A 72089-nucleotide genomic window follows, 5' to 3' on the forward strand; every position below is an offset into this window, starting at 1 on the left:
CAGAACACATTAAGGTCCAGGCCCAACACACAGAGAGGCAGATTAAGGAGCAGTTTAAGAAGCTTCACCAGTTTCTAGAAGAGGAAGAGAAGGCCAGGATGGCTGCTCTGAGGGAGGAAGAGGAGCAGAAGAGTCAGATGATGAAGGAGAAGATGGAGGCTCTGAGCAGAGAGATAGCAGCTCTTTCACACAGAGTCAGAGCCACAGAGGAGGAGCTGAGAGCTGAAGACGTCTCATTCCTGAACAACTACAAGGCTGCAGTGGAAAGAGTCCAGCGCTGCCCCCTGCTGGATGATCCACAGCTGCCCTCAGGAGCTCTGATAGACCAGGCCAAACACCTGGGCAACCTGGCCTTCAACATCTGGAACAACATGAAGGACATGGTCTCCTACACTCCTGTCATTCTGGATCCAAACACTGCTGGTCTACAACTCATCCTGTCTGAAGATCTGACCAGTGTGAGACGAGGAAGAGAGAAACAGCAGCTTCCTGATAATCCAGAGAGGATTGGTTATTATTCCATTGTCCTGGGCTCTGAGGGCTTTAACTCAGGGACTCACAGCTGGGATGTCGAGGTTGGAGACAGTAAAGCTTGGTCACTGGGTGTGTTATCAGAGTCTGTTCAGAGGAAGGGACGCATACAGTCTGGATTATGGAGAATAAGGTTGTTTAATGATAAATACTCAGCATATTCACCACCAGCTCCCTCCATTGATCTCCCAGTGAAGAAGAATCTCCAGAGGATCAGAGTGAATCTGGACTGGAAAAGAGGAAATCTGTCGTTCTCTGATCCTGATACTAACACACACATACACACCTTCACACACACTTTCACTGACACACTGTTTCCATTCATTAGAACTTTGGATAAACTGACAATTTCTCCACTGAAGGTCTCTGTGACAGTGAATCAGAGCAGTTAGAGATGATGATGATGATGATGATGAATATATAAATATACTCTACATGTAAAATACTGATATTAAATCAAGTTTTGATGTATTAACTTGTAATTGTTGTGCATTGGTTCAGATAATTTGGTATGTGTTGGGTATGGGTTAGGGTTAGGGTTTGTGGATCTCTTGCATGTCATCTGCATCATTTTGTACAAGAAACTAAACATTTCTGACAGTTTTTAGTTCAATCTTGTTGTAACATTGGATCAAAATAACAAATTGTCAAAGTTAACCTGATGTTGTGTTGCTGCTTTATTTCTCAAACTTTAACACAGTGACTTTTCGTGTGGTTTTGTGCTGTTAAATTTGTATTTTATTGTTGGGTTTTATGTATGTTTAAAGTCCATCTAAAGTTGTAAACTATCTAAGATTGTATATTCTGTGTTTTAAATCAATAAAAAATCAGATATGAATCAGGAACGTTGTCTCTGAACATTTCACTCATACATACAGTATCAACATTTCCAAAACTTAAACGTATTAACAGCATTTTATGTTGAGATAAAACCTGATTCAGTTAATTTCTATACTTCTCCCTGTGAATGCACTTATGCACTCAAAATGCCCTATACAGGAACACACGATGTCATTGGGAACTCCCACTGATCTAAGTGGTCTTTTTTTCCATGTCCTATTTTTTCTCATTATTCCTCACAAGCGTCTATCACCGCTGCCTTCTTCGGTTTATTGTCCATCATCACGATGTCCGGTTGGTTAGCCAGCACCAGTTAGTCAGTCTGGATCTGGAAGTCCCACAGGATCTTAGCTTGGTCATTCTCAGCCGGCTTAGGAGGTTCCTTCCAGTCTGACCTCAGGACTCAGTGCAGATGTTCCTGTACACTATGCCAGCTGCTGCCTGCACCTTACATCCCGCTACTATGTGCTGAACTGTCTCAGGAGCATCTTTGCACAGTCTGCACCTGGAGTCCTGTCTGCTGTGGTAGACCCCCACCTCTATTGATCTTGTATTAAGTGCCTGTTCTTGTGCTGCCATGATCAGTGCTTCTGTGCTGTCTCTGAGGTCTTTTCCAGCAACTTGGAGGATTTCTTGATATCAGCCACTTCTTATATCTGTCCGTGGTACGTGCTGTGCAGGGGTTTGTCCCTCCATGATGGTTCATCCTCCTCTTCTGCATTATCAGGTTTCTGCTGCCTGAGGTATTCACTCGGGGCCGTCACCTGGCTGAGGGGGTTCAGGCCTATAGTGCATCACCTTAGTATATGCTGCACTTGATGGGAACTTGTGCAACTGGCTTTGAGCTGGTCTCCATAGTGGTTGTCCACATCCCCATTTAGTTAGAGATGAAGACTCTTAGTGTCCTGTTGATGTTATACATTTTCAAGCACTACAGTATCCATGTGTGTGGCATTGAGTCAGAGGCTTTCTGTAGTCAATCCAGGCGGTGTATAGGTTGGTCTGCTTGGTCTTCCAGTCTTGCGTGACTGCTCTATGGACCAGTAGCTGGTGCTTGGCTCCCCTGGTATTGCTACCAATTCCTTTATGGGCCCAGCTCATGTATTGGGCCATGTGCCTGTTCATCTTAGCCACTATGATGCCGGACAGGAGCTTCCATGTTGTACAGAGGCAGGTTATTGCCCGGTAGTTGGATGGAATCGTGTCCTTCAGGGGATCGTTCATGATCAGGATTGTCTGCCCTTGGGTTAACCAGTCTGTGTGGGTCCCATCCATCAGCAGCTGGTTCATTTGTGCTGCCATGCATTCATGTAGAGTGGTGAGTTACTTTAGCCAGTACGTGTGGATCATATCAGGACCTGGTGCTGTCCAGCTCTTCATACCTGACACTCTTTCTTGGATGTCTGCCATTGTGATGGTTACTGGCTTTTGTTCTGGGAGATTGCTGTGGTCTGGTCTTAGATCCACTAGCCACTGAGCATGGGTGTTATGTGATGCCTCCTTCTCCTATATGCTCTTCCAGTACTGCTCAGTCTCAGCCCTGGGTAGGTCTGTTCTCATGTTATTATCCTGCCACTGAGAGTACACTTTGGATGGTTCAGTGGAGAACATCCTACTTATTCTGCTGGCTTCTCTTCAGGTGGGTAGTCAGAGTTGTGAGCTTCAGGTACAGACAGCTTGTTGTACTTCCTGGGTATCCCTTTCTTCCCCACACCTTTCTGTAGCTCTGAGAGTTGAATAACTTCTCTCCATGTCACCTTGATCTTGGCCTCAAACTTCCTTCTCCATGGGGGATCATGGCCTTTGCGGCTTTGTGCTCATCTTGTCTTCTCTAGGATGTTGCTGTGGTATATATCAGCTGACCAGTCTCAGTTATGGTCCTAGTAGTGCTCTTAGTCACTATGATGTCTGACGGGAGCTTTCATGTTGTACAGAGGCAGGTTATTGGCTGGTAGTTGAATGGAATAACACTACTGACTTTGGCGCAGGGGTTTGATTCCTGATCAGGACAGCAAGGTCCTTGATGAATTAAACCACAAACTTAGGAGCCATACCGGCTCAGATGTCACATGGGTCAAGAAGATCTGCGTCAGGTGTTGAGGAACCAGGGCAATGATGAGAAGTCGGCTACTGGAACAAGACACTGGTGTAGTAGGAGAATATGGACCTCTTAGAATGCTACTATACAAGTAACCCTAATGAGAGGGGTTACATAAAGACACTGTAGGATATATGGATGCTTTTAAACCCAACATATACACTTACAAAGAAACAACTACTAGCGTAGTGTTCCAACATCCGCAAATGGCAACAGTGATCACAACTCGAGATTGATGAATTACAACAAACACGCTACAGGAAGGGGGAACCAGGACGACAGGTCAGAGGGGAAATAACATTATCACACACACACTCTGAGTTTGGGTACCAAGCCCCAACAACCCCTTACGACATAGATTCCCTTCACACCAGAGTGACCGACCTGAGAAAATCATGACTAAACTGGTAAATGTATATTTATACTCAACAGTGGTGAAGAGTCACAAGCTTCAGAAAATGTGAACTTTTTCAAACTGAACTTATAAAAGTTGGAAAAATTGAACTGAATTATGATTGAAAAGGAAAAGTCATAATGGAGTTTTTAGTATTTTGTTTTCCTGTGGACTGTTCTTCACAGACTGTGGAATTTCAGGAATTAAAAAAATCATTGTGTTAAAATGTATATAAAATAGAAATATTTGAATATTTTTGGCCTTTCCTACAATATTGGATGTCTTTCCATACATTATTCCATGTTACCTCTTATAAAACATATTACCCTTATTCCACAATATTCCATGTTGCGTTTCAGTAGTATTCTATGAGATCCATTCCCAGTAATAGATTTTACTAAGTAACATTTTGATTCTCATTATTCAACCTAAATATCTGTTTGATTAAAGTTGTTGCAACAGCCGTCCCCATTTCCCTCTGAGTAATGAGTAAATCCTTTGGACTGAAACACACCCTGTGTTACTGTGAAGCTACAACATTTATCGGAAGAGATCTGACAAAGCTCCGCCCCTCACCTGACTCACCTGAGACAAACCAGGAAACAGTTTATTGTTCCTTCTCTCTAAAGAGACACACAGACTGAAAAACAGACACAGATCAGATTCACCTTCAGACCGACTACTGTGAGTAAAATTGTCTTTTTTATTGAGGTTTTTTTTTGGTTATTATTTCAACTGAAAAAAAACTTTACTTTATTTAAGCTGGAAAAACTGAACTGTTGAATGTTTGAAAGGGGAAACCAATAATAGAGTTTTAAGTTGGAGTATTCTGTTTTTTTGTGGACTTTTCTTCAGACACTTTGGTATTTCAGGGATTAATTGTGTTTATGTTCATTCAGTGTGAAGGGAGTAAGTTAAGTATTGTTGCTTCAGTCTGCATCCTTTGTAAACTGACTAAACTATTGACTGAGTACAAAGTGCAGGAGAGAGACCTGACTGGCTCCTTAAAAACACAAAAAGTCAAACTGTCACAAGCTGAAGCTGCAAAAGCAGCAACGATCTGATGCTGCAAGACTTGCTGGGTGTGGCAGTAAACACTGTCGGTGCCACCAGAGGGCGCCACAACAAGTTCATCAGTGTGCCGTCATATCTTATAAGTGTTGGTACTGTCCTTTTTGTTTTTGGAAATATGTCAAATCTTAAATAAATCATCCAGAACAATATTCACTCATTTGTGTTTCTGAAGTTCCTGTAAAGTTTTCACACTAACAGCTGAACAGAACTTCTCCTCTGAATGAGAGTTTATTTTATAAGCTGTATGCAGGTCATGATGTTCTGTACTGTACAGATTAAATCAGGTAAAACCTGTTAGTCTGCTGTCATTAAACTTGATGGTTTGTTTATGTTTGAACACAGGAATGAAACACACCCTGTGTTACTGTGAAGCTACAACATTTATCAGAAGAGATCTGACAAAGCTCCGCCCCTCACCTGACTCACCTGAGACAAACCAGGAAACAGTTTATTGTTGGTCTCTAAAGAGACACACAGACGGAAAAACAGACACAGATCAGATTCACCTTCAGACCGACTACTGTGAGTAAAATTGTCTTTTTTGGTTATTATTTAAACTGAAAACAAATTTCACTTATAGTACAGTCCGATATACTATAGGGGTTCGATTTCTGATCAGAACAGCAAGGTCCTTGATGCTGCTGGCCTATCTCAGGATGAATTAAACCACAAACTTAGGAGCTATATCGGCTCAGACATCACATGGGTCAAGAAGATCTGCGTCAGGTGTTGAGGAACCAGGGCAATGATGAGAAGTCGGCTACTGGAACAAGACACTGGTGTAGTAGGAGAATATGGACCTCTTAGAATGCTACTATACAAGTAACCCTAATGAGAGGGGTTACATAAAGAGACTGCAGGATATATGGATGCTTTTAAACCCAACATATACACTTACAAAGAAACAACTACTAGCGTAGTGTTCCAACGACCGCAAATGGCAACAGTGATCACAACTAGAGATTGATGAATTACAACAAACACTCTACAGGAAGGGGGAACCAGGACGACAGGTCAGAGGGGAAATAACATTATCACAACCACACTCTGAGTCTGGGTACCAAGCCCCAAAAACCCCTTACGACATAGATTCCCTTCACACCAGAGTGACCGACCTGAGAAAATCATGACTAAACTGGTAAATGTATATTTATACTCAACAGTGGTGAAGAGTCACAAGCTTCAGAAAATGTGAACTTTTTCAAACTGAACTTAAAATAATTGGAAAAATTGAACTGAATTATATTTGAAAAGGAAAAGTCATAATGGAGTTTTTAGAGTATTTTCAGGATGAATAATGCAATTTCAGGGATTACAAAAACATTGTGTTAAAATGTATATGAAATATAAATATTTTTGGCCTTTCCTACAATATTGGATGTCTTTCCATACATTATTCCATGTTACCTCTTATAATACATATTACCCTTATTCCACAATATTCCAATGTTGCCTGTTCCCAGTTCCCAGTAATAGATTTAGTTTAAGTTACATTTTGATTCTCATTATTCAACCTAAATATCTGTTTGATTAAAGTTGCAACAGCCGTCCCCATTTCCCTCTGAGTAATGAGTAAATCCTTTGGACTGAAACACACCCTGTGTCATTGTGACGTAACATCATTTATTAAAAGATGTTTGACAAAGCTCCGCCCCTCACCTGACTCACCTGAGACAAACCAGGAAACAGTTTATAGTTCCTTCTCTCTAAAGAGACACACAGACTGAAAAACAGACACAGATCAGATTCACCTTCAGACTGACCGACTACTGTGAGTAAAATTGTCTTTCTTATTGAGGCTTTTTTTTGGTTATTATTTCAACTGAAAAAAAACTTTACTTTATTTAAGCTGGAAAAACTGAACTGTTGAATGTTTGAAAGGGGAAACCAATAATAGAGTTTTAAGTTGGAGTATTCTGTTTTTTTGTGGACTTTTCTTCAGACACTTTGGTATTTCAGGGATTAATTGTGTTTATGTTCATTCAGTGTGAAGGGAGTAAGTTAAGTATTGTTGCTTCAGTCTGCATCCTTTGTAAACTGACTAAACTATTGACTGAGTACAAAATGCAGGAGAGAGACCTGACTGGCCCCTTAAAACACAAAAAGTCAAACTGTCACAAGCTGAAGCTGCAAAAGCAGCAACGATCTGATGCTGCAAGACTTGCTGGGTGTGGCAGTAAACACTGTCGGTGCCACCAGAGGGCGCCACAACAAGTTCATCATTGTGCCGTCATTTCTTATAAGTGTTGGTAATGTCCTTTTTGTTTTTGGAAATATATCAAATCTTAAATAAATCATCTTGAACAATATTCACTCCTTTGTGTTTCTGAAGTTCCTGTAAAGTTTTCACACTAACAGCTGAACAGAACTTCTCCTCTGAATGAGAGTTTATTTTATAAGCTGTATGCAGGTCATGATGTTCTGTACTGTACAGATTAAACCACATAAAACCTGTTAGTCTGCTGTCATTAAACTTGATGGTTTGTTTATGTTTGAACACAGGAATGAAACACACCCTGTGTTACTGTGAAGCTACAACATTTATCAGAAGAGATCTGACAAAGCTCCGCCCCTCACCTGACTCACCTGAGACAAACCAGGAAACAGTTTATTGTTGGTCTCTAAAGAGACACACAGACTGAAAAACAGAGCATCAGATTCACCTTCAGACCAAACTAACAACTTCCTCTGAGTGAGTACAGCTACAGGAGAGAAAAGTGGAAAACTAGAACTCTGCTGCTTCAACCTGCTGACTCTCCACACACTGAAGGTGAGTTTGACAAAAAACTGGAGTCACACTGAAAGTAAATGTCAGTGAAGTTAGTAGAGGAGGGAGGGGAGCCATGACTGACTGTACTTTCTGTCTGCTGTGTTTTCAGCTTCACTCAGAGACTAAATGGCTTCCAGATCAGAGGAGGATCTCTGCTGTCCGGTCTGTCATGAGGTCTTTAGAGATCCTGTTGTTCTGTCATGTAGCCACAGCTTCTGTAAAGACTGTCTGAAGAGCAGGTGGAGACAGAAACCAACACGTGAGTGTCCAGTTTGTAAGAAAAGATCTTCAAGGACTGATCCACCTCGTAACCTGGCGTCAAAGAAGCTGTGTGAGTCCTTCTTACAGGACAGAGATCAGAAAGCTTCAGAGACTGACTGCAGTCTGCACTCTGAGAAACTCAAACTCTTCTGTCTGGACCATCAGCAGCCAGTGTGTCTCGTCTGCAGAGATTCAGAAAAACACACCAACCACAGATTCAGACCCATCGATGAAGCTGCACCACAACACAAGAAGGAACTTGAGGAAACTCTGAAGTCCTTAAAGGAGAAGTTAGAGGTTTGTGAAGAAGTTAAAGTGAAGTTTGATCAAACAGCAAAACACATTAAGGTCCAGGCCCAACACACAGAGAGGCTGATTATGGAGCAGTTTAAGAAGCTTCACCAGTTTCTAAAAGAGAAAGAGGAGGCCAGGATGGCTGCTCTGAGGGAGGAAGAGGAGCAGAAGAGTCAGATGATGAAGGAGAAGATGGAGGCTCTGAGCAGAGAGATAGCAGCTCTTTCACACACAGTCAGAGCCACAGAGGAGGAGCTGAGAGCTGAAGACGTCTCATTCCTGAACAACTACAAGGCTGCAGTGGAAAGAGTCCAGCGCTGCCCCCTGCCGGATGATCCACAGCTGCCCTCAGGAGCTCTGATAGACCAGGCCAAACACCTGGGCAACCTGGCCTTCAACATCTGGAACAACATGAAGGAGATGGTCTCCTACACTCCTGTCATTCTGGATCCAAACACTGCTGGTCCATATTTCATCCTGTCTGAAGATCTGACCAGTGTGAGAAATGAAGGAGAGAAACAGCAGCTTCCTGATAATCCAGAGAGGTTTGACCATTATCCCATTGTCCTGGGCTCTGAGGGCTTTAACTCAGGGACTCACAGCTGGGATGTCGAGGTTGGAGACAATACAAAATGGTCACTGGGTGTGTTATCAGAGTCTGTTCAGAGGAAGGGAAACATACCGTCTGGATTATGGAGAATACAGTTCTATAATGATAAATACTATGCATATTCACCTCCAGCTCCCTCAACTGTTCTCTCAGTGAAGAAGAAGCTCCAGAGGATCAGAGTGAATCTGGACTGGAACAGAGGAAATCTGTTGTTCTCGGATCCTGTTACTAACACACACATACACACCTTCACACATACTTTCACTGACTCACTGTTTCCATACATTAACACTAAGGATAAACTAAAGATTTCTCCACTGAAGGTCTCTGTGACAGTGAAACACAGCAGGTAGATGTGATGAAGATGATGATGATAATGATGAATATGAATATATAATATATTCTACATGTAAAATACTGATATTAAATCAAGTTTTGATGTATTAACTTGTAATTGTTGTACATTGGTTCAGATAGTTTGGTATTTGTTGGGTATGGGTTAGGGTTAGGGTTTGTGGATCTCTTGCATGTCATCTGCATCATTTTGTACAAGAAACTAAACATTTGTGACAGTTTTTAATTCAATCTTGTTGTAACATTGGCTCAAAATAACAGATTGTCAAAGTTAACCTGATGTTGTGTTGCTGCTTTATTTCTCAAACTTTAACACAGTGACTTTTCGTGTGGTTTTGTGCTGTTAAATTTGTATTTTACTGTCTAGTCTTATATATGTTTAAAGTCCAACTAAAGTTGTAAACTATCTAAGATTGTAAATTCTGTGTTTTAAATCAATAAAAAATCAGATATGAATCAGGAACGTTGTCTCTGAACATTTCACTTATACATACAGATGAAGCCACTACAAATTTCCCCTGTTTCCGTGATGGCTCCTTGGCCGCCCCTTGATAGGTCCTTGACTGGCCGATAATGGAAGCAGGGGGGAAATGCGATGACGTGTCAATGAGGCCCCGACTGGAAACGCCCCTAAACTGCCTGAGTGAAAACCAGTTGCAATGCTTAATTTGTCCACGGGGAGGCGCAGGTATTAGTGCAGGAGACCCGAGTTAGTTTTACACACAAATATAACTTGTATTTACTTCTATTCTTCTTCATAAAGTAGCCTTATACTATATGTTGTTGTTATTGTCACTGTATCGTCACTATGTGTCTGTGTAATGCTGCTGCTACACTATAATTTCCCAGCTTGGGATCAATAACGTATATCTATCTATCTATCTATCTAATGAAGGGTGCAATATAGTTCAATCCATTAGAAGGATGCAATTGAAGCTGCTGTGCGCCGGTAAAACACAACACAGCTGATCAATTAACAAAACGCACTATGATTAAAAAGTGCAAGCTTGTTATTCTGAGTCATGCCTGTGTAGTATGCAGTACTAGATACTAGTGTAAAAAAGACTCTAGTAAAAGCAGACGTCCTGATTCAAATCTTTACGCCAGTAAAAGTAAGACTTAGTTTAATGACTTAGAAGTCGCCAAATGACTTTAATGAATTTCATTAGTTTATATAATGCAGATTTGTAAAATATTACTTTTATGAAGGTCACAGTCACCGACAATAAACTTAGCATTTCATAATTGTGGTAGCAGCGGTGCAGCAGATGTAATGAAGTCCACGCAGCACGCTGGATGCTAACTAATATTAAGCCTTTAGCCTTTTCATTATAATGTCCATGGACATAAACTGAGTTAATTCATTAGAAGGATGCAATTGAAGATACCGTACATTTTACAGGACCTCTGACAAATCATTGTCACTGTCAAACCAAGAAATAGCCCATGTGACATACCCCGTCTAGTGATTCAAAACAGGACGCGCTATTTACTGTAATACATAGTATTTCAATGGACGGTGTAAATAATGTAAATAATGTCACGACTACTTTACTACATATTTCTTACTATTATTGTTCTTATAGTTGTTTGTTTGTTCGTTTGTTTTTTTGTATTTATTATTTATTGTTCTTTATTCTTTTCTTATTGCTGCTATTATATTCTGACACTGATACTGGGTTTCTGTTATCCGGTAATTACAAAGTCAAAAGTCAAAATGAAATGAAATGAATGACGTTGGCGCACAACGGGTTATGAATGGAGGGTGATCTCCCACTCGAGGCAACCCCCGACACGTCACTTTCTCGTAGCCAATCGTAAGCCCTGTTGAGACCGACTGGTTTACACAATCCTTCTCCTGTCGGATTACCTCCGAAATCATCATCCAGCGTGTCATTGTCAAAAGAAAGTAAAATAGATAAAACTTTGAACTCGCTTGAGAAAACACGTCTCTGTCCGTGCAGCTAACATTAACCTCAGCTCCAGTGAGTCTGTTCAATACTTTTATTTTATTGGCAATATGTTATAAAACATAATTGTTAAAATAATTTGATCATAATGAGAGCAGGCGTAATAGAGCCGTGGGAGGAAAAATTCAAAGGATTCACAGTTTGCCATGAGACATGCACAGGTGTGGGGGGAGGGGGGCATTCGCTTTGAAAGACAATGGAACAGGCTCCCAACCATCCCCCCAAACCCATCATCACCCCGCCAAATCCGCACCCCTTCTCAGAAAGTACTGTAGTTGCAACGGCCATGAACACTCTTGCGTGATTTGTGTGGCAATGGAACCAAATAGTCCATTAAGCCCAAACAAAAAGTTAAGCAATGATAATGCTAATAAAGTGGATGGGCTTACCTGACTTACAGCATGCACTGAATAGACCGGGGTTGGCTTGCACATTTTTCAACAATTCTACAATTCACAAGTTAGCAGACGCTGAACTACTCATTCTCAGTTTTAGCACTCTGGCATAATTTGTGTGAGAATATTCAAACCAGCATCAAATGAAAGGTTAATCATCCTTTAAATTCCTTGTTTTTACGTTTGTTTCTAATTTCTCACTGTCAAATGTTTATTTTCATATAAATAAAGCTGCGTTGCCTTATCTTGCCTTGCCTAAAATCAAATACAGTCGTTTACATTTTTCCATTTTGTATAATTGATCTGAGCCTAAAATTGAAATATGAAAAGCAATTTTTCTTTCTTTTTTGTGTTAGATTCAAAACAAATAACAAAATAATCAGTCAGTAGGCTATTTAATTTTTTGATTTGAAAATGTGTTCCGATTTTTTGCAGTATGAACTCTTGCCAAATCCTGTCACGCACACTTTGTTTCTCTTTCTAGCACAAACATCCCATTCATTTTCCTTTCTTCACTGCTAAACAATAAAAACACTCTTAAAATACTCTACAGGCAAACACACTTCCTGTTAACCAAGAGAACATCATTAAACACATATTAAACTAATGGCACATAGCAGAGAACCAGAGAATTATCGGTCAAGATTTGATTTCCATCATATAACAATCTGAAGGTTGTAAATTCAGTTATTTTCGGGTTGTATGCATTTACTTAACAAAGTTATGAAAATGCAGCAGAGTTTTTCCGCTGAAAACATTGTCAATAAGTAACTGCTACTGCAAAGACTCGAACCCAGGTCTCCCGCACTAATGACAGACACGCTGCCCGTTACGCCACCGCTCCGGTCCTACGTTATAACGTGTCTAACTGACAAACTTACGCTTGTATGCATTCACTGAGGAAAGATTATGAAAATATAATACAACTTTCCCGCCAGAAATGTCTTTAGAACAAACATAAGATATGAAACCTTTCTAAATTCGCCCTTTTCTGTTGGCGTGGAAGATGAATACCCGCCATGTTTTCACGTTGTTATAGGCTACGTCTAGGGTGCAAATAGACACTCCGCATTTTTTATTCAAGATAGTCATGTATCTGTGTCTGCAAATTGTTTGCTCAGTCATGGTCTTCCTTGAAATTTAAAATATTTTTTCTAAGTTGTGGTGCGTGCATATAAAAAGTCAGTGGGTTACGTTAGGTAGTAAGTAAGTTTACTGGTTCGGATGACCAGTAAAAATTCATAGAATATGTGGGCTATTCTGTGACAGAAGTGCCATCACCTGGTCATACCCTGTATTACAATGAATAGGTGGGTTTACAGGAAAAGATAGACACGCCCAGGAGAAGGAGGGGGTTGCTGAGTCGGCTGGCAGCCGGCTGGGAGTCAGCTGCCATTCAGCTGGCTTTCAGCTTGAATGGGAACTTTCAAGGGGCTTCATCTGTACAGTATCAACATTTCCAAAACTTAAAAGTATTAACAGCATTTTATGTTGAGATAAAACCTGATTCAGTTCATTTCTATACTTCTCCCTGTGAACGCACGTATGCACTCAAAATGCCCTATACAGGAACACACGATGTCATTGGGAACTCCCACTGATCAAAATGGTCTTTTTTTCCATGTCCTATTTTTTCTCATTATTCCTCACAAGCGTCTATCACCGCTGCCTTCTTTGGTTTATTGTCCATCATCACGATGTCCGGTTGGTTAAGCAGCACCAGTTAGTCAGTCTGGATCTGGAAGTCCCACAGGATCTTAGCTTGGTCATTCTCAGCCGGCTTAGGAGGTTCCTTCCAGTCTGACCTCAGGACTCAGTGCAGATGTTCCTGTACACTATGCCAGCTGCTGACTGCATCTTATACCCCGCTACTATGTGCTGAACTGTCTCAGGAGCATCTTTGGACAGTCTGCACCTGGGGTTCTGTCTGCTGTGGTAGACCCCCACCTCTATTGATCTTGTACTACGCGCCTGTTCTTGTGCTGCCATGTTCTGTGATGTCTCTCAGTCCTTTTCCAGCCACTGGGAGGATTTATTGATATCAGCCACTTCTTCTATCTGTCGGTGGTACGCGCTGTGCATGATGGTTCATCCTCCTCTTCTGCATTATCAGGTTTCTGCTGCCTGAGGTATTCACTTGGGGCCGTCACCTGACTGAAGGGGTTCAGGCCTATAGTGCATCACCTTAGTATATGCTGCACTTGATGGGAACTTGTGCAACTGGATCTTAGTTGGTCTCCATAGTGGTTTTCCACAGCCCCATTGAGTTATAGATGAAGACTCTTAGTGTCCTGTTGATGTTATACATTTTCAAGCACTCCAGTATCCATGTGTGTGGCATTGAGTCAGAGGCTTTCTGTAGTCAATCCAGGCAGTGCACAGGTTGGTCTGCTTGATCTTCCAGTCTTGGGTGACTGCTCTATGGACCAGTAGCTGGTGCTTGGCTCCCCTGGTATTGCTACCAATTCCTTTCTGGGCCCAGCTCCTGTATTGGGCCATGTGCCTGTTCATCTTAGCCACTATGATGCCTGACAAGAGCTTCCATGTTGTACAGAGGCAGGTTATTGGCCGGTAGTTGGATGGAATCGTGTCCTTCAGGGGATCTTTCATGATCAGGATTGTCTGCCCTTGGTTTAACCAGTCCGGGTGGGTCCCATCCATCAGCAGCTGGTTCATTTGTGCTGCCAGGCATTCATGTATAGTGGTGACTTACTTTAGCCAGTAAGTGTGGATCATATCAGTATGCTATGGTTCTATCCAGCTCTTCATACCCGACACTCTTTCTTGGATGTCTACCATTGTGATGGTTACTGGCTCTTGTTCTGGGAGATTGCTGTGGTCTGGTCTTAGATCCGCTAGCCACTGAGCATGGGTGTTATGTGATGCCCCCTTCTCCCATATGCTCTTCCAATACTGCTCAGTCTCAGCCCTGGGTGTGTCTGTTCTCATGTTATTATCCTGCCACTGAGAGTACACTTTTGATGGTTTGGTGGAGAACATCCTACTTATTCTCCTGCCTTCTCTTCAGGAGGGTGGTCAGAGTTGTGAGCCTCAGGTACAGACAGCTTGTTGTACTTCCTGGGTATCCCTTTCTTCCCCACACCTTTCTGTAGCTCTGAGAGTTGAATAACTTCTCTCCATGTCACCTTGATCTTGGCCTCCAGCTTCCTTCTCCATGGGGGGTCATGGCCTTTGCGGCTTTGTGCTCATCTTGTCTTCTCTAGGATGTTGCTGTGGTATATATCAGCTGACCAGTCTCAGTTATGGTCCTAGTAGTGCTCTTAGCCACTATGATGTCTTACGGGAGCATTCATGTTGTACAGAGGCAGGTTATTGGCTGGTAGTTGAATGGAATAACACTACTGACTTTGGCGCAGTGGATTAGCGGTTCAATTTCTGATCAAGACAGCAAGGTCCTTGATGCTGCTTGCCTATCTCAGGATGAATTAAACCACAAACTAAGGAGCTATACTGGCTCAGACGTCACATGGGTCAAGAAGATCTGCGTCAGGTGTTGAGGAACCAGGGCAATGATGAGAAGTGGGCTACTGGAACAAGACACTGGTGTAGTAGGAGAATATGGACCTCTTGGAATGCTACTATACAAGTAACCCTGATGAGAGGAGTTACATAAAGAGACTGTAGGATATATGGATGCTTTTAAACCCAACATATACACTAACAAAGAAACAACTACTATCGCAGTGTTCCAACGACCGCAAATGGCAACAGTGATCACAACTAGAGATTGATGAATTACAACAAACACGCTACAGGAAGGGGGAACCAGGACGACAGGTCAGAGGGGAAATAACATTATCACACCCACATTCTGAGTGTGGGTACCAACCCCCAACAACCCCTTACGACATAGATTCCCTTCACACCAGAGTGACCGACCTGAGAAAATCATGACTAAACTGGTAAATATATATTTATACTCAACAGTGGTGAAGAGTCACAAGCTTCAGAAAATGTGAACTTTTTCAATCTGAACTTATAAAAGTTGGAAAAATTGAACTGAATTATATTTGAAAAGGAAAAGTCATAATGGAGTTTGTAGTTTTTAGAGTATTTTCAGGATGAATAATGCAATTTCAGGGATTACAAAATCATTGTGTTAAAATGTATATAAAATATAAATATTTGAATATTTTTGGCCTTTCCTAAAACATTGGATGTCTTTCCATACATTATTCCATGTTACCTCTTACAATACATATTACAATTATTCCACAATATTCCATGTTGCCTGTTCCCAGTTCCCAGTAATAGATTTAGTTTAAGTTACATTTTGATTCTCATTATTCAACCTAAATATCTGTTTGATTAAAGTTGGTGCAAAAGCCGTCCCCATTTCCCTCTGAGTATGAGTAAATCCTTTGGACTGAAACACACCCTGAGTCATTGTGACGTAACATAATTTATTACAAGATGTTTAACAAAGCTCCGCCCCTCACCTGACTCACCTGAGACAAACCAGGAAACAGGTTATTGTTCCTTCTCTCTAAAGAGACAGACAGACTGAAAAACAGACACAGATCAGATTCACCTTCAGACCGACTACTGTGAGTAAAATTGTCTTTCTTATTGAGGCTTGTTCACACGGCACCCCGGCTTTTGGTTACTATTTCAACTGAAAACAAACTTTACTTTATTTAAGCTGGAAAAACTGAACTGAATTATGTTTGAAAGGGGAAACCAATAATAGAGTTTTAAGTTTGAGTATTCTGTTTTTTTGTGGACTTTTCTTCAGACACTTTGGTATTTCAGGGATTAATTGTGTTTATGTTCATTCAGTGTGAAGGGAGTAAGTTAAGTATTGTTGCTTCAGTCTGCATCCTTTGTAAACTGACTAAACTATTGACTGAGTACAAAATGCAGGAGAGAGACCTGACTGGCTCCTTAAAAACACAAAAAGTCAAACTGTCACAAGCTGAAGCTGCAAAAGCAGCAACGATCTGATGCTGCAAGACTTGCTGGGTGTGGCAGTAAACACTGTTGGTGCCACCAGAGGGCGCCACAACAAGTTCATCATTGTGCCGTCATTTCTTATAAGTGTTGGTACTGTCCTTTTTGTTTTTGGTAATATGTCAAATCTTAAATAAATCATCCAGAACAATATTCACTCCTTTGTGTTTCTGAAGTTCCTGTAAAGTTTTCATACTAACAGCTGAACAGAACTTCTCCTCTGAATGAAAGTTTATTTTATAAGCTTCATGCGTCATGATGTTCTGTACTGTACAGATTAAATCAGGTAAAACCTGTTAGTCTGCTGTCATTAAACTTGATGGTTTGTTTATGTTTGAACACAGGAATGAAACACACCCTGTGTTACTGTGAAGCTACAACATTTATCAGAAGAGATCTGACAAAGCTCCGCCCCTCACCTGACTCACCTGAGACAAACCAGGAAACAGTTTATTGTTGGTCTCTAAAGAGACACACAGACTGAAAAAACAGAGCATCAGATTCACCTTCAGACCAAACTAACAACTTCCTCTGAGTGAGTACAGCTACAGGAGAGAAAAGTGGAAAACTAGAACTCTGCTGCTTCAACCTGCTGACTCTCCACACACTGAAGGTGAGTTTGACTAAAAACTGGAGTCACACTGACAGTAAATGTCAGTGAAGTTAGTAGAGGAGGGATGGGAGCCATGACTGACTGTACTTTCTGTCTGCTGTGTTTTCAGCTTCACTCAGAGACTAAATGGCTTCCAGATCAGAGGAGGATCTCTGCTGTCCGGTCTGTCATGAGGTCTTTAGAGATCCTGTTGTTCTGTCATGTAGCCACAGCTTCTGTAAAGACTGTCTGAAGAGCTGGTGGAGACAGAAACCAACACGTGAGTGTCCAGTTTGTAAGAGAAGATCTTCAAAGGAAAATCCACCTGTTAGTCTGGTGTTAAGGAACCTGTGTGAGTCCTTCTTACAGGACAGAGATCAGAGAGCTTCAGAGGCTCTCTGCAGTCTGCACTCTGAGAAACTCAAACTCTTCTGTCTGGACCATCAGCAGCCAGTGTGTCTCGTCTGCAGAGATTCAGAAAAACACACCAACCACAGATTCAGACCCATCGATGAAGCTGCACCACAACACAAGAAGGAACTTGAGGAAACTCTGAAGTCCTTAAAGGAGAAGTTAAAGGTTTGTGAAGAAGTTAAAGTGAAGTTTGATCAAACAGCAAAACACATGAAGGTCCAGGCCCAACACACAGAGAGGCAGATTAAGGAGCAGTTTAAGAAGCTTCACCAGTTTCTAAAAGAGAAAGAGGAGGCCAGGATGGCTGCTCTGAGGGAGGAAGAGGAGCAGAAGAGTCAGATGATGAAGGAGAAGATGGAGGCTCTGAGCAGAGAGATAGCAGCTCTTTCACACACAGTCAGAGCCACAGAGGAGGAGCTGAGAGCTGAAGACGTCTCATTCCTGAACAACTACAAGGCTGCAGTGGAAAGAGTCCAGCGCTGCCCCCTGCCGGATGATCCACAGCTGCCCTCAGGAGCTCTGATAGACCAGGCCAAACACCTGGGCAACCTGGCCTTCAACATCTGGAACAGCATGAAGGAGATGGTCTCCTACACTCCTGTCATTCTGGATCCAAACACTGCTGGTCCATATTTCATCCTGTCTGAAGATCTGACCAGTGTGAGAAATGAAGGAGAGAAACAGCAGCTTCCTGATAATCCAGAGAGGTTTGACCATTATCCCATTGTCCTGGGCTCTGAGGGCTTTAACTCAGGGACTCACAGCTGGGATGTCGAGGTTGGAGACAATACAAAATGGTCACTGGGTGTGTTATCAGAGTCTGTTCAGAGGAAGGGAAACATACCGTCTGGATTATGGAGAATACAGTTCTATAATGATAAATACTATGCATATTCACCACCAGCTCTTCCCATTGATCTCTCAGTGAAGAAGAAGCTCCAGAGGATCAGAGTGAATCTGGACTGGAACAGAGGAAATCTGTTGTTCTCGGATCCTGATACTAACACACACATACACACCTTCACACATACTTTCACTGACTCACTGTTTCCATACATTAACACTAAGGATAAACTAAAGATTTCTCCACTGAAAGTCTCTGTGACAGTGAAACACAGCAGGTAGATGTGATGATGATGATGGTGATGATGATGATGATAATGATGAATATGAATATATAATATATTCTACATGTAAAATACTGATATTAAATCAAGTTTTGATGTATTAACTTGTAATTGTTGTACATTGGTTCAGATAGTTTGGTATGTGTTGGGTATGGGTTAGGGTTAGGGTTTGTGGATCTCTTGCATGTCATCTGCATCATTTTGTACAAGAAACTAAACATTTGTGACAGTTTTTAGTTCAATCTTGTTGTAACATTGGCTCAAAATAACAGATTGTTAAAGTTAACCTGATGTTGTGTTGCTGCTTTATTTCTCAAACTTTAACACAGTGTCTTTTAGTGTGGAAGCACATGTTGTTGAGTTTATATTGTTAAGTTTTGTGCTGTTAAATTTGTATTTTACTGTCGAGTTTTATGTATGTTTGAGGTCCATCTACAGTTGTAAACTATCTAAGATTGTATATTCTGTGTTTTAAATCAATAAAAAATCAGATATGAACCAGGAACGTTGTCTCTGAACATTTTAACTCATACATACAGTATCAACATTTCCAAAACTTAAACGTATTAACAGCATTTTATATTGAGATAAAACCTGATTCAGTTAATTTCTATACTTCTCCCTGTGAATGCACTCATGCACTCAAAATGCCCTAAACAGGAACACATGATGTCATTGGGAACTCCCACTGATCTAAGTGGTCTTTTTTTCCATGTCCTATTTTTTCTCATTATTCCTCACAAGCGTCTATCACCGCTGCCTTCTTCGGTTGATTGTCCATCATCACAATGTCCGGTTGGTTAACCAGCACCAGTTAGTCAGTCTGGATCTGGAAGTCCCACAGGATCTTAGCTTGGTCATTCTCAGCCAGCTTAGGAGGTTCCTTCCATTCTGACCTCAGGACTCAGTGCAGATGTTCCTGTACACTATGCCAGCCGCTGCCTGCATCTTACATCCCGCTACTATGTGCTGAACTGTCTCAGGAGCATCTTTGCACAGTCTGCACCTGGAGTCCTGTCTGCTGTGGTATACCCCCACCTCTATTGATCTTGTATTAAGTGCCTGTTCTTGTGCTGCCATGATCAGTGCTTCTGTGCTGTTTCTGAGGTCTTTTCCAGCAACTTGGAGGATTTCTTGATATCAGCCACTTCTTATATCTGTCCGTGGTACGTGCTGTGCAGGGGTTTGTCCCTCCATGATGGTTCATCCTCCTCTTCTGCATTATCAGGTTTCTGCTGCCTGAGGTATTCACTCGGGGCCGTCACCTGGCTGAGGGGGTTCAGGCCTATAGTGCATCATCTTAGTATACGCTGCACTTGATGGGAACTTGTGCAACTGGCTTTGAGCTGGTCTCCATAGTGGTTGTCCACATCCCCATTTAGTTAGAGATGAAGACTCTTAGTGTCCTGTTGATGTTATACATTTTCAAGCACTACAGTATCCATGTGTGTGGCATTGAGTCAGAGGCTTTCTGTAGTCAATCCAGGCGGTGTATAGGTTGGTCTGCTTGGTCTTCCAGTCTTGGGTGACTGCTCTATGGACCAGTAGCTGGTGCTTGGCTCCCCTGGTATTGCTACCAATTCCTTTATGGGCCCAGCTCATGTATTGGGCCATGTGCCATTTCATCTTAGCCACTATGATGCCGGACAGGAGCCTACATGTTGTACAGAGGCAGGTTATTGGCCGGTAGTTGGATGGAATCGTGTCCTTCAGGAGATCGTTCATGATCAGGATTGTCTGCCCTTGGGTTAACCAGTCTGTGTGGGTCCCATCCATCAGCAGCTGGTTCATTTGTGCTGCCAGGCATTCATTTAGAGTGGTGACTTACTTCAGCCAGTACGTGTGGATCATATCAGGACCTGGTGCTGTCCAGCTCTTCATACATGAAACTCTTTCTTGGATGTCTGCCATTGTGATGGTTACTGGCTCTTGTTCTGGGAGATTGCTGTGGTCTGGTCTTAGATCCACTAGCCACTGAGCATGGGTGTTATGTGATGCCTCATTCTCCCATATGCTCTTCCAGTACTGCTCAGTCTCAGCCCTGGGTGGGTCTGTTATCATGTTATTACCCTACCACTGAGAGTACACTTTGGAGGGTTCGGTGGAGAACATCCTACTTATTCTCCTGGCTTCTCTTCAGGTGGATAGTCAGAGTTGTGAGCCTCAGGTACAGACAGTTTGTTGTACTTCCTGGGTATCCCTTTCTTCCCCACACCTTTCTGTAGCTCTGAGAGTTGAATAACTTCTCTCCATGTCACCTTGATCTTGGCCTCCAGCTTCCTTCTCCATGAGGGGGTCATGGCCTTTGTGGCTTTGTGCTCATCTTGTCTTCTCTAGGATGTTGCTGTGGTATATATCAGCTGACCAGTCTCAGTTATGGTCCTAGTAGTGCTCTTAGCCACTATGATGTCTGACGGGAGCTTTCATGTTGTACAGAGGCAGGTTATTGGCTGGTAGTTGAATGGAATAATACTACTGACTTTGGCGCAGTGGATTAGCGGTTCAATTTCTGATCAAGACAGCAAGGTCCATGATGCTGCTGGCCTATCTCAGGATGAATTAATCCACAAACTAAGGAGCTATACCGGCTCAGACGTCACATGGGTCAAGAAGATCTGCGTCAGGTGTTGAGGAACCAAGGCAATGATGAGAAGTGGGCTACTGGAACAAGACACTGGTGTAGTAGGAGAATATGGACCTCTTAGAATGCTACTATACAAGTAACCCTAATGAGAGGGGTTACATAAAGAGACTGTAGGATATATGGATTGCTTTTAAACCCAACATATACACTAACTAAGAAACAATTACTATCGCAGTGTTCCAACGACCGCAAATGGCAACAGTGATCACAACTCGAGATTGATGAATTACAACAAACACGCTACAGGAAGGGGGAACCAGGGTGACAGGTCAGAGGGGAAATAACATTATCACAACCACACTCTGAGTCTGGGTACCAAGCCCCAACAACCCCTTACGACATAGATTCCCTTCACACCAGAGTGACCGACCTGACAAAATCATGACTAAACTGGTAAATGGAAAATTATAATCAACAGTGGTGAAGAGTCACAAGCTTCAGAAAATGTGAACTTTTTCAAACTGAACTTAAAATAATTGGAAAAATTGAATTGAATTATATTTGAAAAGGAAAAGTCATAATGTAGTTTTTAGTTTTTTAGTCAGAGTATTTTGTTTTCCTGTGGACTGTTCTTCACAGACTGTGGAATTTCAGGAATTAAAAACACAATGGGCCAGATGCAATAATATGTTCGTATTTTTCTTCTTAAATCTGTCACTTTTTCTTGAGGTGGAATTTACGAGATTTACGATCACCAGAAAACAGTCGTAAATGACCTTCGTAAATATGATGAATCCCACCTGTTCTAAATGAACGCGCATTCCAGAGAATAGTAATTTAACATGAATGACGCCCCCAAAATACCAAATAAGGTCAGACGACCGGCAGGTTGTGGAGAAGCTCCATTCATGAAAATGGCACTAAAGACTAAGAATAAGAACATAACGAGCTCTCAGACTGAGGTCCCGCTCTCAGAAATAGTTAAACAGAAACACAGATTATTATTTAGTGTTAGTGGTGGAATTAAAGGTAGTTTCAGCCGCTAATATTTATATTGTAAGCTTGCATTATATCATAGTTTCAATTGTCAATTTAAATGACTGAATGAATGAATTTTACAGAGTAATGTCATCATGATTATGGATTCAGAAGTGCAATTTAATGAACGGGACATATATATACACTTGCTCATTGCCTACATCCCCTGTAGTTCACACCCATTACTCAGGGGTCTCTAAAATACTGACAATATAATATACGCTCAGCCTGCGGATCGACATTATTCATTTCTCTGTTAAGTGGTAGTCAGCATACAGTGATGTTAAAAAGAAAATCCAAGTCAGTTGATTCTGAAGCTCAACTGCTGATGTTACACCTGCTGCCGGTCTGCTGTCAGCACAGACCTGCTAACACCCGGGATGACAACGCAGGGCAAGCCGGCAGAAGAAGTATGAGGGTAACAGTTCAACAGCTCGACATCTCTGTGTGTTTGTGCTGATAAACTACAGTAGTTACATCACTCTGTAGTATAGCTACCGTATCGTGCCTGGCTAGATTGTATCATACAGTGTTGTTTGGTCTTGATACCCGTGTGGAGGTGTTATGTGTTCATTAAGTGTTTATCATATCTTGCTTATAGTATATGATGTCACCCCCCGGAAAAATTAGAGTTCCCCCAAAAGACATAATATCGTTGGCACACTGCCATTAGACAATTAGACAGTAACAGTCATGTTTTATTGCTTTGGAGGACTGCAGGTTGGTTGTGCGTGAGAGGTAAATGGTAAATGGTAAATGGACTGTACTTATATAGCGCCTTTCTAGTCTTTTCGACCACTCAAAGCGCTTTACACTACAACTCATTCACCGCATTCACACACATTCATACACTGATGGCAGGCAGCTACCACGCAGGGTGCCAACCTGCACATCAGGAGGAATCTAACCATTCACTCGCATTCATACACCGTTGGCACAGCAACGGGAGCAACTAGGGGTTAAGTGTCTTGCCCAAAGACACATCGACATGTAGACTGGAGGAGCCGGGAATCGAACTGCCAATCTTCCAATTGGAGGACGACCGCTCTACCTCCTGAGCCACAGCCGCCCCACAGGTCTGCACCACTCGTCCAAATCCAAAATACGAGAAAATTGATGAATGCTGCAAATCCTCGTAAATCACTCGCATGATTTAAGAACGAATCTGTGCATATGAGTGGTTCTTGCATCTGGCCCATTGTGTTAAAATATATATAAAATATACATATTTGAATATTTTTGGCCTTTCCTACAATATTGGATGTCTTTCCATACATTATTCCATGTTACCTCTTACAATACATATTACCCTTATTCCACAATATTCCATGTTGCGTTTCAGTAGTATTCTATGAGATCCATTCCCAGTAATAGATTTTACTAAGTTACATTTAGATTTTCATTATTCAACCTAAATATCTGTTTGATTAAAGTTGGTGTAACAGCAGTCCACATTTCCCTCTGAGTAATGAGTAAATCTTTTGGACTGAAACACACCCTGAGTCATTGTGAAGTGCAGCTTTTATTACAAGACATCTGACAAAGCTCCGCCCCTCACCTGACTCACCTGACACAAACCAGGAAACAGTTTATTGTTGGTCTCTAAAGAGACACACAGACGGAAAAACAGACACAGATCAGATTCACCTTCAGACCGACTACTGTGAGTAAAATTGTCTTTTTTGGTTATTATTTAAACTGAAAACAAATTTCACTTTATTTAAGCTGGAAAGACTGAACTGAACTGAATAATATTTGAAAGTTTTGTTTTTTTGTGGACTGTTCTTCTGACACTTTGGGATTTAAGGGATTCTAAAAACATTGTGCTCAAATATATGAATGTTTTTGCTTTAAGATTTTGTGTTTATATTCATTCATATTGGGGCGGCTGTGGATCAGGAGGTAGAGTGGTCGTTCTCCAATTCGAAGATTGGCGGTACGATTCCTGTCGATGTGTCCTTGGGCAAGACACTTAACCCCAAATTGCTCCTGTTGCTGCGCCAACGGTGTGATTGGTTAGTTTCCCCCTGATGAGCAGGTTGGTACCCTGCGTGGTTGCTCCTGTGATCGGTGTATGAATGTGTGAATGACATATGTAGTATAAAAGTTCTTTAAGTGGTCGTAACGACTAGAAAAGCACTTTATAAGTACAGTCCATTTACCATTCATTCAGTGTGAAGGCAGTAAGTTAAGTATTGTTGCTTCAGTCTGCATCCTTTGTAAACTGACTAAACTACTGACTGAGTACAAAATGCGGGAGAGAGACCTGACTGGCTCCTTAAAAACAGGTTCATCAGTGTGCCGTTATAATAAGTGTTGGTACAGTCCTTTTCGTTTTTTGGTAAACTTTTCAAACCAGAGCAAAATTCACTTCTTTGTGTATCCCATTACAGTTAATTATAAACTTCATGAAAGTCACAATGTTCTGTACTCAAACCTGTTAATTATTAACCTTTACAGCTGATGGTTGGTGTATTGTTGAACTTCGGACTGAAACACACCCTGTGTTACTGTGAAGCTACAACATTTATCAGAAGAGATCTGACAAAGTTTGTTGGTCTCTAAAGAGACACACAGACTGAAAAACAGAGCATCAGATTCACCTTCAGACCAAACTAACAACTTCCTCTGAGTGAGTACAGCTACAGGAGAGAAAAGTGGAAAACTAGAACTCTGCTGCTTCAACCTGCTGACTCTCCACACACTGAAGGTGAGTTTGACTAAAAACTGGAGTCACACTGAAAGTCAATGTCAGTGAAGTTAGTAGAGGAGGGAGGGGAGCCATGACTGACTGTACTTTCTGTCTGCTGTGTTTTCAGCTTCATTCAGAGACTAAATGGCTTCCAGATCAGAGGAGGATCTCTGCTGTCCGGACTGTCATGAGGTCTTTAAAGATCCTGTTGTTCTGTCATGTAGCCACAGCTTCTGTAAAGACTGTCTGAAGAGCTGGTGGAGACAGAAACCAACACGTGAGTGTCCAGTTTGTAAGAGAAGATCTTCAAAGGAAGAACCACCTTGTAATCTGGTGTTAAAGAACCTGTGTGAGTCCTTCTTACAGGACAGAGATCAGAGAGCTTCAGAGGCTCCCTGCAGTCTGCACTCTGAGAAACTCAAACTCTTCTGTCTGGACCATCAGCAGCCAGTGTGTCTCGTCTGCAGAGATTCAGAAAAACACACCAACCACAGATTCAGACCCATCGATGAAGCTGCACCACAACACAAGAAGGAACTTGAGGAAACTCTGAAGCCCTTAAAGCAGAAGTTAAAGGTTTGTGAAGAAGTTAAAGTGAAGTTTGATCAAACAACAAAACACATTAAGGTCCAGGCCCAACACACAAAGAGGCAGATTAAGGAGCAGTTTAAGAAGCTTCACCAGTTTCTAGAAGAGGAAGAGGAGGCCAGGATGGCTGCTCTGAGGGAGGAAGAGGAGCAGAAGAGTCAGATGATGAAGGAGAAGATAGAGGCTCTGAGCAGAGAGATAGCAGCTCTTTCACACACAGTCAGAGCCACAGAGGAGGAGCTGAGAGCTGAAGACGTCTCATTCCTGAACAACTACAAGGCTGCAGTGGAAAGAGTCCAGCGCTGCTCCCTGCTGGATGATCCACAGCTGCCCTCAGAAGCTCTGATAGACCAGGCCAAACACCTGGGCAACCTGGCCTTCAACATCTGGAACAACATTAAGGAGATGGTCTCCTACACTCCTGTCATTCTGGATCCAAACACTGCTGGTCCACAACTCATCCTGTCTGAAGATCTGACCAGTGTGAGATATGAAGGAGAGATACAGCAGATTCCTGATAATCCAGAGAGGATTGACTCCTTCTTCTCTGTCCTGGGCTCTGAGGGCTTTAACTCAGGGACTCACAGCTGGGATGTCGAGGTTGGAGACAATACAAGCTGTGAACTGGGTGTGTTATCAGAGTCTGTTCAGAGGAAGGGAATCATACAGTCTGGATTATGGACAATACGGTTCTATAATGATAAATACTCAGCAGAGTCACCACCAGCTCCCTCCACTGATCTCCCAGTGAAGAAGAAGCTCCAGAGGATCAGAGTGAATCTGGACTGGAACAGAGGAAATCTGTCGTTCTCTGATCCTGATACTAACACACACATACACACCTTCACACACACTTTCACTGACACACTGTTTCCATTCATTTGGACTTGGGAAGAACTCCCACTGAAGATTTCTCCACTGAAGGTCTCTGTGACAGTAGACTGATAATGATGATGATGATGATGAATATATACATATACTCTACATGTAAAATACTGATACTAAATCAAGTTTTGATGTATTAACTTGTAATTGTTGTACATTGGTTCAGATTGTTTGGTATTTGTTGGGTATGGGTTAGGGTTAGGGTTTGTGGATCTCTTGATTTGTGACAGTTTTTAGTTCAATCTTGTTGTAACATTGGCTCAAAATAACAGATTGTCAAAGTTAACCCGATGTTGTGTTGGTGCTTTATTTCTCAAACTTTAACACAGTGACTTTTAGTGTGGAAGCACATGTTGTTGAGTTTTGTGGTTAAATTTGTATTTTACTGTCGAGTTTTATGTACGTTTAAAGTCCATCTACAGTTGTAAACTATCTAAGATTGTATATTCTGTGTTTTAAATCAATACAAAATCAGATATGAATCAGGAACTTTGGCTCTGAACATTTCACTCATCCATACAGTATCAACAGTTCCAAAACTTAAATGTATTAACAGCATTTTATGTTGAGATAAAACCTGATTCAGTTCATTTCTATACTTCTCCCTGTGAACGCACTCATGCACTCAAAATGCCCTAAACAGGAACACATGATGTCATTGGGAACTCCCACTGATCACAACAATGGCAGGCAGCTGTTCAAAAAGCGATCATGATGTGCAAAATGTCAGATATCAGTGGAGTTATACACAGGAGTTATAAATGAAGCTATTAATTAACTAACTCCAACCAGTAGGCAAATGTAACCTCATAGACCTGTCACCAATATTACTGCTCTTCTTAATCATCGTAGGTGTGTACCAGGTGGGGAGTTCAGGTCCTCTGAAATGAGGCCAACGTGGAAGTAACTTAAAACTGCATTCTATCAAAAGGCCACCAGGGGGCGACCGTTTTGGTGTCAAAAGGACTTCCGTCTCTATACAAGTCAATGGAGAATTCACCAACTTCTCACTTGATTTCTAACCTCAGTAAACGTTTTCAAAATGTGTTTATGGTCTCAATCGCTAGTTTAAAGCCTTCTTCAATGCAGTATGATGTTCATTTGGGACATTTTGGCCTCCCTGATTTTATATGTGATGATAAAGCAGGGTATGCATTAGGGCGTGGCTACGTGGTGATTGACAGGTTGATTGGTTCACAGGTTCAGGAGGGCGCCTCATGCTCCTACTGATGCCCATATAAGTAGAATCCGTTTTTATTTTTCCCAGCATGCACCTGAAATGTTCAAGATGGCGCTGCTCAGATCCGATACTATTGGCCTCCGAGCAGCAGTCCACAAACCAATGGGTGACGTCGCGGATGTTACGTCCTTTTCTTATATACAGTCTATGATGTGAGACTGGGTTGAAGAACTTCATGAATAGACCAACGTGTTTCAGCTTGTGGACTTCATCAGGGTTTAAATAGAATATTTAAAAAGAAGAAACAAGTCTTAAAGTCTGTGTGTCCAGAAAACTCAGAGCCTGTGAGACTAATGAGTGTAAACACCTCGAGGCTCCACGTTTACATTTATTATTAGTTTATTTTTAGGGGGGTAAAGCAATGTCATAAATGCATCTCTTTTTTTCCAACATTAAACATGCTGTACATTAAGCAGACGCAGAGGCACACTGAAGACTAAAGACTTTCTATAAATAGGACGTACTTGGTGCCTAATGAAGGACAAACTGTGCTTCATGAATCATAGATCCAGTTTCTAACAGTCAGTCTGATAATTGTTTGGAGGCTTTGAAATAATTAATAAAAAAACTCCTCCTGTGGGCCGCTGCATGAACAGATGATGAATGACTGTCATAAACAATGTCATTTATATCCATTAATGACATTTATTACATGTTTTACTTATTTTATATTAAAGATAAATACTTTAAAGTCTGATTTAATCCTCCTGTTGTCCTCAGGTCAAGGAAGGAAGGAAGGAAGGGAGGAAGGAAGGATGGAAGGAAGGAATGAGGAAGGAAAGGAGTAAGGAGGGAGGGAGGATGGAAGCAAGGTAGGAAGGAAGGAAGTGAGGAAAGAAGGAAGGAAGGAAGTGAGGAAAGAAGGAAGGAAGGAAGGAAAGGTGGAAGGAGGGACAGGAGGAAGGAAGGAAGGAAGGAAGGAAGGAAGGAAGGAAAGGAAAGCAGTAAGGAGGGAGGGAGGGAGGAAAAGAAGAAGGAAGGAAGGAGAGAAGGAAAGGAGGAGGGAAAGGAGGAGAGAAGGAAGGGAGGAAGAAAAGGAGGGAGGAAGGAAGGAAGGAAGTAAGTAAGTGAGGAAAGTAGTATGGAAGGAGGAGGGAGCAAAGAAAGAGGGAAGGAGGGGAATAACGAAGAAAAAATTAAATAAAGAGGAAGGAAGGAAGGAAAGAAGGAAGGAAGGAAAGAAGGAACAGTCAAAAGAGACGGGGTTAATTTGACCCGGGAGGACGACAGGAGGGTTAAATTGCTTCATGCTTCATGCTGTTAACCCTGAATCTGTGAATCAGGACATTTAAACTGTCTTTTCTGCAGGGTTTTTGTCACAGTGACGTTTGTCTTCTCTTTGTGAATAAAACCAGAGATCCGTGTTCGAGTGCACAGCGACGACTTCAGCTGTCTGCTAAACGTTTGTTTGGGTCACAGACTTCACCGGCTGAGCTGCGTAAAGAGCAGCAGGCTGTTGTGACATGAATTACCCGACTGTCAACCACCGCCGAGACCAGAGTCACAGATTTTCAGGGTCAGATATCAGATCCTCTGTCTGTCTCTGCTGCAGGTTTGTTTTTCACTTTATTTTTATTCCTGGAGGCAACACCAGCTGAATTATTATGTTTTGATTTCTAAAGGAAAGTCAGCGTGACAGAAAATTGTAATTTATTACCTGCTGACACGCTGCTGGAAAACAAAAACTCCAAAAGTCCTTGATTTGAACAGAAAGCTGCTTCTAATTGTTACTGAGAGCTGAATGAAAGAGTTTCACCTCAAACTTCTGACAGCAACCAGAAACTGCAGGATTAGACTAGTTTCTATAAATCAAACAATGCTGAGTGAAATATATTTTACATCATATTTATCATTTATTTATATTATATGATTATATTTAGGTTTATAGGGTTGGGGTTAATGAGGGTGAATGAAGGTAAGAAAACCCACCAGTGGGACCATCATTTATTTCTGGATGCTGTTGGTCAGAGTCATAGACTGTATATAAGAAATAGACGTAACATCCGTGACGTCACCCATTGGTTTGTGGACTGCTGCTCGGAGGCCAATAGTATCGGATCTGAGCAGCGCCATCTTGAACATTTCAGGTGCATGCTGGGAAAAATAAAAACAGGGATTCTACTTATATGGGCATCAGGAAGAGCATGAGGCGCCCTCCTGAACCTGTGAACCAATCAACCTGTCAATCACGGCGTAGCCACGCCCTAATGCATACCCTGCTTTATCGTCACATATAAAATCAGGGAGGCCAAAATGTCCCAAATGAACATCATACTGCATTGAAGAAGGCTTTAAACTAGCGATTGAGACCATAAACACATTTTGAAAACGTTTACTGAGGTTAGAAATCAAGTGAGAAGTTGGTGAATTCTCCATTGACTTGTATAGAGACGGAAGTCCTTTTGACACCAACACGGTCGCCCCCTGGTGGCCTTTTGATAGAATGCAGTTTTAAGTTACTTCCTGGTTGGCCTCATTTCAGAGGACCGGAGCTCCCCGTCTGATCAGAGTACACGTTAGCGTTCGATATTATGGGGCGTTCCAGTTGTACTTGGAGTCGGAAATCTCAACTGGAACATTCCCTGAAGTTGGATTTGTGACTTGGGAGGTTGGAAGAACCTCAGCAGCCCCGATCTCAAAATCCAGGTTATCAATCAATCAAACTTTATTTGTAAAGCACTTTTCAGACATGGTGATGAAGCACAAAGAGCTATACATATTCAGATCAAACATACAAACAAAACAAAATAAATTGTAGTGTGGAAGTTGTAGTAATTTCCTGTTTATTAGCAGTTATTAAATCAGTCGTACTAACAGTGCTGTCCAGCTTCTATCTGTGGACGTGTTGCAGCTAAATGACTTTTTTTCAACTGGTATTTCTATCAATAGCTAACATGAACTAGAACTGGCTTTCTGATGTCTAAACTGGAACGATTTAAACTCGGGTGTGACGTCATTCCTGACTCTGACTTCCAACTTCCTTTAGGTAAAAAAAAATGGTGGAAATCAATCTATCATTCTTTTGTGGTTACACCATTTGACATTTTCAGGAGCATTCAGTCTTACTTTTGTAAAAAATGGTGCAAATGTCATTTCAAATGATATAAAACCAACAAACTTTAATATATTGATTATATTGAACTGGGCGTAACTCGGACCTCCATGATGTCTTGCTGCGGAGCCGCTGAGTTCAGTCTAAATTTATCTCCTATAAAACCAACAAAAATACTAAATGTACATTTTAACAAACCTGATGCTGCTTTTAAATGTAGTTTTATAGATATTTTTAATTGCTCATCTTGCCAACACTTATTTGTCACTGACCCAGATATGTACATGTTTTGGTTTTTTTCTGTTTTTTGTTTATAGTTATTGATAATTGTTGAATTCTCAGTGAAGTTTAGTCTTATTGTTTACTGATGTCACTTTATACAATAAGCTTTATTCCTTAACTGTAAAATATGTCCTCATTACATATTATATGTTGTATATACTTTTGTACATTACATTTTATTTTATTTACTATTTTGGTATTTTATTATGTATAGTTTATTCTTTATATTTTGCTTTTTCAGTATGTATAGTTTGTTTTTCTTATTCTTTATATACTTATACTATGTTGTAATCGTCACTATGTGTCTGTGTATTGCTGCTGCTACACTGTAATTTCCCAGCTTGGGATCTATTGTCACATTTGATGGATCACTGTAATCAAAGTGTATTCATGTATATATTCTGGATGTATATGACAACCGATACAGTGATATCTGAATTAATTTACTCCCTAATATCAGTATCGGTACCAAACATCCATTATCAGTCTAATAGTTACATAGAGAAACTTTAAGCCTGTTTATCAACCTGCTCTATTTCTTTATCCTTTCAAATATGTGATCTGTGAATTGAATGTAAAATAACACTGAAAGATTTCTTCATATAGTTTCAGAGTCTAACTGCGTGTTGAGGCAGAAACGTGAAGTGAATTTTAAACACAATGTGATTATATATGAGGTCATACAGAGAGATAAAAAGCAAAATAAGTGAAATAGAGATAACAGTGAGGGAAAAAGAGAGGAGGATGCAGCAGATGACAGACTGGTCGACAGCTCAGGATCAGTTTAAGTAGTCAAAGCAGCGTCTGCAGACAGAGCCGCTGCCACTCTGACCCGACGACAGCAACAACTAATCAGGATGTCATTTGGCGCGCTGCGTTTCCTCTCAGACTGCAGGTAATTGCAGCTCCTGCATAATGAAGGAGGCTTTGAAGAGAAACCCAGGAGGAGTTTCCTCTGAGCTCTCTCACTCAGCTATTGATTGAACAGCAATGCTTAAATCTCACTCTGTCTGCGGCTCACTCACACACACACACACACACACACACACACACACACACACACACACACACACACACACACACACACACACACACACACACACACACACACACACTTCCACATCCTCCTGTAAAAATTCATCGTCCGCCTTTTAATGACGCCGTTAACGGTCGTCCTCCTCTGGCTTTGTGTCTTTCACGGCTCTCATTCACTTTTTAAGTGTCGCTGTCTAATCTTTCGCTCCTCTCGTCTTTCAAGTGTTCAGGAAGTTAGCGGAGATGTAAACAACAACAAATCATGATTTAATGATTCGTGCTTCGACTGAAACTCTGAACTTCATGTCTGCAAAGTGATTTCAGTAAGTAGACGCTGATTTCTGTTGACAGTTTATCTCGAAAGCAGAACATTTAAAAAGAGACTGTCCTGTTTAAGACGACACATCACAACACAAAGTTTGGCTTCAAGTACAGAAGCCTGTGAAGGACATACAACGTTAAAATCAAGGAAGGGAAGGAAGGGAGGAAGAAGGAAAGAAAGGAGGGAGGAAGAAGGAAGGAAATGAGGGAGGAAGGAAGGTAGGAGGGAAGGAAGGAAGGAAGAAAAGGAGGGAAGGAAGGAAAGAAGGAAGGAGGAAGGGAGGGAGAAAGGAAAATAGGTAGGGAGGAGGGAAAGAAAGAAGGACAGAGGAAAGAAGGGAGGAATTGAGGGAGGAAAAAAGGAAAGAGGGAGGGAGAAAGGAAAAGATTAAAGGAGGAAGGAAGGAAAGAAGGACTGAGGAAGGGAGGAAGGTAGGAAGGTTGAAAGGAAGGAAGAAAGGAAGGAAGGAGGAAAGAGAGAAGGAGGGAGGGAGGAAGGACAGACGGAAGGAAGGAAGGGAGAAAGGAAAAGAAAAGGGAGGATAGAAGGAAAAGTCAAAACAGACGGCTGGCTTTATTTGGTTGTATATTATTTGTCTTAGATTAAATTCACCATGTTTTTAGTAAGTTAACTATTTGGTCTTTATGTTTTATCAGCAGGGAAACTCTCTCAGTATAGCGAGCCAACAGTAACATGCACTGTTCGTCCATTCTGTCATAAATGCATAATGCAGATGTGGAATAAACCAGCAGTCATCTCCATCATGGATTCTTCCTCTTCTCCTTTGGTGACCCTGTAACATGTGTTTTGTCTCATCTCTTTCTCTCTGCAGTAGGAAGTGAAATGACTTCAGTCTCAGCGTCACACAGATGAAGAGACCTTGTGAGTGGAGGTCAGTCCTGGACGGCAGCCATGTTTCTCCCAGTGTGAGGCGGCGAGCCCAGAATAGGTTGTGACGTGTGTGCAGTTATCGCTGGTGTGTAGTGACCTGCTCTGTTAGCGCTCTGACCTCCGGTTGGCCCTGTGTGTGTGTGTGTGTGTGTGTGTGTGTGTGTGTGTGTGTGTGTGTGTGTGTGTGTGAGCCATCTGGTGCTCAGGCGCCGGCGTTTTATGTGTCGCCGGTCCAACGTCACGCTCTGCTACCCAAAATCTAACATGTAACGGATCAGTGTGACAGCAGAGACTCAAAACACAGAAGCAAGAACAGCGTTGTTCTAAAGCTGATGCTGCTGGTTATATAGAGGCTGTAATAATAATATGATAGAGGTGAGCACACTAAACAAAATATAAAACATAAATTCAATAATCTTAGAATAGAGACTAAAGACTTAAATATTAAGGGGCCTGATTTACTAAAGGTTTGCGTGTGTAAAAACGTTAGCAAACTTTACATCACCCGCAAAAAATGTGCAAGCTGATCTACTAACGCAGCGCACTGAGGTTTGCGTCTTTCAACTGTGCAAGATAATACGCGCTGTTTATTTAGTAGTTTACCGTAATGAATGTAATATTAGTAGTTTACCGTAATGAATGTAATATTAGTAGTTTACCGTAATGAATGTAATATTAGTAGTTTACCGTAATGACTGTAATATTAGTAGTTTACCGTAATGACTGTAATATTAGTAGTTTACCGTAATGAATGTAATATTAGCAGTTTACCGTAATGAATGTAATATTAATAGTTTACCGTAATGACTGTAATATTAGTAGTTTACCGTAATGAATGTAATATTAATAGTTTACCGTAATGAATGTAATATTAGCAGTTTACCGTAATGAATGTAATATTAATAGTTTACCGTAATGAATGTAATATTAGTAGTTTACCGTAATGAATGTAATATTAGTAGTTTACCGTAATGAATGTAATATTAGTAGTTTACCGTAATGAATGTAATATTAGTAGTTTACCGTAATGAATGTAATATCAGCAGTTTACCGTAATGAATGTAATATTAGTAGTTTACCATAATGAATGTAATATTAGCAGTTTACCGTAATGAATGTAATATTAGCAGTTTACCGTAATGACTGTAATATTAGTAGTTTACCATAATGAATGTAATATTAGTAGTTTACCATAATGACTGTAATATTAGCAGTTTACCGTAATGAATGTAATATTAGCAGTTTACCATAATGAATGTAATATTAGTAGTTTACCGTAATGAATGTAATATTAGCAGTTTACCATAATGAATGTAATATTAGTAGTTTACCGTAATGAATGTAATATTAGCAGTTTACCGTAATGAATGTAATATCAGTAGTTTACCGTAATGAATGTATAATATGAGGCGTTTTAACCTCAGTGTGCAAAATACAGGGAGGAGAAAATATAAATATGTTATTTAGCACACGCATTGTGATTTACCAAACCTGAAGGTAATGTTGCTGACGCTAACTGAGTCTATAAATAATACCTTTGAAGGACAGGTATTAACCTGCTGTTACTATGGAGACGAGGAGACGGAGACACAATGACAGAATACACACAGGACGGAGTTTTCCCACCTGTGTTAATATTGTGGGAGTGGAATATTTTTGGTTTTACTAACATTAACTTTGTCACTAATACTCTCCCATATGTGGGTTTTTCTGGTAATATTAGTTTTTGTTATAACTCAATATATTAGTTAACCTCCTGCTCGTCCAAACTCTCCATTAAGACACAAAACCCTCATTTAAATACTGCTGTCTGCACCTATTGCACCTGTTTTTATTTACACAGTTATTCTTAGTAGATCACCTGCAAAACGCACAATAACTAAACACACAATCTATTGCACTGTACACAATATTTAGTACCTTTATTTGTGATCTTAGTAAATCAGGCCCTAAGTGTGAAGATGAAGACTCATCGTACAGCTTTTAACACACATTTCTGCTCGACTGTAAAGAACAAATCTGTTCTGCTCACAAAGGCTAAAGTTGAGTAATTCAAACATTAAACATTAATTTCTGGTTTATTAGACTTAAATTGAGAACTACTCACTCGATTCTAATAGTGCAGTCTAACCTTGGTTTTAATGCTTCTCCTCATGTGGAGCAGGATTAGATGTAACACGGTTATATTACAATAAACAGGATTTACTGTAAATTATGAAAGTTAAGACTTTTATCAGGGAGTGAAATATATGAGCTACCACTGCTGTACAGTGGCAGTAATACACTGATATATAGGATGCACAGTAGTTCAATATAAATAAATATAAAGAGTAACAGCTGCTTAACCTTCATGTCGTCCTCCCGGGTCAACTTGATCCCGTCTGTTTTGACTGTTCCTTCCTTCCTTTCCGTCTGTCCTTTTTCCCTCCCTCCTTCTCTCTCTCTTTCCTCCCCCCTAGCTTCCTTCCTTCCTTCCTCCCTTCCTCTTTTCCTTTCTCCCTCCCTCCCTCCTTCTCCCTTTCTTTCCTGTCTTCCTTCCTTCCTTCCTCTCTCCTTTCCTTCCTTCTTCCTTCCTCCTTTCCTTCCTTCCTCCCTCCTTTCCTTCCTTCTTCCTCCCTCCTTTCCTTCCTTCTTCCTCCCTTCCTTCCTTCCTCCCTCTTTTCCTTCCTTCTTCCTCCCTTCCTTCCTTCCTTCTTTCCTCACTTCTTCCTTCCTTCCTTCCTCCCTCTTTTCCTTCCTTCTTCCCTTCTTCCATCCTTCCTTCCTACCTCCCTTCCTTCTTCCTCCCTTCCTTTCTTGACTCGAGGACAACAGGAGGGTTAAAACAACCTAGCGCGTTTTCTCTACTGCAACGTACAAATCACAACGAACAGACTTTTCGCAACTCTTTTTTTTCTGACTCAACAGCAACACCTGGTGGCAGAAGCTGTGCAGTGCACGAGTCAACCGATAATGCATAAAACACAAAATAACAAGTACTGTATCCTGGAAGACATTTGGGATCATAGACATTGCCTGCTTCGATATGAAAAGTTATGCAGTTGCACATTAACCCATTAGATGGACTAAATTAAGCAAATGGAGCCAATACATTTGAACTAAATTACACCACAAAATAAATTGGCGGGATCTCTCAGGTAACAGTCGGGATGTGAATAAGCTCATGTTTTCATGGTTGGTAAAACCGACGAATAACCGAATATTTGCTGCATGCCGACATTCACAAGAGCTAAATAGATAATGTGTCAAAACATAACTTTCAGAATTCATAACAAACAAGCTTTAACTGCACACACTTGTATTAATTTAAATGATAATCAGTCTTTTGTTCCAGATGTTGATGTACTAGTTTGGTGATTAGCGTCAGGTCCGTCTCCCTCAGTAACCGTCACAGCAGACAGCAGCTTTTTGTCCATGTGAAGCCACCATAGCTCAACTCTGCTCCACATACTACTTCAACACAATGTGGAGGTGTTTTACAGAAGCTTAGAGCTCCTCCTAGTGGCTGAAAGTAGCTGTTAATGAACCTGAATACTAGACTACACAACTCAGTGACTCATTGCAGCAAAACATCATGGACGTCACAGTTAGACCCTGTTAACGATTATTTGGTTATTTGTTATTAATGACTCGTCCCTAGTTAATAGATGGGAATACCAATGATCGTAAACATTAACAGTCTTGTCAATATCAACTGACCCCTCACACATAATATATGATTATATTAATAATTTAAATTAGACATATACAGACGGAAATCTTGACAGTGTGAAGTACAACAGAAGATTAACTCCTGTGTTTTCTATTAAAATGATAATAATTATTGCAGAAATCAACCAGTTCTTGTCTTCTAACCCATTTTTCCTCCTTCAGACCTTAAACATTGTTCTTCAACTGTTTAACGGCACCGCTTGGTGAATTAGAGCGCCACCTGCTGTTAATCTGCTAGCAGCAGCAGAGGATAGAAACAAACTTTTTCTTTCACTGATTTCGGGCTCATTCGGTTCTATTTTGCTCTACATTTGGATTCAAACCCGCCTCGTTATAATTCATCAGCTCATAATAATCAGAGCTGAACACACGAGAAGAGTCAGATAATGAATCCTGAACCCAACAGTCGACTGCTGGAAAGTATCTCAGGTTTTAATATAGTAACGTAGAGCTGTTTTAGTTCTCTGACAGCTCAATAAGGAGGAGAAACTCTTTAAAGCTCACACAGAGAATCCATTCATGTGTTATCTGACACCACAGTTTGTCTCCTTTACATTAAAGCAGCGTCGTCTTCTTCAGCTGAGGAAGAGGAGGAACATCAGCACCACACAGTCATACCAACAAACACACACACACACACACACACACACACACACACACACACACACACACACACACACACACACACACACACACACACACACACACACACATTTTATTCTCTCATGTCTGCCTTACTTCTTATTCTTTATTTGAGCAGGGACAATGCTCAATAAATATATTAATATATAGTTCTGAGCATATTTAAAAAAAACTATAAGCCATGATTTAATGAATGTTACATCACACGGAGAAACTGTTCAAAGTAAAGTTGTGAGTTCAGTCACATTTTATTTTAATCATTTTTTTAGGAGATTCTGATTAGATTTAAACCTAAATTGTGTCTCAGCAGGTAAACACTAACCTGTAACCGTGGTAACGGTACACAACAAAAACAGAAACAGCTGCAGCCTCAAAATGCTTTTAGTGATTTTCTATCGTGTTATTTTTGTGCTCAAAAAGCAAAAACTTTATATTTATGACAGAAAACATTAATCTGATCAAACATGAACAATCAACAGTTTATTGTTATTTTCTGTAATTTTCTTCAAAGTTTTTCTTGCTGCATCGTTTTTAAAATTCCTCGCTTGCTTCTTGTGGAAGCAGCCTGATTGGATGCTTCCTCCCAGTCTGTGATTGGCTGTTTTTTATGGTACATTTATATATGTGCGCTGTGCTTCAGACACACAGGACATATTTCTGTTTGCTCAGATTAATATTTAATATTCAAAATATAAAGTTTGTGCTCAAATATAACGTCATAATTTTCTGGTATTTATTTCCTGTTTCTGGTTTGTGGTTTCTGCTTTGTCTTCTTCTGCAGATTTTCAGTAAATTGGGGTAAAATTCACTCTGGATTTGGACGGAAACATGAATATAAAAAGAACCAGAGTTCATTTTCTTATTCAGTGACTCCAACATGAAACTAAAGAAAAAAACACTCTCTGAAATATGACATCACACCATCTTCACACATGACTCCTGAACAGTGAAATGACTCTGTGTGTGTGTGTGTGTGTGTGTGTGTGTGTGTGTGTGTGTGTGTGTGTGTGTGTGTGTGTGTGTGTGTGTGTGTGTGTGTGTGTGTGTTGGAACATGCAGAGTCTATCATTTTTGGCTGTAACGCAGCGTTAAATGTAGTTTCAGTGTCGGCGGCGTCGGCGTGAACAGAGACGTAAAGACAGAATCTGCTGTGACATGTTTGCACTTCATGAATAAATCAGAGCAGGAAAGTGTTTCCTTCATTTCCCCGGAGAGTCCAACGCCAAGGTTAAACAACGGAGCCTCGTTCTCCTCATTAAGGCTTTAAATGCCGGCGTTGCACCTTCTCTCTCTGAGCACCGAGTCTACCTGCCACTCATGGTTCATTGGTTAGTTTTTCCCTCATCCATGCACTTCCACACACTACTGATTCTACTGATTTAACATGTTTTTGGTTTAGAAAATGAGTTACTGTAATAAATTACATGTGTTGTCCTCCTTTGCCTGAACTCTGAGCCGCTTCGTGATTAATTGGGGGCTCGTCCGAGATGCTGGTGGAAAAGAGGAGGACAGCTTTTAACTTTTAAGTGAAGCTCTGTTAATGACGTCATCTTCTTCTGTGAAAGTGTAACAGCTCTGACTGGAGAATTATATGCACCTGTCCTAAATTAAACAATATACAGCAGCCTGGTGCGCAGACAGTGACTCTCTATAAGACTGTTAAAGGGTTTTTTTTATGATTTAAATGCTCTGAAAGAAGCAAAATGTTCCACCAAAGCTGTTTTCAACATGTTTTAATTTCCCTCATTTACCATTTTTCTTTGCTTTCTGTTGCTGGTTGTCTTCACTGTGAAGATAATTCTCTCTTTCTTTCCTTCCTTCCTTCTTTCCTTCCTCCATCCCCCTTTCTTCTTCCTTCCTTTCTTTCCTCCCTCCCTCCTATCTTTCTGTCCTTCCTCTCTCTTTTCTTTCTTCCTTCCTTCTGTCCTTCCTTCCTTCCTCCCTTCCTTCTTTCCTCCCTCCCTCCTTCTTTCTTTCCTCCCCATTACCTTCCTTCTTTCCTCCGTCCTTCTTTCCTTCCTTCCTCCCTTCTTCTTTTCCTTTCTCCCTTTCTCCCTCCCTCCTACCTTACTTCCTTTCTTCCCTTCCTTCCTCCCTCCTTTCCTTCCTTCCTTCCTTCCTTCCTTCTTCCTCCTTTCTTTCTTCCTCCCTTCCTTCCTTCTTCCTCCCTCCCTCCCTTCCTTCCTTCCTTCCTTCCTTCCTTCCTTCCTCCCTCCTTTCCTTCTTTCTTCCTCTCTTCCTTCCTTCCTCCCTCCCTCCCTCCTCCTTTTCCTTCCTCCCTCCTTTCCTTCCTTCTTCCTCCCTTCCTTCCTTAACTCAAGGACAACAGGAGGGTTAACACTGACTTTATTTCAGATATATGTTCTACAGGAGCCATGTTTTTTAAACACTTTATCAGATAGAAACAGCAGATAAAATAACCGCAGATGTATTTATACCTGACGCACAGACTGAGAATCAAAGCAGGTTTAGGTTCGGTGCATGTTTCAGTTTATCTGCAGGCTGTGTGATTTATCTCTCAGGTCTGTGGTTGGATGTGTTATGAGATGTAGGACTGGTGGTGTGTTGGGGGACTTTCCTCTAAAAGCTGTGTTAAGTGCAGCGATCACAGCAGCTGCCACCGGGTGTCGTGTAGCGGCTGATGTTCCACATGTTTTCGTAGGTCGCGGCAGAGTCTTTATTTTTACCATGAAGCTGTGAATGTGGATCTTTAACACCTCAGAGGTTTGTGATTGAAAGAGCTGCTGGTTTAACGTCAGCTGACTGCGGACAAAGTTCATCTTCAGCCAGCAGGACGATGTGTGCTCTGCAAACACGCGTCGGTCATGTATGTGTAACGCCGGCTCTGCTCAGTGTGTGTGTGTGTGTGTGTGTGTGTGTGTGTGTGTGTGTGCTTGTGTGTGTTTTAGAGAACGTGGTGTTTGCTCGAGGGCACGGGTTCAAATCTGCTCCTGAAAGATGGAAGAGCTCGTATCTTCAGCTGTAATTCAACTGGTTTGAGCCAATGAGGAGAGACGCTTTTATTTAACCCTCCTGTTGTCCTCGAGTCAAGGAAGGAAAGAAGGGAGGAAGAAGGAAGGAAAGGAGGAAGGAAGGGAGAATGAATGAAGGAAAGGAGGAAGGAAGGGAGGAAGAAGGAAGGAAAGGAGGAAGGAAGGGAGAATGAATGAAGGAAAGGAGGAAGGAAGGGAGGAAGAAGGAAGGAAATGAGGGAGGAAGGGAGGAAGAAGGAAGGAATGAAAGTAGGATGGAGGGAGGAAAGGGAGGAAGGAGGGAGCAAGGACAAAAAAGAAGGAAGGAAGGAAGGAAAGAAGGAACAGTCAAAACAGACGGGGTCAATTTGACCCGGGAGGACGACACAAAGGTTAATCTGTGTGTTTTTTTTAACCCATACACACTGTTCATAGTCAATCTGATCCATTTTAACATCTAAGAGCTGTAAAAACAATGTAAAACATTTCTAATGTGATCCACAGTGAACAAAAAAACGGAAAATAAAATCCTGTTTTTTTTTTTTAAACTAAATTTTTCATCTAGTTTTCTACAGCACATTTTTATAATGCAAATGTACAAATTAGAGTTGTGTTTACAAAACAAATAAAAAAGAAATCAGGTTGTATAAATGTTATTATTTAAATGTGATTAATGACTGATGGTGTAGAGACTAATAATGAGTGAGAATATGAACAGTCGAGCTCCGACTTTAACGTTCAAAATCTAAAGTAGCTGCCAAAGTGCTGCTGGGTCTGAAACCAGTAAACAACAGAAAACAGTCCTCCGTTATTTAACTAACCTGAGTGGAGAAAAACAATTGAGGGGAAAAGTAGCTTAATGCTTTTATTTGTTTCAGATAAGACTAATCCTTCATTTGAAAAGAGAGCAGGCGGCTGAGGTGAGAGAGGTTTAAACATCCTGACAAACACGACAGGAAAGAGAAGATTTACTCAGAGCTGTGGAGGAAGGGAGGAAAGTAGGAAAGTAGGAATTTAATATGGTATTAAATTCATATTTTTATGACATTTTAGACAATATAGGAGCTAATAGGAGCCACAAATGGCTTCATGAAACTCCTGGAATGAACATTACTTTAGTTAAATTATACAAATCAGACAGTTTGAATTAAGAGGAATCTGTATTAAAATACAATGCAGAACGAATTCAAAGCAAATATGTAAAAAAAAAAAAAGAAGTTAACCCTCCTGTTGTCCTCGAGTCAAGGAAGGAAGGGAGGAAGAAGGAAGGAAGGGAGGGAGGAAGGAAGGATGGATTGGAGGAAGAAGGAAGGAAAGGAAGAAGGAAGGGAGGAAGAAGGAAGGAAAGGAATAAGGGAGGAAGGAAGGGAGGAAAGGAAAGAAGGAAGGAAGGAGGGAGGGAGGGAGGGAGGGGGAAAGGAAAAGAGGAAGGGAGGAGGGAAGGAAAGAAGAACAGGAAAGAAGGAAAGAAGGAAGGGAGGAAGAAATAATACATTGAAAAAACTGTTATTTTACAGATTTTTCCTGAATAATTAAAATCAAATATCTTTAATAAAGTGTGAACACAAGAGCTCCAGAGTGTAAAATTAAGTACTGACTAAACACAATATTAAATTATTCCGTTTTTGAGGAATTACAGTGCAAACCTTTAATGAACTGTACTGATTAACATCTCATCAAATATTAGCTTTAATATTACTGTGAAATGTCTCCAGTTATTTAAATCCTCCTCTGATATCAAACCTATGAAGTAGAGGATCAACCATAGACTGTATTTAAGAAATGGACGTAACATCCGTGACGTCACCCATTGGTTTGTGGACTGCTGCTCGGAGGCCAATAGTATCGGATCTGAGCAGCGCCAGGTGCATGCTGGGAAAAATAAAAACAGGGATTCTACTTAAATGGGCATCAGGAGGAGCATGAGGCGCCCTCCTGAACCTGTGAACCAATCAACCTGTCAATCACCACGTAGCCACGCCCTAATGCATACCCTGCTTTATCGTCACATATAAAATCAGGGAGGCCAAAATGTCCCAAATGAACATCATACTGCATTGAAGAAGGCTTTAAACTAGCGATTGAGACCATAAACACATTTTGAAAACGTTTACTGAGGTTAGAAATCAAGTGAGAAGTTGGTGAATTCTCCATTGACTTGTATAGAGACGGAAGTCCTTTTGACACCAAAACGGTCGCCCCCTGGTGGCCTTTTGATAGAATGCAGTTTTAAGTTACTTCCGCGTTGGCATCATTACTGTAACTGAGGTCGGTAGATGTCTCCTGTTATTTAAATCCTGCTCTGATGTCAGATGTATAAAGTAGAGGATGAACACAGATACTCTGCAGCCATCGAGCCCCAGATTATAAATATAGAGCTGGAAGTGTTCAGCGTCCTCGTTCAGTAACCTGGTTAGCTGCTAATCACAGACCTGGTTCACATTAATCTGTGCTTCACATCAGAAACCAACCTTTTATTTTAATGTTTATTTTTACTCTTAATTATTTTGTTACACTGGACTTTATTGTTGATGTCAGAAGATTTAAGTAGTTTTTTTTATTATTTTTTTTACATTGAATCCATTGAATATTTTAATGTTGTGTTTTATGTGTTCATTGTAAATCATTTTATAACATTGGTTGTGATAAGTCAGATACAAATAACTGATTTAACCTTTGTGTCGTCCTCCCGGGTCAAATTGACCCCGTCTGTTTGACTGTTCCTTTTTTCCTTCCACCATCCCCCACTCTGAGGGGAGGAAGGAAGAAGGAAGGAAAGGAGGGAAGAAGGAAGGAGGGAAGGAAGGAAGGAAGGAAAGAAGGAGGGAAGAAGGAAGGACAGAAGGAATGAAGAAAGTGAGGAATGAAGGACAGAAGGAAGGAAGGAAGGAAGGAAGGAAGGAAGTGAGGAAGTGAGGAAGGAAGGACAGAAGAAAGGAAGGAAGGGAGGAAAGAAGGAACAGTCAAAACAGACAGGGTCAATTTGACCGGGGAGATGTTACGAGGGTTAAATCACTATCAATAAAAACATACAAACATAACATCATAAAATGACATAAAGACATTATGATCATGTAGTTTTCCTCTGTGGTTTGTATTCTGTGCATTGTTCTACAAACAGTTTTTATCCTAATCTCTGTTTCTGATATAAAACAAGTGGAGGATAAAAAGTGGAAAGGTCAACAGGAGTTTAGTGTGAGAGGAGCTGTGAGATTGTTTTAAAGGAAGAGGAAGTAAAAAGTAAAACATGAAAACTCAGTGACGAGGGAACAAGTGACAGTTAGAGAGAGAAGCGTTGGTGTGAAGAAGGAGAAGAGACGCTGATGATGTGTCCTCCTCCTCCCTGCTCGTCTCTGTTTGTCAGATTAGAGAAACGTCTCACGCCCATAACAACGAATCTACTGTGACGGGCTGCCAGAGAGCATTCCCCCTCAATTATCCAAGTACTCCAGGAAATAGTCATCCAGACATCCAGACACCCAAATATAGAGACATCCAGAAACTCAAATATACAGACACCCAGACATCCAAACACCCAAATATAGAGACATCCAGACACCCAAATATACAGACACCCAGACATCCAAATATACAGACATCCAAACACCCAAATATAGAGACATCCAAACACCCAAATATACAGACATCCAAACATCCAAATATACAGACATCCAGACATCCAGAAACTCAAATATACAGACATCCAGATACTCAAATATACAGACATCCAGATATACATACATAAAGGAATATCTAAATATCTAAACATCAGGTAAAGGTACTTTATTTGTCACACATACAGTTGTATATTGACATTCAGTCTCGGCATTAACCATCCTAAGTATGAGGACCAACTCCAGATCTATGTCAGTACTTCAGTCACTGACACTGACAGCAGAATGAACCTAACATACGTGTTTTTAACAATGGGAGGAAACCCCTGCAAGCACGGAGATAACAAGCACACAGCAAGGAATCGAACCCAAGACCTTCCTAATGTGATGCAACAGTGCTAATATAACCACCGAGCCACCGTACTGCCCTCGATATCCAAGCATCCAAATATCCAGATAAAAAATAGACCCATAAATGTAGAATATGTCCTCTAAATACCTTCATATTACTCCATCACCATGTCTGGGTATTTAAACAGGGAAGGTCAGTTGGATCAATAACAATAATGGATGTTATTATTTTTAGAGAAAAAATAGTCGTCAGATTAATCGATAATGACATTAATTGTCAGCTGCAGCCCTTCAGCTGTATATTGATTTTTTTCTATAAATAAACTTTTTCTGCTTTGTCAGCAAACAGACGCTGACACAGCAATTTCCAGAGGAGAAGAAAACCTCACGAATGCAGTAAAATAAAGCTGCAGGAGAGAGAAGCAGCTTCTGTTATATATACAGATATCTAGACACCCAAATATACAAACATCCAAACACCCAAATATACAGACATCCAGACACCCAGGAGAGTGAAGCAGCTTCTGTTTCAATCACTAAATGAAGCGTTTGGTTTTCTCTTCTAACGAGCTTCGACATCACTTCCTGTTTCTGTGCAGGAGGACGTCCATGTCTGCAGATTAAGATCAGGCTTTAACCCTCCTGTTGTCCTCGAGTCAAGGAGGGAAGGGAGGGAGGAAGGAAGGATGGAATGAGGAAGGAAGGGAGGAAGGAAAGGAGTAAGGAGGGAGGGAAGGAGGAAAAGAGGAAGGAAGTAAGGAGAGGAGGAAGGAAGGAAGGAAGGAAGGAAGGAAGGGAGGAAGGAAGGAAGGAAAGGAGTAAGTAGGGAGGGAGGAAAAAAGGAAGGAAGAAAGGAAGGAAGGAAATGAGGAAATAAGGAAGGGAGGAAATAAGGAAGGGAGGAAGGAAGAACAGGAGGAAGGAAGGAAGGAAAGGAGTAAGGAGGGGGGAAAGAGGAAGGGAGGAAGGAAGGAAGGAAGGCAGTGAGGAAAAAAGTATGGAAGGAGGAGGGAGCAAAGAAAGAGGGAGGAGGGAAGGAAAGAAGGAACAGTCAAAAGAGATGGGGTCAATTTGACCCGGGAGGACGACAGGAGGGTTAAACACAGAGGCAGATTAAAATCCACTTCCTCACATATCTGCCCCCGTACACACTAAGCTCAACTCTTTTCATCTTCTTCTTCTTTTCGTCTCCTCTCATCATCGTCTTTACAGTTAATTCTTTGAGTCTCAGTTTGTGGAGCGAATCAAAGCAGCAGAGTTAAATATCCAGCACAGACAGACAGAGAAGCTGGAAGTTAACAAACATCCTGCAGCTCATCTCTGATTGTCATCATGAAGGTTTATTTCTCCTCAGATTCTTTCACCCTCACTTTAATGGATGTGTTGCCCTCAGATTCACCCCCACCGCCCGTCACGGCTCACTATTCTCTACAGCCAACTTTATGCCCCGAAAAACGTCCATTTCCATAAATCAAAAAAAAGAGAGAGTACAAAAGGTATTAGGGAGCACATTGAAGAGGACAGTGTTTATTATAGTGCAGCAGCATCGAGCCCTTTAGTCCTCTTCAAGGTGAAAACACTTTAAACTCGAGCCGCATCGAGCTGCAGGGAGGAATCTGTCTCTGAGGAGCAGAAAGGTCACAAATTCATGTTGCAACACGACTCTGACAGAAATAATACAGAAGCTTTTAAAATCTGATTGTTCTGGTTGCTGCTGACTGAAAAAAACAACAAAAAGAACAAAAGGATTCAGCTTTTATTTGAAGTCAAAGTCTTCACGTTAACAATAAAAAAAACGCCACAACAACCTCGTCAACGTCTTTGTTTGACTCGACGACGCACCGACTCGTCTTCATCTACACGCTGCTGTCATCATCATCATCACCAATAAAGCTCTCTGTGTTCTGCTTCTCTTTAAAGTCAGACAAACGATAACTCATGTTTCCTCTGATCAGCGTTTTGTGCATCTTCATGATCTCACGTCTCAAATAAAAAGTTGTTCTGTAGCAAGATGAATAAAACTCTCATGTCTGCTGTGAAGAAGCTCAGCCACAGCATGAAGGAGGAAGATAAGAGGAAGACTTGGACTTGTTGAATGACCATTTCACACAAAACAAACAAGTGTACTGTGGTTTAATCAATCAGCAGCTCACACATCATACCACAGACAGCGTGCTAGATGATCCCGTTCAACTCGTCTCTAGAAATACTGAGAATGAATTTAACCATTGTGTCGTCCTCCCGGGTCAAATTGACCCTGTTTGTTTTGACTGTTCCTTCTTTCCTCCCTTCCTTCCTTCCTTCCTTCCTTCTGTCTGTCCTTCCAAATTCCTTCTCTCTTTCTTTCCTTCCTCTCTCTTTCCTACCTTCCTTCTTTCCTTCCTCCATCCCTGTTTCGTCCTTCCTCCCTCCCTACTTCTTTCCTTCCCTCCTTCCTTCCTTCCTTCCTTTGTCCTTCTTTCCTTCCTTCCTCCCTTCCTCTCTTCCTCCCTCCCTCCTTCCTTCTTTCCTCCCTCCCTACCTCCTACCTTCCGTCCTTTCTTCTTTCCTCCATCCTTCCTTTCCTCCCTCCCTCCCTCCCTCCTTTACTTCCTTCTTCCTCCCCTCCTTCCTTCCTCCCTTCCTCCTTTCCTTCCTTCTTCCTCCCTTCCATCCTTCCTTCTTTCCTTTCCTCCCTCCTTTCCTTCCTTCTTCCTCCCTTCCTTCCTTCTTCCTCCCTTCCTTCCTTGACTTGAGGACAATAGGAGGGTTAAACACTTGTCTGTCTTCATGTTGAAGCTAATCACAAACAAACCCAGAGGATAGTCTGTGTTAACAATGCAACACAGTTTATATGAGGATAACTTCTTCCTCTATCTTTGCTTGTGGAATAAAAGTTAAATAAAATGTTAAACTCTGACAGATATGAAAGTGCTGATTGCGTCTCTCTGGGAGAATGATAATCTTATATTACATCATGAAAAAAAGCTTTTGTGTCAAAGGAAAGCATCGAGTGAATGTTCAGAGGTGAGTGTGAACGCCGTCAGAGACAACAACCATGTACGTTTATATAAAGTTTATTCAAAGCAGCTGACTCACCGCTGATGGTGGCTCTCTTCGGCAGGATGGTGACGGCTCCGACGGCAGCGTCCTCCAGCTGGTGGATGGGACTGTTTTTGGCTCCCCAGCTGTCAGAGCCGATCCACAGGAAGTGTCCAAGCTGGTCAGCTCGCTTAGAGGCGTTCAGGATCCCCCTGCGTCCAAACACACACCCGACATCATCATCATCATCATCATCATCATCATCATCATCATCATCATCACTGTAAGTAACACCACCTGTTTACAGCTTCAGTAGCTACACAGCACAACCTCTGGACTTTGTATCTGCCTCATTCTCAGTTCAGAGCTTCAGGTTGAATAATGAGTTGTATCAAAGTGTTTTGATAAATGAATCTTGTCCTTACTTCTTAAATTATGACATAACATATATGTAAGGCAAGGCAGCTTTATTTATATAGCGCATTTCATACACAATGGCAACTCAATGTGCTTTACATAAAACAAACATTTAACAGTAAGAATTGGAAATAAAAAACATAAAAACATGCAATTTGAGAAATAAAATGAAACCCAATAATAGTGAAAAGATGGAAATTCAAATTTTCTTGACCACACGGACAACTACCTAACACTATCTCTTCCATCTTCTCTACCAGATGGCCCTCTGGCTCTCTGGACTGTCAATATATACATTGCATTGGTAGACCGTGGTGTACCGCTGCCCTGTATTTCTTTTTTTTAATCTGCATTAAATCCTCATGTTTCGTTCTGCCTCCACAACATATAAAAGACCTCATAAAACTGTCCAAATGTTTCACAATTTGGAGGTTTTAACTGCACATCTAAATTATATGGCAATTCTGGATTCTTTTTGTTTCTGAAAAGAGCACATAGCGAACAACTGCAGGTTTGGTTCGCATTCTTTTAACGACAAATCCGCAATCATACTTTTAATTTATTCCAGTTCTTGCAGTTTTCTACTCAAAACACGATATTCAGATGCAAATGTCGCCATAAACGTTATTATAAGTATTATTTGGTCTTGTAACGTTCAACAAAACTAGTCATAAAATGTAATCTCTGGTACAATCATGTGACTTTGTCTTTTGCCTCAACACACTTAAGGCAAACTCACTTTAACTATATTGTCTCCTGACATGAATACAACTATCCTTGAACATTCCTTCAGATGTATATAAGTTAGCCTCTATACAGCTTCTTCAGCACACACATCTCTGTTATGTAGATAAACACTGCCTTGACTTCATTCCCGTCCTTTGAAGGTTCTCTATGGGCATTATTTAGCAATGATCATATCTCTCCTTCTGCCTTTGAAATATAAGCAATCATGTAAATAACACACGCATAAGCATAAACAATAATTGGATGTCAACATTTAAAGTCCAATATACTTATTTCCCAAACTTCATTAGCCTGCCTTTTAACACTATATGTGTATATCTAAACATTTTATATGCAGCCTCAAAAGACATTTGACTAATCATTAAACTTTGAAACAAAGCTTCGACACCATCATAGCTATTGTTCTCATCTGACAGAGCTGTCTTGATTTTGGCCATAATCTCTGCTGCGTTCTCTCTGTTCATATGATTTGAATCTTTCTGACCCTGTTTATGGCTTTTGCCTTCCATTTTCCACCACTGCTACACAAACATCTCAGCGTTTAACTGTAACTGTTTTCATTTGGCTTTAATCCTACTGTTTAAATGAAGTGTTTTTTTTTTACCTGATATCCTCATCGGAGGCGAACAGGATGACCGCTCTGGCGTAGCGAGTGTCCAACAGCAGACGGATGATTTTATCAAAGTCGGAGGGTTTGTGGTCGTGAGGGATTTTCAGTGACTGAGCGATACAGATTCCACCTGAGGAGACACAAAACCAACACAGACGTCAATATAAGTCACCAACATCAGAGGACTTTAAGTCGAACATAAAGGTAAAATAAAAAAAGTCATTTATTTTATTGTGAATGACTTTAACCCTCCTGTTGTCCTCGAGTCAAGGAAGGAAGGGAGGAAGAAGGAAGGAAAAGAGGGAGGAAGGAAGGATGGAAGAAAGGAAGAAGGAAGGAAAAGAGGGAGGAAGGAAGGAAGGGAGGAAGGAGGAAGGAAAGGAGGGAGGAAGGAAGGAAGGAAGGGATGAAGAAGGAAGGAAAAGAGGGAGGAAGGAAGGAAAAAAAAAAAGGGAGGAAGGAAGGAAGGGAGGAAGAAGGAAGGAAAGGAGAGAGGAAGGAAGGAAGAAGGGAGGAAAGAAAGAGAAGGAGGGAGGGAGGAAAGAAGTAGGGAGGAAGGAAGGACAGAAGGAAGGGAGGAAAGAGAGAAGGAGGAAAGAGAGAGAGAGAAGGAGGGAGGGAAGAAGGACAGACTGAAGGAAGGGAGGACGACAGGAAGGTTAACCTTTCAGAAACTTTCTCAGAAGGTTAATCTTCTTCTAAACAGCAGCACTGAAGGTTTCTGCATTTGAAAGAAATAAAATTGCAGCTGGTTTTTAGAGAGAGAGAGAGAGAGAGAGGAGAGAAGAGAGAGGAGCTCTGCCGCCTGACATTTCATGAAACACCTACATCTCTGCATTGACTCTCCTTAAAAGCGTGAGGAAAGGCTGTGAAAGCTTCAGACACTTTCAATAAATGTCACTCAACTCTATAAAAAAAGTGTGCAGCCTTTTCTTTTTCTCGACTTGACGAGCCGCAGCACTCCATCTATTGATCCACAAAGTGTCGACTTTATAAAAGTGAATAAAACCTTTTTCTTTAGAAGCTCTTACACACAACACAGATTCAACAGATTGGCTCTGAAGTGGCACATTAGACTGATTTAACAACATTTCTGACATTCAACAATTTACCGAGAATTTTGTCAAAAGGAACAAAACAAAAATCGAAGAGTTGAGAGTTTAGACGTGACACAGTTTGAGTATGATGCTGAAATTATGTTTAATATAAAAACATCTCCACATGCTCGTATCTGTCTTTACATATAAACTTAACGGAAAAGAGGCTTTTTCTATTTTGATATGTTAAAACATAAATGTGTTCGTATTTAAATGTTATTTAAAACAAATTGTAATCTTGCATTTGATGTAAATGAAGCTCATTAGTTTTCTTCTCTTTTAGAACAGATCAGTGCTGCAGTGTGATGTAATTTAACATTAATGACATTTAAATGTTAAAGGGTAAGTACGAGCTGACAGAAACATTATGATGATGAAACGACTTCATATTTAAACTGATGAACTGTAGTCACAATAACTTCATAAATAATAAAACATGTTTCCTTCTGCAGCAATCTGATGTGAACAAGCTCATAAAACTGCAGTACTTTTACCGTAATACTGCATACTACATCGCTCATAATACTGCAGTACTTTTACTGTAATACTGCATACTACATCACTATAATACTGCAGTACTTTTACTGTAATACTGCATACTACATCACTCATAATACTGCAGTACTTTTACTGTAATACTGCATACTACATCGCTCATAATACTGCAGTACTTTACTGTAATACTGCATACTACATCACTCATAATACTGCAGTACTTTTACCGTAATACTACATACTACATCGCTCATAATACTGCAGTACTTTTACTGTAATACTGCATACTACATCACTATAATACTGCAGTACTTTTACCGTAATACTGCATACTACATCGCTCATAATACTGCAGTACTTTTACTGTAATACTACATACTACATCACTATAATACTGCAGTACTTTTACTGTAATACTGCATACTACATCACTCATAATACTGCAGTACTTTTACTGTAATACTGCATACTACATCGCTCATAATACTGCAGTACTTTTACTGTAATACTGCATACTACATCGCTCATAATACTGCAGTACTTTTACCGTAATACTGCATACTACATCGCTCATAATACTGCAGTACTTTTACCGTAATACTGCATACTACATCGCTCATAATACTGCAGTACTTTTACTGTAATACTGCATACTACATCGCTCATAATACTGTAGTACTTTTAATGTAATACTGCATACTACATCGCTCATAATACTGCAGTACTTTTACTGTAATACTGCATACTACATCGCTCATAATACTGCAGTACTTTTACCGTAATACTGCATACTACATCGCTCATAATACTGCAGTACTTTTACTGTAATACTGCATACTACATCGCTCATAATACTGCAGTACTTTTACCGTAATACTGCATACTACATCGCTCATAATACTGCAGTACTTTTACCGTAATACTGCATACTACATCGCTCATAATACTGCAGTACTTTTACCGTAATACTGCATACTACATCGCTCATAATACTGGAGTACTTTTACTGAAAAAGGAAAGTACGTGAAGCCTCCAGTGAACAGAACATATATATTATATATATTATACATAGGTGCTGTACTGTATATGCTTCCATATCATTAATAGAGTAACATGAAGAACAAAGGGGGAAATAAATTCATTCTGTCTGTTAAACTTCATGCAAAGCCTCTTAATATTTAATAATATAATAATATCTCTCCTCGGTTCCTCATCTAACATTCAGATGGAGAGCTGCAGCTTGTCAGATCAAATGAGCTCCATGTACGAGGAGATCGTCCCACATTCCCACAAATGAATTAAACATTTTATAGCATGTGTGCAGTGGTCAACATATAATAATCCCTCTAGATTATTTATCATTTATTTCATACTGTATGAAAGAGAACAGGATAGAGGATTTAAAAGATAATCTGCTTTTTCATTATGTCTCTGTCTAATCATGAAATACATGTTTAATAAATGTAATGATTATTTTATACTCAAGTGATTCCAATAAAGAAATGAACATGTTCAAATATTCTCTCCACAGAGGGAGAGTCACACATGAACAGGCCTTGAATGTTTTATCATCTATATGACAGTGTTCTGTTCTGGGAATGATATTTAATAAATGGGTCATGTTATATTCCAGGAAGAGACAACTGTGTGTTCACAACAATCTGAAAAAGGCGACACAATACCATTTCCACAAACATTTACGTGCCAATTAAAACTATGATCCAGTTACATGAGTTACTGTGTCAATGGAAGCAGAATCACAAGCTGAAAAACAGTAGTAAAATGGGCTCGAGGTTCCTCAGTTACCTAATGTAACTGCTCCGACTGCTAGGATAATCATAATAATAAGCAACAGGTTACAGCATCTTCAAATTAATGTCGTGGTAATTGTCTGAAGATGAAATAATACACAAAACACTGCTGGGTTGAAGATTAAACAACTATTATTGTACAATAAGGAGACAGCAGTCCATATGTTTAACCTAACCTATTATAGTCTTTGCATGAACAAAGAAATGATCTGTGATTGGTCAGAAATTTAAACCTATATGACCACAGCCAATGGCAAACAGTCACAAAGAAATACATTTGAATATATGTATATTTATTATCCTGGCGAGGAGCTCCGGTCCTCTGAAATGAGGCCAACGTGGAAGTAACTTAAAACTGCATTCTATCAAAAGGCCACCAGGGGGCGACCATTTTGGTGTCAAAAGGACTTCCGTCTCTATACAAGTCAATGGAGAATTCACCAACTTCTCACTTGATTTCTAACCTCAGTAAACGTTTTCAAAATGTGTTTATGGTCTCAATCGCTAGTTTAAAGCCTTCTTCAATGCAGTATGATGTTCATTTGGGACATTTTGGCCTCCCTGATTTTATATGTGACGATAAAGCAGGGTATGCATTAGGGCGTGGCTACGTGGTGATTGACAGGTTGATTGGTTCACGGGTTCAGGAGGGCGCCTCATGCTCTTCCTGATGCCCATATAAGTAGAATCCCTGTTTTTATTTTTCCCAGCATGCACCTGAAATTTTAAAGATGGCGCTGCTCAGATCCGATACTATTGGCCTCCGAGCAGCAGTCCACAAACCAATGGGTGACGTCACGGATGTTACGTCCATTTCTTATATACAGTCTATGTCACACAAGGGTCACACATCTACTGGACACAGAACAGTGGACCTTCAGCCACAAATGACACACTTGACCTTATGGTGCGTTCCATTTGTACTTGGAAGAATTCCTGAGTTCCCAGTCAGAAATTTTAACTGGAACGCCTTCTGAAGTTGGATTTCAGACTCGGAAAGCCGGACAAACCTCCTCAGCCCCAACCTCAAAATCCCAGATAGCCACCCTGCTCATCAACAAAGTTGTAGTAATATCCTGTTTATTAGCAGGTTTTATTTGTGTCTCCTTCAATCAGTTGTGTTGCTATGCTGTTTGTATTCATAAAATACAGCCACATGTGTTTTTATCAACTGGTATCGCTATCAATGGCTAACCTGGCTAGAACTGGTGTACTGACTTTCTGAAATGGAACCAATTAAACTTGAGTATGACGTCATTCCCAGCTCCCACTTCCAACTTCAGAGGTAAATCGAAGGCAGTATGGACCACGTACTGTCCTCTCCAAGACCCGAAACCTTTACCTTATCTGGGCACAGGTCAGCAACCTGGTGACCATCAGACCTCCTAATGTTGTCAGTGAGAGAATCCATCAGGACACAATGCAGCAACAGGGTCAAAGCAGCAGTCAGACATCCACACATCCCAAAACCTCAGAACTTATATCTTAGTGTAGATCATCAGGTCATTAATTACAGTGTTTATGTAACATCCAGTTTGAACTCTAAAGTTTAACTGAAATCATGTACGTGATGGTATAAGAGCAGACACTCTCACTCTACTTCTTTCTTTAAAGTTTAAAACATTTCCACGACGCTGCATAATCGAGCCTCGCCCTCAATCATCCGTCAAGTTTCTGATTACCGCTGTCACAGGTGACGAGGAGCTCAAAAAGACTAAAAGACAGTGTGAAAAAAATAATGTGATGCTTCCAAGAATCTGACAGCCGAGAGAGAGAGGGAGTGTGTGACTGAGAGACACGATGCTCTAATGTGGGATTCATCCTCTGCTTTAATGAGAGGATGAGGACTCGCTGCTGCTCTGATTAATCGTATCTCAGAGAAACTTTCCCGACAGGAACAACTGTCAAAGTCTGTTTATCTTCAAAAAGTCTTTTTATAAAAAACAGCTGGTGGAAAAGGAGGCGTCATCTTATAATCAGGGTCGTTCTGTATTCAGGTCGATATGGTTTTATTTATGTAGCCCAACATCACAGATCAGACACTATCCTCCACTACAGCAGCAGATCCTCTTTCTTTAGACCCTCAATTACCTCAATTTAACACCAAGTTAATCATATGTGACCATCAGTGTAAAAACCTGATGTATATCGGATACGTGTAGTACACAGATAAACCACTAGGGAGTGTTTTATTTCAACGTGAGCTACAATTTTGAGGCCTGGATATGTTTGTCTTTCTTTGCAATATTTTGTCCTTTTACAGTATTTTTGTATTTGTTTGAAGTATGTTTGTCTTTCATTGCAGTTTATTTTATACTTTTGCAGTATTTGTGTCTGTCTTTGCAGGTTTGAGGCTTTTTAAAATCTTAAATACCTGAACAGAACTTCCCCTCTGAATGAGAGTTCATTTTATAAGCTTCATGCAGGTCATGATGTTCTGTACTGTACAGATTAAATCAGGTAAAACCTGTTAGTCTGCTGTCATTAAACATGATGGTATGTGTGTGTGTGTTTGAGCGTAGGAATGAAACACACCCTGTGTTACTGTGAAGCTACAACATTTATCAGAAGAGATCTGACAAAGCTCCGCCCCTCACCTGACTCACCTGAGACAAACCAGGAAACAGTTTATTGTTGGTCTCTAAAGAGACACACAGACTGAAAAACAGAGCATCAGATTCACCTTCAGACCAAACTAACAACTTCCTCTGAGTGAGTACAGCTACAGGAGAGAAAAGTGGAAAACTAGAACTCTGCTGCTTCAACCTGCTGACTCTCCACACACTGAAGGTGAGTTTGACTAAAAACTGGAGTCACACTGAAAGTAAATGTCAGTGAAGTTAGTAGAGGAGTCGTGTTGGCTGGTGAAAGATATTCTAGGTGTGGCTGTTTGTGCCGAAGCTTTCTGTAACTAAAAATAACTAAAGATGAAGAAAAACCTATGAACATAGGTCATATGAATATAAAATGTAACAATTTGAGTCTAAACAGCATTTATGTAAACCTGGTGACTGTGAGCAAATACTGAGTTTTGTGTGTATGTGTGTGTGTGTGTGTGTGTGTGTGTGTGTGTGTGTGTGTGTGTGTGTGTGTGTGTGTGTGTGTGTGTGTGCGCTCTTATTTGTACATGAACTTTGCTCTTTTGTCTTTCTGAGTGGTAAACTTCTCAATGACTTTGGTCTTGTTTTTTAATGAAGCTGTGCTTGACTCAGGGAAATGTACCAATGTACCCATACTAATAAAACTCTAATCTAAATCTCTTAAAGTCAGGAATATCCAGTAAAATGTTCTCAATGAGAACATTGCCACTGCTGGGGCAACTTTTCTAGTTCCCCAGGAAGAGGGGAAATGACTGTACATGCAAATTACCCTCTAAATAATCGTTTATATGTTATATATGGCTCATTATTGATCATTCTAAACACATTCAACTATAGAACAAGCAGTAATTATTTATTTTTAACGATTATTTTGTGGGGGATATAAAAATGAAAAAAAAATCATTTTCCATCAGGAAGGATGGCACTATTGGCCAGCCGCCACTGTAGAGGAGGGAGGGGAACCATGACTGACTGTACTTTCTGTCTGCTGTGTTTTCAGCTTCACTCAGAGACTAAATGGCTTCCAGATCAGAGAAGGATCTCTGCTGCCCGGTCTGTCATGAGGTCTTTAAAGATCCTGTTCTTCTGTCATGTAGCCACAGCTTCTGTAAAGACTGTCTGAAGAGCTGGTGGAGAGAGAAACCAACACGTGAGTGTCCAGTTTGTAAGAGAAGATCTTCAAAGGGAGAACCACCTGTTAGTCTGGTGATAAAGAACCTGTGTGAGTCCTTCTTACAGGACAGAGATCAGAGAGCTTCAGAGGATCTCTGCAGTCTGCACTCTGAGAAACTCTTCTGTCTGGACCATCAGCAGCCAGTGTGTCTCGTCTGCAGAGATTCAGAAAAACACACCAACCACAGATTCAGACCCATCTCAACAGGTACAGTTTGTACCTGTTGCTTTATTTCTCAAACTTTAACACAGTGACTTTTAGTGTGTAATCACATGTTGTCACTCATAATGTGACTCAGTTAGTCAGTTTGTACCTGTTGCCTCTTGGTCACATGATCCACCAATTCACAGCTGTGTCATACCGCTGTTACGCCGATGACTCCAAACTGTACGTCTCATTCAGCCCTAAAACAACCTGGAGTCTCTGCACTGCTGCCTCGCTGCCATTAAGGACCGGATAGCCTCCAACTTCCTGCAACTGAACAGTTAACAATACTGAAGTCCTGCTTATTGAGCCTGATCACATATCCAATAGTATCACCACCTATCTTACTCCATTAACATCTAACATGCAACTCTGCCAAATATCAGGGAGTAGTTTTTGACCAACACCTCAACTTCAACCAACACATTAAGAGCCTCATTCAACCCTGTTATCTATGGATCAGAAATATTATAACTGAACAACTTATTCACACCCTAATTTTCTCCTTTCTGGACTATTGTAATTCATTATTCACATGTCTAAATGATGCAACAGTGTCTCGTTTACAGTTGGTTCAGAATACAGCAGCAAGGCTTCTTACAAGCACTTGACATAAGCTGAGTAAATGGGACGGTCTCGCTTTCGGAGGATTTCCTGGTTGTGTCACCAGATGTTCCCGCCCTTACCCTTACGTCACGATTTCTGCCGCCCAAGCATTACCAACGTCACATATTTTAACTGAAATTTTGAGGTTTTAGGGTCACTTGAAGTTTAACATATCAGCCGTTGGATGTTCAAATGAGTAAAAACCATTGACTGTATGAATATAAAAACCCAATACCTACATTGAAATGTGAAATCTGCGCCACTTGATGTCACCATTGTCTTTTTTTTTTTTCGGGACTGAGCAGCAGTGCCCAAAGGATCTTGGGATATTGGAGGCTGCGAAGGATAATAGCGGTGTATCCTCCAAAAAGAAGGAAAGAAGGCTGCATTTGAAGGAGCCTTCGAATTGGGACAGCCTTCGTGCAGCGTTGTGACGTAATCGGCCTTCAAATGCATCCTTCGAAGGATGCTGCCCATGAATTGGGACCATAGACTGTATATAAGAAATGGACGTAACATCTGTGACGTCACCCATTGGTTTGTGGACTGCTGCTCGGAGGCCAATAGTATCGGATCTGAGCAGCGCCATCTTGAAAATTTCAGGTGCATGCTGGGAAAAATAAAAACATGGATTCTACTTACATGGGCATCAGAAGGAGCATGAGGCGCCCTCCTGAACCTGTGAACCAATCAACCTGTCAATCACCACGTAGCCACGCCCTAATGCATACCCTGCTTTATCGTCACATATAAAATCAGGGAGGCCAAAATGTCCCAAATGAACATCATACTGCATTGAAAAAGGCTTTAAACTAGCGATTGAGACCATAAACACATTTTGAAAACGTTTACTGAGGTTAGAAATCAAGTGAGAAGTTGGTGAATTCTCCATTGACTTGTATAGAGACGGAAGTCCTTTTGACACCAAAACGGTCGCCCCCTGGTGGCCTTTTGATAGAATGCAGTTTTAAGTTACTTCCACATTGGCCTCATTGCAGAGGACCGGAACTCCCTGCTACATTAGAGTTTTAAATGACATAAGGTTAAACACTGACTCAGGCAAGGTGTCAGTTCTGGTCCTGTTGGATCTCAGTGCTGCGTTTGACACTGTGGATCACAGTATACTGTTGAACAGGTTGGAAACTTGGGCAGGACTCAGCGGAACAGTCCTAGAATGGTTCAGGTCCTACTTGGAGGAGCGGAGTTATTTTGTGACCATTGGAAGTTATGAATCCGATCGAGTTGCTATGACATGTGGAGTTCCTCAGGGGTCAGTTCTTGGACCCCTTCTGTTCAGTCTATATATGCTGCCTTTGGGTCAAATTCTGCAGAACTCTAATGTAGACTATCACAGTTATGCAGATGACACGCAGATATACCTAGCACTGTCCCCGGATGACTACAGTCCAATACAGTCATTGTGTCACTGTTTAGAGCAAGTAACAAATTGGATGAACCAAAATTTCCTTCAATTAAATCAGGACAAAACTGAGGTAATTGTTTTTGGCAATAAAGAGAAGAGGATTGCTGTCAGTAAACATCTCGAGTCACTCTCTCTAAAAACTAGCGACCAAGTCCGAAACCTTGGCGTGCTGATAGACTCAGATCTGACCTTCAGCAGTCATATCAAATCAATCACCAAAACAGCCTTCTATCAGCTTAAGAACATATCCAGAGTGAAGGGTTTTATGTCTCAAACAGACCAGGAGAAGTTGATTCATGCTTTCATCTCCAGTAGACTCGACTACTGTAATGGTCTTCTGACTGGACTCCCACAAAAAAGCATTAAACAACTGCAGCTCATTCAGAACGCTGCAGCTCGAGTTTTAACCAGAACAAAGAGATCAGAGCACATTACTCCAGTTCTAAAGTCTTTACACTGGCTCCCAGTCAGCTATAGAATAGATTTTAAAGTTATGCTACTGGTCTACAAATCACTGAATGGTTTAGGTCCAGAATACATGAATGACATGTTAGTAGAATATAAACCCAGTAGAGCTCTGAGATCTACTGACTCAGGTCAGATAGTGGAGCCCAGAGTTCAGACTAAACATGGTGAAGCAGCTTTTAGCTGTTATGCTGCACACAACTGGAACAAACTACCGGCAGAACTGAAATCAGCCCCAACTGTGAATATTTTTAAATCCAGGTTAAAAACACTTCTTTTCTCCTGTGCTTATGATTGAACTCTTTATTTCAAAGCACTTTAAATTTTAATCTTTCATTTGCACTCTATGTCCTTTTAATGATTTTAAAGCAAATCATTATTTTATGCTGCAATCTTATTTTTAATACTCAATATTATAGTATTTTATTCTCTCTTTCTATGTTTCTGTACTTTGTTTTTATTATTAGTGTGTGTGTGTGTGGGGGGGGGGGGGGTATGTATGTGTTGGATGATTGGGTTTTATTTTTATTTCTCAAATTCCATGTTTTTTCAATTTTTTCTGTTAAATGTTTCTTTTATGTAAAGCACATTGAGTTGCCACTGTGTATGAAATGCGCTATATAAATAAAACTGCCTTGCCTTGCCTTGCCTTGCCTTGCCTTGCCTACATACACAGCTATAGAGAACATTTCACTCCTGTCCTGGCTGAATTACACCGGCTCTCCCTCTGTTATAGAATTCAATTCATAATTTAACTAATAACTTTAAAGTCCCTACATGGTCTGTCTCTGCTTTACATTTCTGAACTTCTAACACGTTACTGCTCTGCACTGAAATCTCTCAGATCAGAAAATCAGATGTAAAATGTTTAAAACTAAAAGAGATAACATGCTTTTATTGTCGTAGCGTCAACACTGTGGAACAAACTCATTCTCAGCATCAAATCAGCTGAGTCAGCACCTCATTTTAAAAGCCTGTACAAACATTTCTATAATATTGTATAATTGCTGCTTTTTGTTGTTCATCTATTTATGCTTCATTATCATGTTTACTGTGTTTTTGTATATGGGTCAATGACGTATAAGGATTTTCAACAACTCAATTTTAGAATAATAAAAACCAACATATCTAATGCAGTAGTCCAAACATTCAGAATGTTGTGTACCTGAAGATTCATTACTGCATTAGATATGCTTGTTTTTATTATTCTAAAATTGAGTTGTTGTAAATCCTTATACGTCATTGACCCATATGTTATTGTGTTAATATTGTACTGTGTGAAGCACCTTGTTGAGTTGAGATTATCTTGTCACAGTACAGTAAGATAGGTGTGTTGAAGGGATTCCAGTGAGCTCAATGCAAACTGGGTATGTCTGTCCAGCAAGGGTATTTACTCTCTCCCACTGACACAGCTTCACCATCATGTTCTCTTCTCATGAAAGTTACGCTGACATCATCATTATGAAACTATGTGTTCCTCTTAAAAGCTCCACCTCTTACATTATATCTGAGAGGAAGCAGGAAACAGGAAACAGGAAGTCAGTGTTCAGCTGTGACTGAAAGGAGGCAGACAGACGGTCAGATTTAACTTCATTACAAAGCTGTGACTTTAACTGAGGACAGTTACAGCAGGGAGCACTGAAGTCCTGAAGCAGTGAAATAATTCAACTTCAACCTGCTGCTGACTGAAAAAACACCAAAGTTAAAGTAAGTGAAGAAACTTTCTACAGCAGGGAGGGAACCATAACTGACTTCCTGTTTTAACGTCTAGCATGTTGTTTTCAGCTTCACTCAGAGACTAAATGACTCAGCGTTAACATGTCATACATTGTTAATATATCATCAATATATCATTAATACATTGTTAAATGTGTAATCTGACTGGAATCATACAGTTTTGTGTTTGAATCGTTTGTCTCAACTCTGTGACATCATCATTAAGTCGGTTTCGTCTCTATCTGGAGGTTCCTCTCGTCCAATCATATCGCAGCGATCAGGGTTTTTGAAAGCTGGTTGCTGATTGGCTGCTGAGTGAGGAAGAGGCGTTCAGTTTAAAGCTGAGAGACAGCAGCTCTGCTCGGACCGCTCACACAGCGACGCACGGTGAGTCCTGCAGCTACATGAATCAGCTGTTTATACACCTGCATGTATATATACTGTGTGTGAGTTCATGTGGTTCTGCAGCAGCTGTGTGTTTGTTCTCTCTGTGCTTTAAATGGGAAATGAGGCCTGCTACTCAGCTCTGCTTTTCTGTGATGAGAGAATGAGATCAAACTATTTTAATCTCAGGTTTGTGCAGCAGCAAACAGTAACAGCACACCACATCCCTCTTTGCACATCTGGTGGTCAGAGAGTGTGGGACATAGCGCCCCTCTGCTCTGTTATCAGCCATCACTCACGTGTTGAGGTGACTTAAATTCAGTGCAGAGATGCCGGCAACAAGGCAGCGACATCTTGCTATTGTTGAACCTAATGCAACAGCCTCACTCTATCTCACACACACACACACACCTTGTATATATGTGCATAGCCATATATAGCAGCTGCTTTGTTTGTTTAGCTTAGTTGGTAGAATAGTTTTTGTTAATAGAAACAGTTTTTGACTTTGTTGATTATTGAATTGATTAATAAACATTATTATAGCTTTAAAGAGAAGTTCCTTCTGTCTATATTGTGCACATTTATCATGACCTTCACTGTTCACTTGTTGGTGCTGACATTTAAGCAGCTTTCACAGTCAAAGTGAAACTTTCTGCAGCAGGGAGGAAACCACAACTGACTTCCAGTTTTAATGTCTTGTCTGCTGTGTTTTCAGCTTCACTCAGAGACTAAATGGCTTCCAGATCAGAGGAGGATCTCTGCTGTCCGGTCTGTCATGAGGTCTTTAGAGATCCTGTTCTTCTGTCATGTAGCCACAGTTTCTGTAAAGACTGTCTGAAGAGCTGGTGGAGAGAGAAACCAACACGTGAGTGTCCAGTTTGTAAGAGAAGATCATCAAGAACTGATCCACCTTGTAACCTGGTGTTAAAGAACCTGTGTGAGTCCTTCTTACAGGACAGAGATCAGAGAGCTTCAGAGGCTCTCTGCAGTCTGCACTCTGAGAAACTCAAACTCTTCTGTCTGGATGAAGCTGCACCACAACACAAGAAGGAACTTGAGGAAACTCTGAAGCCCTTAAAGGAGAAGTTAAAGGTTTGTGAACAAGTTAAAGTGAAGTTTGATCAAACAGCAGAACACATTAAGGTCCAGGCCCAACACACAGAGAGGCAGATTAAGGAGCAGTTTAAGAAGCTTCACCAGTTTCTAGAAGGGGAAGAGGAGGCCAGGATGGCTGCTCTGAGGGAGGAAGAGGAGCAGAAGAGTCAGATGATGAAGGAGAAGATGGAGGCTCTGAGCAGAGAGATAGCAGCTCTTTCACACACAGTCAGAGCCACAGAGGATGAGCTGAGAGCTGAAGACGTCTCATTCCTGAACAACTACAAGGCTGCAGTGGAAAGAATCCAGCGCTGCCCCCTGCTGGATGATCCACAGCTGCCCTCAGGAGCTCTGATAGACCAGGCCAAACACCTGGGCAACCTGGCCTTCAACATCTGGAACAACATGAAGGAGATGGTCTCCTACACTCCTGTCATTCTGGATCCAAACACTGCTGGTCCACAACTCATCCTGTCTGAAGATCTGATCAGTGTGAGATATGAAGGAGAGAAACAGCTTCCTGATAATCCAGAGAGGATTAACTCCTTGATCTCTGTCCTGGGCTCTGAGGGCTTTAACTCAAGGACTCACAGCTGGGATGTCGAGGTTGGAGACAATAAAGCCTGGTTACTGGGTGTGTTATCAGAGTCTGTTCAGAGGAAGGGAAAAATAAGATCTGGATCATGGACAATAGGGTTCCATAATGATAAATATTTTGCATATGCACCACCAGCTCCCCGCACTGACCTCCCAGTGAAGAAGAAGCTCCAGAGGATCAGAGTGAATCTGGACTGGAACAGAGGAAATCTGTCGTTCTCTGATCCTGATACTAACACACACATACACATCTTCACACACACTTTCACTGACACACTGTTTCCATACATTAGAACTTGGGATAAACATCCACTGAAGATTTTCTCCACTGAAGGTCTCTGTGACAGTGAACCAGAGCAGGTAGATGTGATGATGATGATGAATATGAATATATAAATATACTCTACATGTAAAATACTGATATTAAATCAAGTTTTGATGTATTAACTTGTAATTGTTGTACATTGGATCAAATAGTTTGGTATTTGTTGGGTATGGGTTAGGGTTAGGGTTTGTGGATCTCTTGCATGTCATCTGCATCATTTTTGTACAAGAAACTAAACATTTGTGACAGTTTTTAGTTCAATCTCGTTGTAACATTGGCTCAAAATAACAGATTGTCAAAGTTAACCTGATGTTGTGTTGGTGCTTTATTTCTCAAACTTTAACATAGTGACTTTTAGTGTGGAAGCACATGTTGTCACTCATAATGTGAGTCAGTTAGTCAGTTTGTACCTGTTGCCTCTTGGTCACATGATCCACCAATTCACAGCTGTGTCATACCGCTGTTACGCCGATGACTCCCAACTGTACGTCTCATTGAGCCCTAAAACAACTTGGAATCTCTGCACTGCTGCCTCGCTGCCATTAAGGACTGGATGGCCTCCAACTTCCTGTAACTGAACACTTAACAATACTGAAGTCCTGCTTATTGATCCTGATCACATCTCCAATAGTATCACCACCTATCTTACTCCATTAACATCTAACATGACACTCTGCCAAATATCAGGGAGTAGTTTTTGACCAACACCTCAACTTCAACCAACACATTAAGAGCCTCATTCAACCCTGTTATCCACAAATAAGAAATATTATCAAATTTAAACCAATGTTCTCGAAAACTTGATTGAACAACTTATTCACACCATCAACACTCCTGTATAGATTTAACTAATAACTTTAAAGTCTTTACATGGTTTGTTTTCAACCAAATTTGGTAAGGTCTTGTACCTGGTCCAATTTTATCTGGATATCGGCTGTTGATCGGCCGTCTGGTTTTTACACTGATTTTTAAACTGTAATGTGCCTTTTCTGCCACTAGATGGTGCAAAAACATGTGTACGAATGAGGCCAACAGGTCAAAGTGAAGCAGAATGAATTTATGGTTCAACAAACCCAAAACATGATGTTCCTATATTAGGATGCAGGAGGTTAAAACTAAAGGACATAACATGTGTTTAGTGTTGTTGCTCCTCAGTATCAGCGGTAGATTACCTTCATAATGACTGCATGGCTGTTAATAATGTCTACTTCACGAGCAATGAGAAAGGTACAAGACAGGCCTGTCAGAGTGTGACACTCACACACACACACACACACACACACACACACACACACACACACACACACACACACACACACACACACACACACACACACACACACACACACACACAGCTATTGATCAGCCTGTAATCTTCTCTCTGAAGCATGAAGAATCCATCAGCGTGATCAGTGACATGGGAGACGTGTACACCAGTGTGTCATGTCCGTTCAGACTGAGTATGTTTATACAGACATTCCCCCCCCCCTTTCACCCCCCCCTTCATATTGGATGCCTGATGTTCATCCATCAGCTGTACGTTATGCTGGAGATCCTGTTTCACACTAAGAGCTCATCACTCAGACAGGAAGCTGATATCCAGCTGCACATTTACAGCAAAGGTAAAATTGGGTCAGTGACAAATAAATAAGTGTTGGTAAGATGAGTAATTCATAAATCAGTTAAACTAGTTTTAAAAGCAACATCAGGTTTGTTAAAATGTACATTTAGTATTTTTGTTGGTTTTATAGGAGATAAATTCAGACTGAACTCAGCGGCTCCGCAGCAAGACATCATGGAGGTCCGAGTTACGCCCAGTTCAATATAATCAATATATTAAAGTTTGTTGGTTTTATATAATTTGAAATGACATTTGCAGCATTTTTTACCAAAAGTAAGACTGAATGCTCCTGAAAATGTCAAATGGTGTAACCACAAAAGAATGATACATATTACATATTTAATCACCTACAGTGTATTTAAGTGGACTTATACTAATAATGACTTCATTTAAAACATGTAAATGTTTCCTGATCTCTATGGTAACCAGAGTAAATGTAATATTTAGAACAATTGTATTCCATTACCTTTATTTAATATAAAGTTATAATGTAAGATCATGCCAAACTAGTTGATATGGTGTTTTATTGACAATTTACTGTTTTTAAGCAAGTTGAATTATTTGGTACAAAGTTTTATTTTCACATTTTAACCCTTTAAATTTAAACTAAACCACATGGACACAAACAAACATCATTGACCCTTATAATACTCCTAGTTCTTATATCTTTTTCTCCTCTGGGATTAATAAAGTTGTATCTTATCTACAGTATCTCACAAAAGTGAGTACACCTCTCACATTTTTGCAAATATTTCATTATATCTTTTCATGGGACAACACTATAGAAATGAATCTTTGATATAACTTAAAGCAGTGAGTGTACAACTTGTATAGCAGTATAGATTTAATGTCCTCTGAAAATAACTCAACACACAGCCATTAATGTCCAAACAGCTGGCAACACAAGTGAGTACACCTCACAGTGAACATGTCCAAATTGTTTCCAATTGTGTCATTGTCCCTCCCTGGTGTCATGTGACTCGTTAGTGTTACAAGGTTTCAGGTGTGAATTGGGAGCTGGGCTTTTAAATTTGGTGTTTTCTCTCTCATACTTTCATACTGGTCACTGGATATTAAACATGGCGCCTCATGGCAAAGAACTCTCTGAGGATCTGAAAAATGTAATTGTTGCTCTTCATAAAGATGGCCTAGGCTATAAGAAGATTGCTAACACCCTGAAACAGAGCTACAGCAAGGTGGCCAAGATCATACAGAGGTTTTCTAGGACATGTTCCACTCGGAACAGGCCTCGCCAGGGTCGACCAAAGATGTTGAGTCAACTTGTTCAGTGTCATATCCAGAGGTTGGCTTCAAAAAATAGACGAATGAGTGCTGCCTGCATTGCTGCAGAGGTTGAAGAGGTGGGGGGTCAGCCTGTCAGTGCTCAGACCATACGACGCACACTGCATCAAATTGGTCTGCATAGCTGTCGTCCCAGAAGGAAGCCTCTTCTGAAGCTGATGCACAAGAAAGCCAGCAAACAGTTTGCTGAAGACAAGCAGTCCAAGGACATGGATTACTGGAACCATGTCCTATGGTCTGATGAGACCAGGATTAAGTTGTTTGGCTCAGATGGTGTCAGCGTGTGTGGCGGCACCCTGGTGAGGAGTACAAAGACAACTGTGTCTTGCCTACAGTCAAGCATGGTGGTGGTAGCGTCATGGTCTGGGGCTGCATGAGTGCTGCCGGCACTGGGGAGCTGCAGTTCATTGAGGGAAGCATGAATTAAAACATGTACTGTTACATTCTGAAGCAGAGCATGATCCCCTCCCTTTGGAAACTGGGCCGCAGGGCAGTTTTCCAACATGATAACAACCCCAAACACACCTCGAAGATGACAACTGCCTTGATGAGGAAGCTGAAGGTAAAGGTGATGGACTGGCTAAGTATGTCTCCAGATCTAAATCCAATTGAGCACCTGTGGGGCATCCTCAAGCGGAAGGTGGCGGAGCGCAAGGTGTCCAACATCCACTAGCTCCGTGATGTCATCATGGAGGAGTGGAAGAGGATTCCAGTAGCAACCTGTGCAGCTCTGGTGAATTCCATGCCCAAGAGGGTTAAAGCAGTGCTAGATAATAATGGTGGTCACACAAAATATTGATAGTTTGGGCACAATTTGGACATGTTCACTGTGAGGTGTACTCACTTGTGTTGCCAACTGTTTAGACATTAATGTCTGTGTGTTGAGTTATTTTCAGAGGACATTAAATCTATACTGCTATACAAGTTGTACACTCACTACTTTAAGTTATATCAAAGATTCATTTCTATAGTGTTGTCCCATGAAAAGATATAATAAAATATTTTCAAAAATGTGAGGGGTGTACTCACTTTTGTGAGATACTGTATATGGGGCTGTTAGTTTAGTATCACTTATCCAAGCTGAAGTCTACATTTACAGTATTGTGTGTTTCTGATTTTTTATGAGCTTAAATTATGGTTGTATTCTAATTAAAATGCCATAGGTCATTGAGTTAGATGAATTAAATCAGACTCCTGCTGGCCAAGGTTGGACAGAAGCGATACGTTCGTGTTAGTTTTCCTCACGGAGCTGCTTCACCATTAATTTCAGACTCGTGTGTAAAGACTGAAGAACTTCCACATTCACACAGTCACCTTCATCTGTCACAGCTTCACTTCCACTGCGATGACAGCGAGGATGACAGCAGCGATTCAGAGCACATAAATCACATAAATCAGCCGTCAGATTTGTCTAAACTCTGTTATAACGCTGTGATATGTTTTTATTATATTCAGTGTCAGTTTTCTTGCTTTGTACAATATATCTGCAGGACAACTGAATGTGAAATATACAAAGATATTACAGTCAGAGTAGTGGAGTGTTCCTCAGTGGGACAAAAATCAATTAAACAGCAGCACGTAAAATATATATATGCATACAGCAGAATATCCCAGTAAATACTTTATCTTAGTGCTGCTGCTCAGGACTGAAGAGGCTGAGTCTGAAATCTCTGCCTGTTTACTACACAGAGCTCTACATTTAACTTCCACTATATTATTTGGGTGTCAAGAATGCTGAAGGTGTAAATATCTCCACTATATAACATTAAAACCTCAAATATTCCACATGGTCCATTTTAAAGATGTGAAAACTACGAAGATGTAACTACAGTATAGTGTAGTTAGTGTCTGAAATCTTGATTTGCTGCTGAAAGAACAATGTAGTGTTTATTATACAGAGAGCAGTGAATGAGTGAATAAAGGAGTGATTCCAAGCACCAAAGACTAATACCTAATTAATCATCAATATCATCTGTATAATAAACAAGTCTTATGCTTCATTCACTCGTCTCTCATGATTGGTTGTACCATAGGCTGACCAAACGTCCTGTTTTCCCCGGAAATGTCCACTTTTTACGTCCCGTCCGGGGCGTCCGGGTTTTTTTAATTAATTGATGATAATGTCCGGTTTTCCTTCTGTGTGTGTATATGTGTGTGCCCCCTCTACCCCGGTTGTCATTGTTTGGGTTAGCGTGTGTGACGTAATCCCCGAGAGGTTGCCCTGTGTTCAAAACTCACAACAAGAAAGCAGCAGACACCGGCGGTGCAGCTGAAGCGTTCAAGATGCCAAAGCGCAAATGCACGTTCACAGATGAACTGCGAAAAATTCCCAGTTTACTGACCCGGTCGGGACTGGCTGAGTGCACCGTGTGCGAGGCTGGTACATATGTGTCTGTGTCCAATAAAGGTGCCGGGGACCTCACAGCTCATATGGACACAGAGAAACATGAAAAAGCAGTGCGAGGTGAGAGTAGTTCAGCAAAGTTGACTGAGTTCTTTGTGAAACCCGGAAAAACAGAGGATGCTGTAAATGCAGCGGAGGGTGCGTTGGCATTTCATACTGTGATACACCACCACAGCTACAGGTTTTTCTAATACAGAAGAGGTATTATTTAGAACATTATTTCATATTATTTATTTGTCCACTAAGACTTGAAAAGAGAGCTATTATTTTAAAAGTTGATTTTTCTAACACAGAAGAGACATTATTTCTATCATTATTTTATTCCAGAGATTTTACATTTATTTTACATTTTTATATATATATACATTTTACAATTGAGGCATAATAAAGAAAGTTCAGTAACCTATGGGAAGCCTATCTGAATTTCTGTCTTTGGGAGATATTATTTTGTAATATAACAAAATATTCTATCCATACATATAAACTTTAAATATATTAAAATTATAAGGAATCTTTGAGTAAACTGCGAGTATCATTTAAGTAGGCTATCTCGTGGCCGGGCTGAGTGTCCTCTTTTTTGGAAATCAAAATATGGTCACCCTATTGTACCATAGTCCGATTGGGGAGGGCTAAAAAGCTCTCCCTTCAGTCCATCTATGAGCAGTCTGTACTCAGGCAGGCACAGAGGGTATTATCGGACCCGTCCCACATCCTTCAAACGCAGTACGAGCTCTTGCCTTCTGGCAGAAGGTACAGAATCCCAAGATGCTAATTGAACCGTTCTAAATACTCTTTCGTACCCACCTCCATCAAAATGTTCATCTGTACGCTGAGGGAAGTGTGCAATAACTTGGTGTTCTGTCTATTTAGTTTTTTAAAATTTTGCTTTAATCTTTCATTGGATGAGTCATGAGTGTGTATGTAGCCTACGTATACGTCTTTAGCTGTTATACGTATTTTATGTGTATTTATTGTCTGTAAGGGAAGCTACTACTATGCACTACGCACTTTGAGTCCATGACACATTTCCCTTAAGGGACAATAAAGTATATTCTATTCTAACCAGACTGAACTACACAGGGTTTAAAAGATGCTGGAATAAGTCAGTGAACTGTAGAAATAAGTCTGTTACATCAGTGGATGTAAAGTTCCTGAAAGTCTCACAATGACATTAGATTTTTTGCATCCAAAGAAATCGTTTTTAATCAAACTTTTCATGTCTACTACTGTTACTACTACTACTGTCACTACTACTACTGTAACTACTACTACTGAGCAGTCCACCGGCTGCCAGACAAAGCTCATAAAAACCCATAAAGAGCGACGACTTATCGCCTCCTCTGCAGCTCAGTAACTACACTTCCACCGGGAGCCAACCTCACAATTTATCTGTACAAGCAACGACTAAATATTGATCCAGGTGATCATTCTTTGCTTAAAGTATGTCGGTATCATTGTGTGTGTGTGTGTGTGTGTGTGTGTGTGTGTGTGTGTGTGTGTGTGTGTGTGTACTAAGGCCATACAGTGTGCTGAATTACGGCCTCGTTCCCCTCCAACTACTGAATGTTGGAATTATGGCAGCCAGTGTGGAAACTTGCAAGGTCGAGGTTGTGCGTGTGTGTGTGTGTGTGTGTGTGTGTGTGTCTGTGTGTGTGTGTGTGTGTGTGTGTGTGTGTGTGTGTGTCTGTGTGTCTGTGTGTCTGTGTGTGTGTGTGTGTGTGTGTGTGTGTGTGTGTGTGTGTGTGTGAGTGTGTGCCAGGCTGCCGTCAGGGCTGAGCGCTCAGAGCGACCGAGAACAACGCAGCGTTGTGATCAGCAGCAGCTTATCACAACCTCGTAAGTCTTAACTGTGAGCGGTATGAGAACAGACCCTCTCTGCTCTGGATGCATTTAACTCTTAAACATTCACACCCAGAAAAGAAGAAGTAGAAAAATATCTTTGTTTGTTTTATAGAACAAAAACCCAGCTGACCATCCTGGGTTTTAATATGAGTCTCTAGTTAACAGTTAAGGTGTTTATTTTCAATGAAAGTCAACTTCTGAATGGATTTGCCCCTTGTGTCGTCCTCCCGGGTCAAATTGACTCCGTCTGTTTTGACTGTTCCTTCTTTCCTTCCTTCCTTCCTTCCTTCCTCATTCTCTCTTTCTTTCCTTCCTCCCTCCTTCCTTCCTTCCCTTCCTTCCTTCCTCCCTCCTTTCCTTCCTTCTGCCTCCCTTCCATCTTTCCTTCCTTCCTTCCTTCCATCTGTCTTCTCTTCCTTCCTTCCTCCCTTCCTTCCTCCCATCTTTCTTTCCTTCCTTCCATCCTTCCATATTTCTTTCCTTCCTCCCTTCCTTCCATCTGTCTTCTCTTCCTTCCTTCCTCCCTTCCTTCCTCCCATCTTTCTTTCCTTCCTTATATCTTTCTTTCCTTCCTTCCATCTTTCCTTCCTTCCTTCTTCCTCCCTTCCTTCCATCCTTCCATCTTTCCTTCCTTCTTCCTCCCTTCCTTCCTTCCTTCCTTCCTTCATTCCTTCCTTCCTTCCTTCCTTCCTTCCTTCCTTCCTTCCTTCCTTCCTTCCATCCATCTTTCCATCTTTCCTTCCATCCTTCCATCTTTCCTTCTTTCCTTAACTCGAGGACAACAGGAGGGGTTAAAGTAAACATTTTACATTCATTTTTGTGCACGAGAGAAACATATCAAACCCAGAATAAAGTGGTCATACTAAAAGAGCAAAACTGTAAATAATAAGCAGTGAAATGTGGAAAGAACTACATAAAATAGTGTTTTTATTAATCCCACTCTGCACCAGTAGCTCTAACCACCAGCTTAGAGCTCTGCACAGCCGCTCCTGTGATGTGTGTAACCACTAAACCGCACAAACCCACAAACACTATGACCCTTCACACACAATAGACCTCCATTGATTTTGTGTCTTCTCCTGTTCTGCAGGGATAACACATTATTTTACTGTGTAGTATTAATAGGAGATGTACACCAGAGATAATATCTGATTCTTTGACTTAAAAAAAATTAAATTGAAAGCTACATGACTGTATACATAAAAAAACAACCTTTGAGTTGGAAGTTAACTACGACTAACAAAAACAACCCATAGTTAGAGACTTTATATCCATAGTTAGAGTGACAGATGCCTCATAGTTTCTGCAGTAACTATGAGGCAGAGTCAGTAAAGAGACTTGTAACTACTAAAATGAGACCCAAAAATTACTAAAAAGAGACTCAAAACAGCGGTCATCTACCAACTGTAGTAAAAGTGAGACAGATTTTCTAAGGAGACCCAAAACTACTAAAATGAGACCCAAAAAATGACTAAAAAACACCAAAAAGAGGTGTAAAAATGACTAAAAACAACCTACAGTTAGTTTGAGTGACAGCTG

The 72089-nt window shown here is 40.8% G+C and overlaps 5 protein-coding genes across 5 annotated transcripts in view; all 5 read left to right on the top strand.

Moving 5' to 3' along the window:
* LOC133977585 (nuclear factor 7, ovary-like) overlaps positions 1 to 923 on the top strand; it is a 1887-nt gene extending 964 nt beyond the window's left edge. Inside the window, exon 2 of the mRNA XM_062415786.1 lies at positions 1 to 923. This exon is cut by the window's left edge and continues 486 nt beyond it. Within this exon, the coding sequence (XP_062271770.1) occupies positions 1 to 923 (923 nt within the window).
* Positions 924 to 7833: 6910 nt separating this feature from the next.
* Positions 7834 to 9225, top strand: LOC133977673 (nuclear factor 7, ovary-like). The gene has a single exon (XM_062415917.1). The coding sequence runs from the start codon at positions 7834 to 7836 to the stop codon at positions 9223 to 9225; it is 1392 nt and encodes a 463-aa protein (XP_062271901.1).
* An 8076-nt stretch (positions 9226 to 17301) lies between these two features.
* Positions 17302 to 18693, top strand: LOC133977505 (zinc-binding protein A33-like). The gene has a single exon (XM_062415686.1). It carries the CDS (start codon positions 17302 to 17304, stop codon positions 18691 to 18693), a length of 1392 nt encoding a protein of 463 aa, XP_062271670.1.
* A 6460-nt stretch (positions 18694 to 25153) lies between these two features.
* LOC133977762 (zinc-binding protein A33-like) lies at positions 25154 to 26555 on the top strand. Its single transcript, XM_062416032.1, has one exon. The coding sequence runs from the start codon at positions 25154 to 25156 to the stop codon at positions 26540 to 26542; it is 1389 nt and encodes a 462-aa protein (XP_062272016.1). The 3' UTR covers positions 26543 to 26555.
* A 29854-nt stretch (positions 26556 to 56409) lies between these two features.
* On the top strand, positions 56410 to 63557 carry LOC133977583 (E3 ubiquitin-protein ligase TRIM35-like). Its single transcript, XM_062415783.1, has 2 exons — positions 56410 to 56665; positions 62113 to 63557. Exons 1-2 carry the CDS (start codon positions 56410 to 56412, stop codon positions 63450 to 63452), a joined length of 1596 nt encoding a protein of 531 aa, XP_062271767.1. The 3' UTR covers positions 63453 to 63557.
* Positions 63558 to 72089: the final 8532 nt, after the last annotated feature.

Source organism: Scomber scombrus, chromosome 3 (genome assembly GCF_963691925.1).
Source record: "Scomber scombrus chromosome 3, fScoSco1.1, whole genome shotgun sequence".
Lineage (NCBI taxonomy): Eukaryota > Metazoa > Chordata > Actinopteri > Scombriformes > Scombridae > Scomber > Scomber scombrus.

Bases quoted from the DNA above. Each gene is read 5' to 3' on its own strand.
- LOC133977673 (XM_062415917.1), top strand. From the start codon at position 7,834: ATGGCTTCCAGATCAGAGGAGGATCTCTGCTGTCCGGTCTGTCATGAG.
- LOC133977505 (XM_062415686.1), top strand. From the start codon at position 17,302: ATGGCTTCCAGATCAGAGGAGGATCTCTGCTGTCCGGTCTGTCATGAG.
- LOC133977762 (XM_062416032.1), top strand. From the start codon at position 25,154: ATGGCTTCCAGATCAGAGGAGGATCTCTGCTGTCCGGACTGTCATGAG.
- LOC133977583 (XM_062415783.1), top strand. From the start codon at position 56,410: ATGGCTTCCAGATCAGAGAAGGATCTCTGCTGCCCGGTCTGTCATGAG. The intron at 56,666-62,112 runs GTCTGCACTCTG...CTTCCAGATCAG, and splicing joins AGCTTCAGAGGATCTCTGCA to AGGAGGATCTCTGCTGTCCG.